Genomic DNA, 71,190 nt, shown 5'->3' with positions numbered 1-71,190 from the left:
AGCTCGTGACATTTTTTATTCCTTTCAAGGTATTTCTTTTGTACATGTCTTAACTGAATTTGTTTCTCGTGCAGCCATATTTATGAGGACGGAGAAGTCCATGACCCTCGAGGGTCAATAAGAGAAATTGTCTGGGCTTCCACCCAGCGCGAAGGATTACTGCCAGGTCGTGAATGATGTCACGATGCTGGCATGTAAGTTGATTGGCAAAGGTCAAACACTGGCCTTTAGGACCCAGGCTACCCTTCCGGTGATCTAGGAGCTCCCACCCTCTCAAGAGGAGGCCTTCCCAGCCACCGAAGGCGAGGAGGAAGAAGAGGACGAGGTGCCTCTTATGAAGAAAAGGAGGGCTCCCAAGATTTTCTGGGATCCTGACTTAGAACGAGTTGCGTCTGGGGCAGCAGCCAACCCCTCCAGCCAAGGCAACTTATACCCCTATAGGGGATTAGATAGGGTTGTTGCCGATTTAGGTTAGTTCAATTTAACCCAAATCATCTCATCCATCATCATCCTTATAACCATCGTAATGTAACCATGCTCCAATGCGTAGACCACCTAGTGGTACGCCATGACAATAGTTACCCTAAGGGCACAGTAGTTGTTGACAACACTTTAAACTTTAGATTTGCCATTTTTTAGGAGTATGGAACCAACCGTAGGTCCTGGTCCTCTCTGCTCCAGGGTGCCTTTGCCCCCGGATTTAGACAATATGTAGAAGAATCCAGCCCTGAAGAAGGACCTGAGTCTGAGCCCCTTAGGATCCCAAAAATATTAACCATAGATTCTCCCTCTCCTCCATTAGTTCCAAGGCTGGAGGTCATGATAATAGACTCCTCCCCCAGCTCGGGGGGTAGGATCTTTGTTTATATTCTTTCTTTGTGTGTTTCTGACAACCTTATTTATGAACTAATTCCTTTTTATTCTTTTCAGGCGAAGAGATGGAACAACCTGGAGCTCCTGACCTCCAAACCACCTTTTAGACAAAGAAAACTGGCATGGGCCCCACCGTAAAGAGGCTTAGGATCTCAAAGAAAACTTCCCTGCTGCGGGTAACACCTCCAGATCCCTTGCCAAGGGGAAAGACGCGAGCTCAACCCGAGAATCAGTTCCGGTGAGTACTGTTACCGCTAGGGTTCCTCCTCCTCCTCCACCTCGATTTACGCCTCCTCGGGACCAAGTAATACAAGTTGATCCTCCAACCCCCACCGTTCCAGCCCCCACCGTTCGAATTCCAGTAGATCCCCAGGATCTGGAAAAAATCCCTGAAGCTTTTCGGGGCATCCTTTATGAGACGGCGAGCCATATGGTGGGGCATGCCTATAAGGCCAGCTTAAGGGATCTAAGGTTCATCGAAGAGCGCAGCCCGGAGAATGTCTTATAGTCAGCTATGGGGATGAACCTCACTGTAAGTTATCTTTCCTTGGTGAAAAATTCCGTATTATTGTGATCAAGGGTATATCTCTGACTTGTTTTGTTATTTTGCAGTCTGTCCTGGCCCAATACCGGAACATAGCCCGAGCTAGGGTTAGAAATGATGAACCTCGGGCTGAATTAAATGTAGCCAACACTGCCCTGATAGCTGCTCAAGAAGGCGAGCAAGCCCCAAAGCTTCCTTGGCAGCCGCTCAAAAGAGTGAGCATGATGCTAAGGCCACTCTTACCTCGTCCCAGGAAAGCGAGCAGGCTGCGAAGACTGCATTGTCTTCCCTCCATGCTTAAACTGCACAACTTCAGTCCGAGGTTGATGAAGCCAAAACCAAACTACTCGAGGCTAAGGCCACAGTTAAATAAGAAAAGGCGTCCTCATTGTTTTCCATGGAAGAGATGTTATACCAGTGCTAGGCCTTCAACCCAGATGGGAACTTTTCTTTCATGGAAATCGGGTTGTGGGATCCGCTCCTTGAAAATTCAAGGCTCAGCTTTTGCAAGAACCATCAGAGATTGGTGATGAGTCAGTTTTTAGCATAGTTTTTAACCTGTGTTTAGGGTAAGTTTGAGTCAATTTTGTGGAATGTTATGCGGTATTACGCTTGTTTTGGTATGTTTGCAGGAAATAGAATAAGGAAACACAGAGTTGAGGAAATGAGCGAAAAATCATAGCAATTGAGAAATTCATGCTAAAAGTTGACAAGAAGACAGTTGAGGATTCATATGCAGAGAGACTTGTTCATTTTGGGGATTTGGAAATAAGTTTTGAGGTTAATGTGAATGGGCGCGACGCTTAAATGAAGAGCTGCAGCGCAAGGGAAAAATAGAGAGAGCCATTTTCTGGAATTTTGAAGGGTCGCGGCGCTTGCTAGAGTCAGAGACCATGTTTTGGCAAATTCAGAGAGGCGGGCCACGGCGCTTAAATACCAGGGCCGCGGCGCATGTATTTTTTCGTGGCCATCAGAAGGGCGAAATCGTCATTTATTTTGAAAAACAATTTTAGGTTTCTTATTTAAATACGTTTTTAAGAGTTAATTAGGGGATTGATAAATTTTTATGTTCAGAAATTACTAGAGACCTGGGAGAACAATGAAGATTTGAGAGTTTGATTTCTTGATCTCTTCTTTATTCTCTCTATTCTTGAGTTTATGCTTATCTTTAATTTGATGGATTCCATTATGTTTGTTTTGAACTAATCTTGTTATTAGGGTGTTAGTGGATTCTCCTTGAAGCTTTTGATTTCTTAATACAGTTTTTCTGAATTCTTTCTTCTATTGTGAATTATTTATCTTATGTTTAATGCTTGTGAATGATTGATCACCACTTACATGTTTATATGATTTTAACATATGCTTTGAAAAGAGAAGGCTAATTATGCTATAGGTATATAATCACAATTTTATATTAGACGAGAGTACTTCTATGAATTGTGTAGTTCAGGGATTACATGTTTAAAGCCTGCAATATGTTGATTTACCACAAATATGTAGGAAATAATATGTTGTAGAGAATTATAGATCCTAGCAAGACTATAATATATAGTTGTAATCTACTATCACAATAGAATTAAGAAATATTGAAAATTGGTTAGAAATCATAAGTGGGTGGTTGATGAAACTAAAACCCTAACTTTTACATCCATTGAATTAAATCATATTTTTATCTCTGAATTTCTCTAGTGCTTAATTGTTTCCTTAATTTTAGTAATAATTATTTTACTCATAATTCTAAAATTATTATTTAAATTAATTAGAATCAGTAGTTAATTATTGGTAATTAATATCAGTCTTCGTGGGATCGACACTTTACTTATCATATATTACTTTATTTGATCACGAATACTTGCGTGTTAATTTTAACGAGACCAACTGGTGAGGTTTTCAGGGCAGCTGAGGGAGATGGCAAGGAGGTCAACTCGGCTGGGCGAACTGGTGGAGCTCAATGATAGCTTCTATTTTTTTGTCTATAATTGTTTAACATTTTTTCTTTTATTAAAAAATTGCCTTCGAGCTTGGTTCAAGGTTTTTCTCCTCGGGATAATGCCTGCTTTGTTTCAATATATATCTAACTTTCTGATCCATTTATCTCTTCTTTACTATCTTTTATGTTTGTGAATCCTTAGACTTGTACATTCGAGATTTTAGGAATCGATTTTTAGATCGGGATAGATATTTTGAGCTCGGTTATATCCAAGTTTTGTGTGTTTGATTTGTATCATACCTATTAAGAATTATGCCTTGAACCCGGTTATATCCGGGGGTTTTAATCTATTGAAACTTAGTTCATGCTAGGTTTATTGATAACATGAGCTTTAAAAGGCCCTTGATATTAAACAACTTTCCCAACTTTCCAAGTTTCGGACCTGGTTGCGTCCAGGGTTTTAAATGATTTTAAATTTAGTTCGTGCTAGGTTTATTGAAAATTCGGACTTTAAAAATCCATTGAATAATCAATGTTTCCAAGCTTCTAAATTTTGGACCTAGTTGCGTCCAAGGCGCTAGGTTTATTGAATACTTGAGCTCTTAAAAGGTTGTCATATAATCAATTTTCCAAGCTTCTAAGTTTTAGACCTGGTTGTATCCAAGATTTTAAATAATTTAGACTTATCCAGTGATCTTAATCTGGCCAACTTCAGGTTATATGCCCCCCAAGTAACCAGAATGTAGAAACTTTCTCGGTTGCTTTTACAAACATTAATAGATGAGTTGATACAACCTTAACAAGAAAAACTATTTAAAACTGCCTTAACAAGAAAAATTATTTAATAACCCATATATTATTTAATCAAATGAATTTTTTATAACTAAGCCTTACATGGATGATGGTGTTACTGATAATACTTTTTTAAATGCATGTCGTTCCAAGTCAGTGGGACTATCTCCCCATTCAGCCGAGATATCTTGAAGGTTCCTTCATGCAGAACCTCCATGATCTGATACGGTCCCTCCCAGTTCAGGCCTAAGACACCGTCCTTGGGATCCTTATTCGCCAGAAAGACCATTCGGAGAACCAGGTCGCCCAATGCGAAACTATGCCTCTTGACTTTAGAATTAAAGTAACGAATGATTTTTTGTTGATAATGGGCGAGCTGTAACTGCGATTCCTCTTGTTTCTCATCAATCAAGTCGAAAGATGCGTTAAGTAATTCATCATTCTGTTCATGTTTGAATGTCCTTTGCCTGTGAGTGGTTACCATGGCTTCGACTGGAAGGACGACCTTGCTTCCAAAAGTTAAGGAGAAAGGAGTATGTCCCATGGAGGTCCTGTGAGAAGTTCGGTATGCCCAAAGTACTTGCGGGAGCTGTTCGAACCATAATAATTTGGCCTCGTCTAACCTCTTCTTAAGGCTTGCCTTTAGGGTTTTATTCACTGCCTCGACTTGTCCATTGGCCTATGGATACGCTACTAAGGAGAAATTCTTAATAACGTCGTATTTTTCACAGAAGTCAGTGAAAAGATCATTGTCGAACTGTGTCTCATTGTTTGACACAATCTTTTTACGAAGCCCAAACCAACATACAATACTCTTCACCACAAAGTCCAGGACTCTCTTTGAAGTGATGGTTGCCAAAGGCTCGGCTTCTACCCACTTCATGAAATAGTCAATTGCCACCACCACGTAACGAACTCCTCCCTTGCCCATAGGTAGGGACCCTATTAGGTCGATTCCCTACACCACAAATGGCCACAGGGATGAGATCATTCTCCAAGAAACTCACTAGCACCACATTCAAGGTCTTAGCTACCTTGGTGGTGGCAAGCCTTGCCAAAGCGCCAGCATTAGAATTCTGCTCACAAGGTATCTATTCAATAGTACTGCACTCAAATTTAGATAGCTCCCCTTTCACCTTAGCTAGGTAAGCCGCCATCTTGGTGCCTCGAGCTTGATACTCTCTCAACACCTGATGAACCACGAGCTGAGAATCGCTATAGCACTGGACGGCCTTCGTTTTGAGCTCCTTCGCCACTCTCAGTCCAGCTAGTAAGGCCTCATATTTGGCTTCATTGTTAGATGCTTCGAATCTGAATCTTAGAGTTGTATGGAATCGATGCCCTTCTGGGGAGATTAATATGATCCCAGCTCCTGATCCGTTCTCATTCGATGATCCATCTATGAATATTTTCCACAACTCTTGCACCGGTTCCTTCAAAAGCTCCTCTTGAAATCTGGTGCATTCAGCCATAAAATCAGCAAGGGCCTGACTTTTGATTGAAGTTTGTGGCACGTACAATATCTCAAACTGGCTAAGTTCAGCTGCCCATTTTAAAAGACATTCCGACGTTTCAAGTTTTTGCAACACCTGCCTTAAAGGTTGGTCGGTCATGATGTTGATTGAATGGGACTGGAAATACGGTTGGAGCTTCCTGGAAGCCAATATCAGTCAGAATGCCATCTTTTCTATCAGTGGTTACCGTGATTCAGCTCCGAGAAGTCTCTTGCTTATATAATACATTGATTTTTGAACACGGTCTTCTTCTCGAACTAACACGGCACTGACTGCATTTTCCGTCATGGCCAAATAAAGGAATAGAGGTTCTCCAGACATAGGCTTAGACAATACAGAGGGCTCGGCCACGTGCGATGTTAGGTCAAGGAATGCCTGCTCGCACTCCTCAGTCCATTCAAATTTCTTGTTTCCTCTAAGCAAGTTGTAGAATGGCAAGCACTTGTCAATGGATTTTGAAATAAAACGATTCAAAGCTACCACCTTTCCAGTCAGACTTTGAACTTCTTTACGCAACCTGGGTGAGGGCATTTCTAATAATGATCTGATTTTATCAGGATTCGCCTCTATCCCCCTCGTGTTGACTATGAATCCCAGAAATTTTCCCGATGCCACTCCGAAAGTACACTCTTGGGGATTCATCCTCATATCATACCTCCTTAAGATTTCAAAACATTCTTTCATATCGGATACATGGTTATCGGCAGTCTTGGATTTGATAAGCATATCATCGACATACACTTCCATATTTCTACCAATCTGATCAGCAAACATTTTGTTAACTAATTGTTGATATGTAGCTCCGGCATTCTTCAGCCCGAAGGGCATGACTTTATAAAAATATACGTTAGTTGGGGTCATGAAGCTAGTATGCTCTTGGTCCGCAGGATTCATCGCTATTTGGTTATATCCAGAATACGCATCCATGAAGGACATGAGCTCGTGACCTGTCGTGGCAACTACCAACTGATCAATCCTTGGCAGTGGAAAGCAATCCTTGGGGCAAGCTTTGGGACCAGCGCGGGATTCACAACCCAGATCGGGTATTTTGCTTCATGAATAAACCCGTACTTTAGCAGTCGAGCTACTTCTTCCTCCAGTGCTTTAGCTCAGACTGTTCCCAAACGCCTATGTTTTTAGGATTTTCCAAGCACGTTCTTGTCCAAGTTTAGAGTGTGCATGATTACACGCGGGCTTATTCCCACCATGTCTTCAAGTGACCAGGCGAAGACGTCCAGATTCCCTTGTAAGAAATTGATCAGCTCCTTCTTCCTTTCAATCATCAAGATTTTTTTCAATCTTAACAACTCTTGAAGCTTCTTTGGGGTCTATACTTACTTCCTCAAGCTCCTCAATGGCCTAGAGCTCTGACCTGTCTCACCCATTCATGGGTCAATGTCATCACGCGGGACGACGCCGCTATCCTTTGCTTTATTAGGTTCTTCCGTCCCACAAGTAACTTCCACTTCCTGGGACTCCTCACCTCCGTCACTTATGGCCATAGCTTGCTGCCCAGGTTGTGATTTTCCCTTCATAGAAATGCTATAGCATTCCCTGGCAGTGAGCTGATCGCCTCTGATAGTGCATATTCACGCAGCTGAAGGGAACTTGATTGTTAGGTGGCAGATAGAGGTTATGGCTTCAAATGCCATCAATTCAAGATGGCCCAAAATCGCATTGTATGCGGCTGGACAATCGATTACCATGAATTCAAGCAGCTTGGAGACAGTTCGTGAACCTTCTCCCAATGTTACTACTAATTCGATCGCTCCGATGGCAGTCGACCCTTCAACAAAAAACCCATATAGAATCATTGAGGTCGCCTTCAGCTCGGTTACAAACAACCCCTGTAATGACCCAAAATCACTAATATGGCTTAAGAGCCTTAATTAGTGCGCTGGGAAGGCATAATTGGCTTAGGTGTGAATTTATGGATTTAATGCATGATTATATGATAAACATGCTTGTATGATTATATGAATGTAAATGTGGTTAAATGTTATATCTGTGAGAACCACATTATTATGTGGGTAGATTTGCAGTGTACGACTTGAGGCGATCCTAGGGAGCTAGATAGCAAGAAAAGTCACAACGGGGCTTAACATTTGACTTTGGATAAGTCAGGGGTATTTTAGGTATTGGGTAGTTATTGAGACTATCGAGTTATGGAAATAAATATATGGAGATATATTTGAGGATAGGAAGCTTAGGCGGGAATATTGGGGAAATTTACTGTTTTGCCCTCGGGGACGTTTCCGGTACCCCGAGCCTTGGGATTGACTTAACTAGCTAAAATTAGACTAAGTTAATGGAAATCAGAAAAATAAAAACACTAACCGACCTCCTCAGCTCTTCTCTTCCTTCTCCTCTCTCTTTCAAGAAAAACATTGAAATTTAAGGGAAATCAGCTGGAAAACAGTGTGGTTGAGCTGAATTCTTGAAGGTTTAGCTTAGTTCAGACTAAGGGTCACTCAACCAAGATTAAAGTAAGAGTTGAGATTTGTTTTTGGGTGTTAGAACTCTAAGAATTTTTGCTAAATATTAAGGTGTTTATGATTTTGATGTTTAAGGGCTGAATTGAAGTTGAGTGCTTGGGTTTTAGCTCAGAGGTTGTCAAGGAAGTGGTTCAGCAAAAGAGGTAAGCTTCAATTCGTAATTTAGAGGTTAAAATTTGAGTTTTGCATGACTGGTTTTGGTGTTTAGAGTTGTTGGGTTTCAAAAATCAAAATGGAATTTTAGTAGGTTTTTAAGCTGGATTTCTGTTGGATTATGTTGTTAGAATCATGTTAAAGGTTTTGTGATTAATGGGTTTTGAGTTAGGGTGCTTTGGATGGTTTTGGATAAGGTTAGGATGCTAGAAATGGTGGATTTTCTAGGCACGAAGAGTAGGGCCACGACTCTATTCTAGAGCGCTGCGGCCCTACGAAGCAAGAGAGCCAAGGAGGCTTGGCCAAAGGAGAGCGTCGCGGCGCCTTAGGGCAGGGCCGCGGCACGTGTCTGCTCACTAGGGGGGGGGGGGTTTGGGCTCTGTTTTAGGGGCAAGTCGCGGCTAGGTTTCAAGGGCCGTATCCCTTAGTTGCATTTCTGAACTTTTGGGGATTTTAAGCGCGGGATTTAACCTAGGGTGCTCGGGATCGATTTCACCACCGTGCTTGGTGGAATTCGATGTCCCGGAAGCTAGTATTGTACTCGAAAACCTTTATTCGAATATTAATGGAATCCATTACCTTGTTTGTGACTAGGTGTTAAAGCTAGGGCTCGGGAAACGGATCGTGCTCGAGGGACGTCTCTCGTGATCAGTGAACGAAGAAATTAAAGGTAAGAAAACTGCACCCGGTTGTGTATTTGTAATGGGACTAAGGGATCCCTAATATGTATGCTTGAAAGGATGGTATTATGCCTTGTAAACAGTAAACCAACGGCCTAAGAGTGCCAAGGGTTACACTAACGCACAGGGCGCGGCTTGGCCACTGGTAGCCAAGGATAGCTTATTATGCACTGAGCTCGGTTTAAGCGGGTCGAAGTCAGTGGGGTAAACAAAGGGTGCGGCCTAAGTTGTCGGCCCTGATTATTATGTAATTTGATTGATATTAATGCTTGGTTACATCTTTGATTCTGAATACGTGCTATGTGGTTAATAAGAGTATTGAGTGTTTGAACATGTTTAAGGATTACTCATCTGTTATTGTTGTTTGTGATGCATATTATGTTTTCTTGTTGGGCCTTGGCTCACGGGTGCTACATGGTGTAGGTAAAGGCAAGGGCAAACTCGATCAGCCCTGACTAGGAGAGCTCTGCGAGCTGAATGTACATGACCAGCTGCTCAGCCGCCATGGTTGAGGGGAGAACAGGAATAGGGGAACCAGTAATGTCTGTTTTGCCTTAGAATGGCTGATGGTTGTTTGTATTTTGGAGATTCTGTAAACCAACTTTTAAACACTGTTTCTTTTTGGGATCCCATGTGTAAAATTGTTTAAATTTTATAAATTGAATCCTTTGAGACCAAAACCTTTTTTTAACCCTAGCACATTCATGGTTAGTGTCACGTTTTTAATTAAATGACTTGATTAATGAGTCCTGCACTTTAATAAGTACATAGTGTAGCGACCTTGGCTATCCAAGGCGTTACAACTTGGTATCAGAGCGTCCTAGGTTTAAGGGTTCCTGAAGACTGGCTGGACATGTACATTCGCTACTAGAGACAAGCTCGATTCACGGTTTGGTAATGTGTATATGTGCTTATATGCTTATATGCTTGTATGCTTGGAATGAATTATGAATGTCGTTGTTCATTAGATTAATAGGATGTATGAGACACTGATAGGACCTGGCCCTTGACTGCTGTGTGAAAATATTAAGGCTTGCTTATTAGCACGCAGTGCATGTAAATGAATATTTGAATGATTAACTGTATATTATGCATGGATGAATGCTTTTATCTTAACTGTTGTGAGGTAATGTTGGGGCATGCTTATTAGCAGTCGGTGCATGTGGATGAATGCCTATATTTTGAAAGTTTGTGGTTGGCTATGTTCCTTTGATGGATTTTGGGAAGCTTTTACCCTGTCATCATGGTCTGACTACCGAGTCATTGATTGCAGATTGACTTGGATAGCTATGCGTCCAAGAAAATCTACGCGACAAGTCGGCACTAGGTCTAGGACCGGGGTGATGACCAAAGTCAGATTCCTCCACCAGTCCCTGAGAAATGGCAGCAACTCATGGCAGATATGCAGGCTTGATTACAAAGCCAGGATGAACAGATTCGTCTTCTGCGACAGCAGGCTCCATCAGGGAGTACTGCCCCTATTGTACCACCTGCAGTGGTACCAGTTGTACAATCTGGGGAGGTTGGGAACAGGTGGGAGTCGTTATATAGGCGGTTCAGGAAGCAACAGCCTCCACTCTTTGAAGGGGGACCTGATCCATTGAAGGCTGAGGAATGGCTGACCATGATTACTACTATTTTGGATTTCATGAGAATAGAGGGACATGACAGAGTGGCCTGTGCCACGTATATGTTGAGAGAGGATGCCCGCATCTGGTGGGAAGTGGCATCACAGACTAGGGATGTGACTGCTTTGAGTTGGGAAGGTTTTAGAGACTTGTTTAGCCAGAAATACTATAATGTTGCCGTCAAGGCAGCAAAAGTTAATGAGTTTTTGGGTTTGGTGCAGGGCAATATGACTGTTACAGAGTATGCCCTAAAATTTGATAGGCTTGCGAAGTTTGCACTAGATCTTGTGCCTATTTATGCTGCTAGTCAAGATAGATTTATCAAGGGGCTTAATGCTATGACAGCCCGGGATGTTAGAATTACAACAGTACCTGGAGGAACAACTTATGCCCAGGCCGTTGAGAAGGCTCTTACTGCTAAGGAAGCGGAGAACAAGATTTGGAGGGAAAGTGCGGTGAGGCGTGAGGGCCGCAAAGGGGTGCCTCCTTATTCAAGGACAGGTAGGGGCGAAGGCCCCAGTGACTTCAAGAGAAAGGCTCCTGACACTTCGACCGCTGCTGGTCCTGATAGGAGGGGTCGGGGTGGTCAGGGTGGCGGCGAGGCATGGCGGACCTATCCAGAGTGCCCGAGGTGTAGAAGGCATCACTTGGGGGAATGTCGGGCCAAAGCTTGTTTTGTGTGTGGAACAGTGGGGCATCTCAGGAAGGACTGCCCAACAGTGAAGAAAGGTGAAGTAGGGAAAGTGGATAACTTGACTCCAGCTCGAGTATTCACTTTGACACAGGCAGAGGCCGAGGCTAGTCCCTCGGTAGTGACAGGTCAGCTTTCTAGCGATGGCTCTCCTTATACTATATTGATTGATTCTGGTGCTACACATTCCTTTGTTTCTAGTAAAGTGATTGATAGATTGTGTAGACCTAGTGAATATCGAACTACGGGGTTTGGGACTTTATTGCCTATAGGGGAACTGGTAATTTCTAGGAGATGGATTAGGGCACTGCCAGTGATGGTTGATAATAGGGAACTTTCAGTGGATTTGATTGAGTTAGACATGGAGGATTCTGATATGATTCTGGGGATGGACTGGTTGGTCAGATATGGGGCTACTATTGACTTCCAGAAGAAGATGGTGACTTTTGAGCCTGAGGGCGAGGATCCTTTTGTCTTTGTGGGTGCGGTATGTGGACCCCGCGTACCCATGGTTTCAGCGTTGAGAGCCAGAGACTTGTTGCAGGGGGATGCATAGGTTTTCTGGCCAGTGTAGTGGATACCACTAGGGTTATGCCAGTAGGGCCGGGAAAGACCAGATTAGTGTGTGAATTTTTTGACATATTTCCTGAGGATTTGCCAGGGTTGCCGCCGCGCAGGGAGATTCAGTTTGAGATTGAGTTAGCACCGGGGACAGAGCCAGTATCAAGGACACCATACAGAATGGCACCAGCAGAGTTGAAGGAACTAAAGATACAGTTACAGGAACTTCTGGATTTGGGGTTCATCAGGCCTAGTTACTCTCCATGGGGCGCTCCAGTGTTATTTGTTAAGAAGAAGGACGGGACATTGAGAATGTGTATAGATTACAAGGAATTGAACAAGTTGTCTATCAAGAATAAGTACCCTCTACCAAGGATTGATGAATTGTTCGATCAGCTGCAGGGAAAGACGGTGTTCTCAAAGATTGATCTACGATCTGGTTATCACCAGTTAAGGATCAAAGATGAGGATATATCGAAGACGGCCTTCCGGACGCGATATGGCCACTATGAGTGCTTGGTCATGTCTTTTGGTTTGACCAATGCCCCGGAAGCTTTTATGGATTTGATGAACAAGGTGTTCAAGGACTTCTTAGATCAGTTCGTCATTGTCTTTATCGATGACATTCTAGTATACTCCAGTTCAGAGGCAGAGCATGAGCAGCATCTTCGACAGGTTTTATAGAGGTTAAGGGAGCATCAGCTGTACGCCAAGTTTAAGAAGTGTGAATTTTGGTTGCCAAAGGTGACTTTCCTTGGGCATATAGTCGGTGCAGATGGGATTAAGGTGGATCCGTCCAAGGTGGCAGCCATAAGAGATTGGCCGAGGCCAAGGAACACCTCGGAGGTGCGGAGTTTCCTTTGGTTGGCAGGTTATTACAGGCGATTTGTGGAGGGATTCTCAAAGATTTCTTCACCGATGACAGAGTTGACAAGAAAGAATCAGAGGTTTGTTTGGTCGGAGAGGTGTGAGAACAGTTTCCAAGAATTGAAGCAACGGCTTATCTCTACGCCTGTGCTGAGTCTTCCTTCGGAGGAAGAAAAGTTTGTGGTTTATTGTGATGCATCAAGGATGGGTTTAGGCTGCATGCTAATGCAGAATGAGAAGGTTATAGCCTATGCATCGCGGCAACTGAAGGAGTATGAGCAGCGGTATCGTACTCATAATTTGGAGCTAGCGGCAATTGTATTCGCACTGAAGGTTTGGTGGCATTATTTGTATGGGGAGAAGTGCGAGATATACACTGACCACAAGAGTTTGAAATATTTCTTCACTCAGAAGGGTCTGAACATGAGACAAAGAAGCTGGTTGGAGCTGGTTAAGGATTATGATTGCGATATCCTTTACCACCTAGGGAAGGCCAATGTAGTGGCAGATGCGTTGAGTAGGAGGGTGTAACGCCCTACTTCCTTAGAGCCGTTACTAAGTGAGTTTTTTTTTTTAGACAAAACAGTGTGCAATGAACTCGCTAACCGAGGTTTTGAAACAAAAGTGTGACTAATTAAAAGTTAAGGCTGTAATCTTTGAAAATGCGTCGTTTCATTAAAACTTCTATTATTAAACATTTGGGATCCCAAAATAAGGTTTGAAAACTAATTACATTTTTTAAATAAGGTTACAGTTAAGAATCATAAAATCATAGATTATTACAGCCATTTTCGAATAAACCCCCAACCAAAGCAGTCGGGCAGGCCGAACATGTACGCGGCGCTTCACGCTCTCCGTACTCATGGTTGGTTGATTCAGTCATTGCCCTTACCTGCAACACAGAGCACCCATGAGCCGAAGCCCAGCAAGAAAAATCATGCAGAACATAACATATGCAAATATATATGGTTAATCATATCAGATAATCCATAAATAAACAAGTCAACCATTAGACTAAGCAAACACGGCCATGCCGCCCCAGAGCCTTACCGAAGCCTGGGGTATCGGTTCTCACCGCGAGGATAACTCATGTATCCCTTGGGTTCCACCCTGAATATAGCATCCCATGTGCTAGGTGTTACTTTCGGCCCACGGCCGCCCCGGCTTACGCCGTACTCGGCCCTTGCCGCTCATTTCATCATAATCACACATATAGTACATTCGAAATATCATTCACACACATCATGATTCATTTAAGGTTTAAACATTTGCACATAATACAATCTGGGGCCATGCCCTGCAATCATCTCATCATGCAACATGCAATATAGGGCCATGCCCGGCAATCACACTATGGGCTCATGCCCTAACCTACGGGTGTTATAGTTTTCTTACCTTTCCAATCAATAGCTTAGATCACCTGACTCCTTGAGCACGATCCCACCCGAGCCTTAGCGCACACCTAGGCACAAACATAGGTCAAAGTCAACACCGAACCCCAAGTCCGAATACCTAGCCTCGGGACCAATCCCGAGCCCCCGGGAAGTCCCAAATCCCCAAAACAAAGTGGCGGAAACAAGCCCCGAACCCTAGGTCAAAATCCATCATCAAAACTCAAAAATTCCCCTCTGTGAACAGTGCAGTGCTACAGCGCTCTAAAGAGGGCGCTGTAGCGCTACAAGCAGAATGCACCCCCCCAGAAACAGGGACTAGCGCTACAGCGCCCACTGACTAGCGCTGTAGCGCTAGTTGCAGCCCAGAAATCCCAAAATCGCATTTCTGCGATTTCTTTCACCCAATCTCAAACCAAACTTCCCCAAATCTTTACCAAACTCAAAATCAAGCTTATGAACACTCTCCATTCATCCCAATCATCCCAAATCCTCAAATCCCAAGATCATTTATCCCAAATCTCAAAATCTACCATGAACAACCCTAAACCAGAAATTCATGCAAACCACAAACATAAAGTCTTAGAAATCATACCATTGCTGCAAATTTCGACCTTGAATCAACCCTAAGCCTCCTTAGCTTGCTCTCCCTCAAAGCTTGCCCAGAAATCCCTAAAATTCCCATCAACTCAGCTCAAAACACAGCTTAAACCATCAAAACCCTTAAAACCGAAAATCTCTAAAACTTACCTCAAACATTGATGTGTTCTTGCCAAATCTTCAAGTCTAACCCAAGATCCTTGATGCTCAGCCTATCCTTGCTCTCCACTAAGCTTTGCCCCAAGAAAAATGGAGTGGAATGGTGCAAAAATGCACAAACCGACCCTTTGGAAAACCCACCTGTTTTTCCCTCTTCTCTTTCTTTCCTTTTCCTTCTTTTCTTTCTTTTCTTTCTTTCTCTCCACAGCCAACACTCTCTATAAATCCCACTAAGTGTAAAGCCTCATAAATCAATTTCTAAAAGCCAAATGACCAAAATGCCCTTCCTATTAATTCTCAATCCATTTGTCCAAATAGGGCCGTTTTAGTCATTTTATCCAATTCCCGCTAATCCTCAAGTGTCCCTAATATTTTCTCGTTGCTTTCCAACACTCGATTAACCACCAAATAAATATTCCCCATCATCAAAATAAATCTAAATCTATTCTCTGAATTCCTGTTCATACCCCCAGGCTCGCCCCGAGCTGGGTATAAATTCCTGTCAACACTTTCCGCTAGCCTGCTCACTGAGATCGCCTCGAGTCACAAAGCACAGATACATTCACATACCACTGTGGCCTCAACAATCAACACATATCAACACAGTTACGCCCAATCATGGCCAAAATTACAATTATGCCCTTCTAACACGATCCGGGCCTACATGCACACTAACTTACATAGTCATGCATCTCAGATAAACAAATAGTCATATAACATGCTTTAATTCATAACCATGCATTTAAATAATTAAAATCACACATAAATCCCATCATGCCCTCCTGGCACGCTAATCAAGGCCCTTAAGCCTTATTAGCGAATTTGGGTCGTTACAGAGGGGTCCAGGAAAATTGTATAGTTCCACCCAGATCTTGAGAGAATTAGCAGATAAGATGGCCAGGGCAAAGATAGAATTGGTGGTGGGCCAGTTAGCAAAAATTACCTTGCAGTCGACCCTGGTAGAGAGGATTAAGGAGGGACAATTGGTGGATGCGCAGTTGCAGGAATTTAGGCAGCATGTTTTAGCGGGGATAGCTAAGGATTATTCTGTCTCTGAGACTGGTATGCTTCGATACCAGGGGCGGATTTGTGTTCCAACGGATGAGGGGATCAAACGAGAGATACTAGATGAGTCTCACGCTACGCCATACTCGCTTCATCCGGGTACCACGAAGATGTATCAGGATCTACGGACATTATATTGGTGGCCCGGGATGAAGAAGGATGTGGTAAAGTATGTGTCTAGATGTTTGACATGTCAGCAGGTAAAGGCTGAGCATCAGCGGCCAGCAGGGTTGCTTCAGCCTTTAGGTATTCCTGAATGGAAATGGAAAGATATTACAATGGACTTTGTGGGAGGTCTACCCAGGACAGTGGGACTTTGTGACTCGGTGTGGGTAATAGTAGACAGATACACCAAGTCAGCTCATTTTCTACCAGTGAAGTCGACCTATACAGTGGAACAGTATGTGAAGTTGTATGTGAGGGAGATAATTCGTCTCCATGGCGTTCCAAAGTCTATTGTGTCTGATCGAGATCCTATCTTTACCTCTAAGTTCTGGGGAGCTCTGCAGAGAGCTATGGGGACTCAGCTGAAGTTTAGCACAGCTTTCCATCCTCAGACTAATGGACAGTCTGAGAGGACGATTCAGGTGTTGGAGGACATGCTTAGGGCGTGTGTGATCGATTTCGAGGGATCTTGGAGTAAGTATCTATCACTAATTGAGTTCTCCTATAACAACAGTTATCAATCCACGATTGGAGTGGCTCCTTATGAAATGTTATATGGGAGAAAGTGTAGATCACCCATTCATTGGGATGAGATGGGTGAGAGGAGATACTTAGGGCCAGATATGGTTCAGGAGACTAATGAGGCTATTGTGTATATTCAAGCCAGAATGCTTGCTTCGCAGAGTAGACAGAAAAGCTACGCTAATCCTAAGCGTAGGAATGTGGAGTTCCAGGTTGGGGACCACGTGTTTCTGCGAGTCTCACCATCGAAAGGGGTAAGGAGATTTGGAGTAAAGGGCAAGCTGAGCCCGCGGTTTGTTGGACCTTTCGAGATCCTAGAGAGGATTGGACAGGTGGCTTACAGGTTGGCCTTGCCACCATCGCTGTCAGGAGTTCATGACGTATTCCATGTCTCCATGTTGCAGAAGTATGTTTTAGATACAACTCATGTGCTGAAATATGAGGACTTGGAGTTACAGACAAATTTGTCCTATGAGGAGCGACCAGTTCAGATTTTGGATCGGAAGGACAAAATTTTACGGAATAAGACAATTCCGTTCGTTAAAGTGTAGTGGAGAAATAGCAAGGTCGAGGAAGTGACTTGGGAGTTAGAGACAGCGATGCGGGATCAATATCCCGAGCTATTCAAGTAAATTTCGAGGACGAAATTCTCAGTAGGAGGGGATAGTTGTAACGACCCAAAATTACTAATATGGCTTAAGAGCCTTGATTAATGTGTTGGGAAGGCATAATTGCTTAGGTGTGAATTTATGGATTTAATGCATGATTATATGATAAGCATGCTTGTATGATTATATGAATGTAAATGTGGTTAAATGTTATATCTGTGAGAACCACATTATTATGTGGGTAGATTTGCAGTGTGCGACTTGAGGCGATCCTAGGGAGCTAGATAGCGGGAAAAGTCACAACGGGGCTTAACATTTGACTTTGGATAAGTTAGGGGTATTTTAGGTATCGGGTAGTTATTGAGACTATCGAGTTATGGAAATAAAGATATGGAGATATATTTGAGGATAGGAAGCTTAGGCGGGAATATTGGGGAAATTTATCGTTTTGCCCTCGGGGACGTTTCCGGTACCCCGAGCCTTGGGATTGACTTAACTGGCTAAAATTAGACTAAGTTAATGGAAAGTAGAAGAATAAAAACACTAACCGAACTCCTCAGCTCTTCTCTTCCTTCTCCTCTCTCTTTCAAGAAAAACATTGAAATTTAAGGGAAATCAGCTGGAAAACAGTGTGGTTGAGCTGAATTCTTGAAGGTTTAGCTTAGTTCAGACTAAGGGTCACTCAACCAAGATTAAGGTAAGAGTTGAGTTGTGTTTTTGGGTGTTAGAACTCTAAGAATTTTTGCTGAATATTAAGGTGTTTATGATTTTGATGTTTAAGGGCTGAATTGAAGTTGAGTGCTTGGGTTTTAGCGCAGAGGTTGTCAAGGAAGTGGTTCAGCAAAAGAGGTAGGCTTCAATTTGTAATTTAGAGGTTAAAATTTGAGTTTTGCATGACTGGTTTTGGTGTTTAGAGTTGCCTGGTTTCAAAAATCAAAATGGAATTTTAGTAGGTTTTTAAGATGGATTTCTGTTGGATTATGTTGTTAGAATCATGTTAAAGGTTTTGTGATTAATGGGTTTTGAGTTAGGGTGCTTTGGGATGGTTTTGGATGAGGTTAGGATGCTAGAAATGGTGGATTTTCTGGGCACGAAGGGTAGGGTCGCGGCTCTGTTCTAGAGCGCTGCAGCCCTACGAAGCAAGAGCGCTAGGGAGGCTCGGCCAAAGGAGAGCGCTACAGCGCCTTAGGGTAGGGCCACGGCTCGTGTCTGCTCACTGGGGGGCTTGGGCTCTGTTTTAGGGGCGGGTCGCGGCTAGGTTTCAAGGGCCGCAGCCCTTAGCTGTATTTCTGATCTTTTGGGGATTTTAAGCGCGGAATTTAACCTAGGGTTCTCGGGATCGATTTCACCACCGTGCTTGGTGGAATTCGATGTCCCAGAAGTTAGTATTGTACTCATAAACCTTTATTCGAATATTAATGGAATCCATTACCTTGGTTGTGACTAGGTGTTAAAGCTAGGGCTCGGGAAACAGATCGTGCTCAAGGGACGTCACTCGTGATCAGTGAACGTAGAAATTAAAGGTAAGAAAACTACACCCAGTTGTGTATTTGTAATGGGACTAAGGGCTCCCTAATATGTATGCTTGAAAGGATGGTATTATGCCTTGTAAATAGTAAATCAATGGCCTAAGATTGCCAAGGGTTACACTAGCGCACAGGGCGCGGCTTGGCCACTGGTAGCCGAGGACAGCTTATTATGCACTGAGCTCGGTTTACGCGAGCCGGAGTCAGTGGGGTAAACAGAGGGTGCGGCCTAAGTTTTTGCCCCTGATTATTATGTAATTTGATTGATATTAATGCTTGGTTACATCTTTGATTCTGAATACGTGCTATGTGGCTAATAAGAGTATTGAGTGTTTGAACATGTTTAAGGATTACTCGTCTGTTATTGTTGTTTGTGATGCATATTATGTTTTCTTGTTAGGCCTTGGCTCACGGGTGCTACATGGTGTAGGTAAAGGCAAGGGCAAACTCGATCAGCCCTGACTAGGAGAGCTCTGCGAGCTGAATGTACATGACCAGCTGCTCAGCCGCCATAGTTGAGGGGAGAACAGGAACAGGGGAACCAGTAATGTGTGTTTTGCCTTAGAATGGCTGATGGTTGTCTATATTTTGGAGATTCTGTAAACCAAATTTTAAACACTGTTTCTTTTTGGGATCCCATGTGTAAAATTGTTTAAATTTTATAAATTGAATCTTTTGAGACCAAACCCTTTTTTTAACCCTAGCACATTCATGGTTAGTGTCACGTTTTTAATTAAATGACTTGATTAGCGAGTCCTACACTTTAATAAGTACACAGTGTAGCGGCCTTGCCTATCCAGGGCGTTACAACTCATTTTTTCCAAGTTGGACCTAAAAAGTAGATTCACAAATTTCCCGTTATCTACTAATGTTCTCCGTACTCTCCGGTTGGCGAGCTGAACGATTATGACCAAAGGATCATTATGTGGGAACTGGACGTGGCTAGCATCCTCTTCTGTAAAAATGATTGGTTGTTTTTCCACTCGTTGTTATTTTGATAACTGTTGTTCCGAGACGAACTTCACTCCGTTATGGGATTTTAGTTCGTTAATGTGCCTCTTCTAGGCACCTCTGCTCGTGCCTGCCAGATGTGGTCCTCCCGAAATGGTAGCTATATCTCCCCCTATTCTCGGAGGAGGGTCGTCCTGATTCGCTTGAGCTCCGGCTTGATTCACTGGAGCTTCGGGAGCTGATGGAGGGTTTTTTCCAGTGGGCTGACTAGGGACCACTCGATTTCGGGCGTATTGGGCCAAAGGTCCTGCCCGATGAGAGTCTCGATCTCATCCTTAAGCTGTCTATAGTCATCAGTGTTATGACCGATATCATTGTGAAATCGGCAGAACTTTGAAGGATCTCTCTTCGCTCTTTGGTTTTTCAATGGTTTTGGCTTCATCCATGGCAGGCGAGTAGAATTGGCTAGGAAGAAGGTGAGTATAATTGGCTAGGAAGATGCGCTCTCTAGTATCTGTGAGGTCAGTATAAGTTGCGTAAACAGGTTTGAATTTCTCCTGGACTTATTTTTCTTTGTTCCACTCTGGTCGCCCTCGCCATTTCCCTTCCTCTTATTATTTCCCCCTTGGTTATTCTGGGTAACGGTTTGAGTCGTAGCTGCAACATCCGTTACCGCTCCAACAGGCTGGACATGGATTTGGCTGGTTCCTGCGATAGACGCTCGCGCCTCTTCTAGATTAATCCATCTTTGAGCTAGTGTCAAGAACTCGTCCACACTATTAACTCCTTTTCTCTGTAAATCCTGCCACATGTCGCCTCCAACAAGGATTCCAGTCCTCATTGCCATGAGTTTGGAGCTGTCATTAGCATCTCTAGCTCGTGCAGAGACATTGGCAAATCTACTTAGATATGCCTTCAATGTTTCGCCAAGTTGCTATTTTACATTGGCTAATGAATCAGCCTTAACCCGAGTTGTCTGGGAAGCCCAGAATGCTTTCTTGAAATCGGAAGAAAACCTCTTCCACGAGCTTATATAGTGCCTCTTGTACTGTTTAAACCACTGGCTGGCTGGCCTAATCAGAGTTGAGGGGAATAAAATACACCTTAGATCGAGCCCGAAGTTGTGGGCCATCATCATGGTGTTAAACATCCTGAGGTGATCAGATGGATCCCCATCTCTGTCCAACTTTGACAAGTGTGGCATTCTGAAACCCATCGGATAAATGGTCGCCGCAATATTTGGAGCGAAAGGCTCGAGCTCATCCTCTGAGTCACAATCGTCTTTATCTTTTCCAGATAAAAGCTTCTTCATTTTCTCTTCCATCTGAGCTAGCCTCTCGAGAGTTTGGTCCCTGGCCCTTAGGCTATCTGCGGACTGTTCAACAGCTCCCATCCTATCATACGCATTTGATGGGTTATTGTCCCTCCAAACTCGAGCTTGGTTTGGTGGGGCATTCCCATTATCACGTACTATGGAAGGACCTCCCTCTCGACGAGTATAACTAACATCCTCATCCCGAGCTAAATTTCTTCTCTGTGAATTCAGACGATCACGTAGATTAGGCTGTGAATCATATCGAGGGTTTTGTGCCAAACTCATATGATTTCTCAGATCGCCTTCGGACCTACCACTTCGACGACTTTCAATCCAATAACTTTCATTTTCGAAGCTTACAGCTCGTGGTTGAGGCCGAGGATCTGGATTTTTGACACGTGTCCGTGGGACATAGGTATGGGCAGACGGAGGAGGATTTCTCCTGCTGTCTCCATAAGTAGGAATGTCCCGTGTAGGACGAGGTGGCATCAAATGTCTTATGGGTGACGAGGGATGCCTAACTGGCGAGGCAATCCTTGTCCCATCAGGGCGAACTAAATTAGCCCGCCTTTGTTCTGTCTCATTATTCCTAGCTCTTTGCACCTGACGATCCGATCGTGGTGTAGGAGGGTTTGCTGGAACATTTTGTCTCTGTGAGCCTGTCTCAACCCCTCCTCGTGGGTTGCCATGGGCATTCATAGGTGCTTGTGAAGGATGCACCGAACTTGGGGTTGCGGTTCTAACTGATCGACTGAAATGCTAATTACCCCTACGAGGGCCACTGGGATGGACATTCTGGCGGTCTCGCTATGTAGGCACAGAACTTGGGGTGGCAGTTCTGACTGATCGACTTGGTTTGGATCGGTTATTCCTGTGGGACTTGTGAGACCCACTTTGCCTCTTTCCGACATTAACTTCAGTTGCGAGAAGGGGTAACCGAGCCGAAACCTCCTCAATTTGCCTATTTGCCTTAGCGAGATGGCTTCTTAACTACATATTTTCCATCTCAACGGCAGTTAAGTAGTCTGGATTTGGATTATGTGGTAATGACGCCGAACTCACAGTTTCACCATGACCAGCCGGTTGTTTTCCCAAATGTTGCTGGACTTCAGGGCCATGCTCGTTCGCAATAGCGATATGATGGGCCTCCTGCCCACCAGGTTGTTCTATCTCATTGTCGTGCATTGAACGAGTGAGCACCATGATGAGATTCGACTGGGAGTTTGACAAAGCACTAATTCCCCTTTCAATGAAAGCACCAAACTGTAGACGCGGTTTTTTGCCAACAGTGTATTAAGAAATAATAAGGTAGATTAGTGCTTAGTAATAAATCGTAATGAAAAAAAAATGAAATGAATTCACAAGGGCACAAATATTTTACGTGGTTCGATGATTAAAATCCACCTAGTCCATGAGTCTATATTATTGTTGTTTCTCTCTCTATTTTGGCAGAGTTTCAGTATTACAGAATAATCGGTCCATTTTCTTGTCCAACATTCTCAGTATTTATAGAGAAATTCCATGGACAGGTTTGGGTAACCACGTGAGTCAATCAAGCATATACATATTTATTACATTTAATACGTATATTTCCCATTTATAATGGGATATGATTTGATTATACAACAAATGTTCTCCTAATATCTGGAACATTAAATATGACAGCCTGGTCATAAATAACCGTATAATGGGATTCCGAGTCTCCATGGATTCTTGAGTATGCAATACATTCGAGTTAGCATGAGCTGAACATCTCCTCCAAGCTCGTATTTCGAATGTCGTTTGAATATTATGAGCTCACACTTCACAACCTTCGTGTCTGTAGCTCAAGTTAAACCCAAGACGCCTAACACCACATGTGCCCATGTGAAACTGGAGTTGCTTACATGGATAATAAGCAGATATCATTACCTTGGTTATTTCTCTGTATATTTATTTGACAGCTGTATCCGAATTGAGTGAATGACTCAAGCTAAAATTAGGGTACAACACAAACCCACGGTATAATTTGAAACGTTAACCTATAATTAATGACAATTTCTATTAACAAGAAAGAAAAAAAATGTTAGAATATATATATATAAATACTGTTATTACATTGGAAATGAAAAATAAAATAAATTAAAGTCAAAAGAAGTTAATCAGTACCTATTTTTTCTCACTAAAAAACAATATAACTCATGACTCACTAATTTAAATTTTAAAAAATATTTTAAAAAAAAAAACTTCAAGAGTTAACTAAAATATATTTAATATATGTATATGATGGTACTTGTTCAGGTTACTTGACTTTTGGTAGCTTTTCCTTTAGAACTCTAAGATTGAAAAAAAAACAAGGGGAACTCCATGAAATGACCCTATTTTATAGGGTAATACTAACTCTAACCCCACATTAATGTTTCTCATATTTTTAACCTTATACCCATGTGAAAAGACTAGCTTACCCTTATTAACATTAGGCTTCTTCCTCCCATTTTTTCCCTTCCCATTTCGTCTTCAGCCCCTTCTCTCTCTTCCTTCTCTCTCATAAAGAGAATAAACACTCTTCCTTCCCCCTCTCTCTCAAATCATCATCAAAGAGAAATCATCACAATTTTTCTTCTCACGAAGCTTTGGAAAATGATGTAATCTATCATAATTTTTTTCTTCTCACCCAAGTTGAAGAAGATTGAAGATTCTCCCAAACTTGAAGAAGTTTGAACATTTGATTTGATAATGAGTAAGTTTTGTTTTATTTATAGGTTATGGGTGTCTTGTGTAATAGTTTAAATGGAATTTTGGAAGTACTATACACTAAAAAATCTGTGAAAAGAAATAATTTTATGTTGAGATGACGAATTTTCGAATGATTTTCGCGATTTAGGTCACTGTGTTCACACTTTGTTCACACATTATTCACACTTGGTTCACATTTTCGTGATTTAGGTCACTGCGTTCACACTTTGTTCACACATTATTCACACTTTGTTCACACATGATTCATACTTGGTTCAGACTTGGTTCACGAGTACTTAACACATGATTCACATTTGGTTCACATATGATTCACACTTGGTTCACACATACTTCACACTGGGTTCACACACAGTTCACACTTGGTTCACACATGCTTCACACATGCTTGCTTCACACATGCTTGCTTCACACATTTATTTCTTATTTCTTTTGGCTAGTTTTACCTAATAACCTTTGGATTTCGAACCTTTTGTCATATGTTATACAGGTCAAACACATATAAATATTGTGGTGTTATATAATGGATCGTGGGAACAAGTTTTGAACGAAGGTTGGTCATTTAGTGCTAAACAAAGCAAGGGTATGAAGGTGCCAAAGACTATCACTTACAATAGTCTTGTTGATCAATTGTATACTTTAATCGGAGCTGACAAGTCTCGTATTGATCTTGACTTAAATGTAATCTATCATTTTGGAAGTAAAGGTATCCCTCCATCTTTGATTAGTAATGATGATGATGTTGCTTTTTTTCTTGATGAGATAGGAACATCTATCAATCATCGGACACCCCTATGTGTTTCTACTATAGAGAAGAGAAGTAATGATCCTTTGGTTACTAAAACACGTGAGTTGTATACTATTCCTCCAGTTGATACCAAAGTGAATGATGATTTTTGCATTGATGGCAATGAAGACAGTTGTGATGATGATGATAATGATGCAGATGGCAATGAAGACAGTTGTGATGATGATAATAATGATGCAATAAGCTCAGATGATAATGAAAATATTGATAGGCCTACCTGCAATGATGTACTTGTGAAGCATAATTTACAACAGTCAACCTCCAATGAAGTATTGAAGAGCCATGATTCCTCAAATAATAGAGGTCGTAAAGTAAGACAGGTTGGTGAAGATAATCTATGGAGTACTTCACTTTTGTTGAATCAAGGGGAAAAAGGCTCTACTTCAGCCTCAACAGCTCAATTACTGACATCTTCTTCGAGTATCAATTCGTGGGAAATAAAAGAGGGTCAAATATTTGAGAACAAGCAAGAGTTGAAGATGAAACTCCATCTTTATGCATTAAATAAAAACTTTGAGTTTAAAGTAAAGAAGTCTGCGAAAAATATATGGTGTACAGTATGTGTTGATGATAAATGCAAATGGAGGTTGAGGGCTACAAAATTGGTTAATTCCAATATGTTCGAGGTTCATAAATTTTTCGGTGAACACACATGTTCATTGGATATTCGACATAAAGATCACCATCAGACATCCCCATGGCTTATTGGACATGTCATAAGGAGAAAATTTGAGGGTGATAATGTTAATTACAAGCCAAGGTCAATTGTAAAAGATATGAGTTTATCATATGGAGTTCATATGAACTATGCTAAAGCTTGGAGGTGTCGAGAGCATGCATTGGCTTACATAAGAGGTACACCAGAATCATCATTTCAGAAACTTCCCTCATTTCTATACATGATGGAGCAAAAAAATCCTGGAACTGTTACTCATTTGCAGATGGACAATGAAGGTAGGTTCAAATATTGCTTCATGGCCTTAGGTGTTTCTATAATGGGGTTTAAAACATATATTCGCCCAGTTATATGTGTAGATGGAACCTTCTTGACTACTCGGTGTGGAGGTACTTTGTTATGTGCCATGGGACAAGATGCTAACAAGCAAATATATCCAATTGCATTTTCAGTAGTTCACTCAGAGAATAATGACTCATGGTTGTATTTTCTACTGAGGTTGAAGGAAGCGATTGGTGAAGTGGAGAATCTAGTATTCGTGTCTAATAGACATACTAGTATAGCAAGTGCCTTGACTAAAAATTTTCCTGAGGCACACCACGGTGCTTGTATACATCATGTTAGCATGAATATCCGTGCGAAGTTCAAAACTGACCATTGCCATGAAGAATTCTTCCTTGCAGCGAAAGCTTATAGAAAGCGAGAGTTTTTACACCATTTTGAGAAGATTAAATTCAAAGATCTTGCAATTGCTCAATACTTAGAGAATCAAGTGGGTTTTGAAAAGTGGGCTCGTTCTTTCTTTCCTGGTCATCGATATAATTTAATGACTACAGGTATTGCCAAAAGCTGGAACAATGTCATTGCTGAGGCACGTGGGTGGCCAATTATTTGTCTCATGGAATTTATGAGGCACACTTTAAAAAATGGTTTTTCGAGCGTCGAACTGCAGCATCAGCGGCTACAGGTCCTCTTGCCACAGAAGTGGAAGCTGATTTGCGAAAGTTAGCAGACAAGTCCACTACCTCGTTCCCTTTTCCGTCTAGTCAGTATGAAATAACAGTATTGGATGGTGATCTTGATGGAGATGTCGACCTGAGGAGGAAAACATGTAGTTGTAGAAGATTTGATTTGACAGGTCTTCCTTGTGAACACGCTCTAGCTGGTGCTCGAGATCGTGGCATTAGTCCATATAGTTTATGCTCCAGATTCTACACAGTTGAAGTGTGGTTGTCATACTATGGTGGATCTGTATATACGCTGGGTAATGAAGAATCTTGGGTGATACCAAATGACATAGGAAGTATGATGATAGCTCCTCCTTTAGTGAAGCAGAAGGCTGGTCGTCCAAAGAAGAAACGACGTTTATCAAAGGGTGAGAAGAATAGCAAACAACATAGATGTAGTAGATGTGGTGCCCTGGGCCACAATCGAGTGACGTGCACCATTGTTTGTTCCCCGCCGTCTAGACATGCTTAGTTTGTACTTTTATTGTTTTACTTTGTACTCTTCAATTACGGAATTTGAATTTTTAGATTGGTTCAGTAATACGACTTTTTGTGTTAAAGTTTGTTGTTTCGGACACACCTAATTCATACATGCACGTAAATCACACATAATTCACACATAGTTCACATCTGATTCACACATATTTCACACGCGGTTCACACATAATTCGCACATAATTGACACCTGGTTCACACTTAATTCATGATAAATGAGTTTTAGACTTGTTTATCTATGTATTTTTCAGGTAAAGTATTAGGTGTCGAAGGGATTAGGTGACTTAGGTGTGGAAACATGGGGAAAATTGACAAAATGACAAAAATTGGTAGAAAACGGTGTTTCGGAGCAATTTCTGCGACCGCAGGAAGGGTGTCTTGCGGCCGCAATTCTAGAAAAGTTTTGGCATTTCTAGGACATTCCTGCGACCGCAGGAATGACATCATGTGACCGTAGTATATGTTCACACTTAATTCACACATAGTTCACACATGATTCACACATATTTCACACGCGGTTCACACATAATTCACACATAATTGACACCTGGTTCAAACTTAATTCACACCTAATTCACACATAGTTCACACCTGATTCACACATATTTCAATCCTAATTCACACATATTTCAATCCTGATTCACACTTAATTCACACCCAATTCGCACATAACTTAATAAGATAAAAGTGACAAAGATTTATCCATTCCACTATTAAGATGAAATAAACGAAGTCATTCAATACCATTTAATGAGATGAAGTTGACATAGTTTCTTCATACATCCAAAAGTACGATACATATATTTAAATAAAAGACAACTATGGTTGTAAGTCATGGTAAAACAAATCTACACAAGTCTTTTTTCTAAAGAAATCCATGTTGTCGTCATTTACTTCGGATAGCGGTTTTTTGGCTAGCAAGTACTCCAGATGTTTGATGACATATACCCCACAATCGCCACTGCAAAGGAAATAAAGTTTTTTAATTATTGGAAGACCGTAGTGATTATTTGCAATATAAATATGGTTAACAGAGTTATACCTAGTTTTGGTCTGTGGCACTTTTTCTGTGCCAAGTCTTGTGAACTCAAAACGCACTTTCTCTGCTTGTAGTTGGATATCTTTCCTATGGCTTAACAGCCCACTGGATTGAATTAGAAATGGTAGCATTTTTCCCCATCTGCTCATTTTATTCTCAAACTCCTTGTTGGAGACCACAGTGATATCAGAGTCATAAGCTTTTATAAGATAGCTTGTCAATGATATCTCTAACAACACCCAATGTGTCCCAAAAAAATTAATCGGGGTAAACACATCGTCAATGTCTTTCCAACTCCTTTTGAAATTGTTATCATCACCTACCAAGTAATCAAGCACTTCTTTTGGCCAAATGTAGCTTGATTTGATTTTCCTCTTGTTGAATTGTTCCCAATGTGGTTCGAAGAACTGTTGGAACATAGAATCCACGATGGTGAATCTTTCGGAGTAAGTCTTCTTGTAAGTGTACACTCGTTCTTTCATCAACCCTAAAGCTGCATCAATGTGCTACATGCCAAATATTATAAGTATATATACATCACATTCAAATTATATATATTTTTAAAAAAAATTATTTTAGTAGTCTTGCCAGTCCGTCTAGCCATGTACGTGGTGTAAGTAGCTGAATAAACCATTTCGCTGTGCACGAACCAGCCAAGAGAGAAATAGGCTTATCATTCTTTTTTAAACCAATTACCCATTTCTTAAAACGTCTCATTTGCTTTTCGTCATATGGCTGTAGGGGATTAATTTCACAAGGATCAGTTACAATTGTCTTTGCTTTCTTTTTCTTCCTAGTTGGATCAGTAAACTCGGAACCAAAAATTCTTTTCGTTGGAACCCTCCTTCTCTTGAATTCCACCCCAGCCATATCTTCAGGAGATACCACCTTACAGCTAGGGCTATCTTCTCCAACAACGTGCTCCATAATAAATGTACGGTGTGGTGAAGCAAGATGCTCATATGATAATGAATCCTCAGAATCACTACCTTTACGTTGCGAGAGCACTAATTCAATTAGATAATCCAACTTCTCCTCCATTCTTTGTTGGTTACTTTTCAAAGTGTCAATATCAGCTAACAACTTTTCGTGGTGGGTGTTAATTGGATTTGGTATCTCTTTCTGGTCTTGCTCGTGACAATGCCCATCTGCTACATCGGGCTTTGTGGGAGATTCCTCACGTTCTTCCCTTTCAAACTCAAATTCCACATCATCGTCTACAAAGCTAATAACAAGTCCCATGAGTAGTTCATCTGGTCCTTGAATAATAGAGTCATGAAATTCTTTCTCTTCGGGTCTTGGATTGAGCGTGGCCTTCACAAGATTCTGCAACAAAATAATAAATTAATAAGGTATAAACATTACTTATAAATCACAAACTCAAATAAAATCTTAACGACTTACACTTTTTTTCTTAAATACACCTTCAATATCTTTCTCTTTCAGCATTTTATGCGTTGACCAGCTAAGCATTCTTGGAAAGGCAAGGGGTTGTTGATCAGCAAATGCAGGGAACTTTGTGAAAATTTCATAGGCCCAATATTGCAGAGCAATGGCATAACCATAAATTGTGTACTGAGGTGCTGGTCTTTTTCTCTTTTGCTCAACATTCTTCAAGTATTTATTCCTTAGCCTTTCCATATCTTTTGTCAAGCCGAATAATGTCTTCTCGTACGATAATCTCCCCCAAGGATAGTTGAAGAAGTCATCTTCATTTTCCACCATGGAAAGGACATCAATAAAGCATTTCTTCTTTGGTTCACTAGGTAATAAAAGAGAGTCTACCAAAAAACATAGACCTAATTTCCATACGTCTTCTTTCACATCGCACCTTTTGAATCCATCTTCCAACTCTTCAGAAGACAAACATTCTTTATTGTTCAAGTATGTCTGGAGAAGTCTTTTACTCTTGGTCATTTCTTTATACTTTTCCAGATCCAGAGAAATTCCACAATTCAATCCAGTGATCAAACCAAATTCACTAATTCCAAACCATGTATTCTGACCACAAATATTAAAATTCAAGCAGTATTCATTCTTTCCTCTACCAACAACTCTCCTAAGCAGTAACTGATGAATAATAACTCCAGAATATTGTAGAGGCGGAGCTAAGAAGAATTGCTTGAATGGTGACTGTTTCACTCGTTCCAACAAGTCAAATGTCGTGAACTTCGTTATTATTGTACTCATAATGCTCCCTCCCCTATACGCAGCCTTTGTTGGATAATGCCTTTCAGTAGGAAGCATGAGGAGTGACATCTGAAAAGGTAAATTAAATAAGCGCTTAATACATAACTCAGATATATTCACACTTTCTTCACATACAGTTCACACATGGCTCACCCAAATTCACACCAACCTCACACATAATTCACACCAAATTCAGACATAGTTCACACTAAATTCACCTCTGTTCACACAAAATTCTAACAAAGTTAGTATTTAACAAATATATACACATAATAATCCATAAGCCATCCCACTGTTGGTCTTGCTTGAGCTAAGATATTTCTCAATCAAAAACCCAAAACCTAAAAAAATATTACTTACATTCTACAGAAATAAAATGATATTTCAAATGAGTTTTTCTATATCATTAAAAGATACTAGTTTTTCAATTAAATTCACATATAAACATTAAAAGAACATAAATTGTTGTGAAGTACACACTCCATAAGGATTCAATTAAAAACAATGGAGATAAATATGGTACCTATTCTTTAGCTACTTTGAGCATGTTTGGCATTTGATAATACTCATTCATATATTTGATAACAAACTAGTGCATTTGAGTTACAAGTTCCTTCCACAATTAATTTTCACTTATATATCATACATAATATGCTAATAAATTTATTACAATAAACAAAAAGATATATATACACACTAGAAATTGAGGCCGTGCAGTTTTATAATAGGGTTAGTTAGTGTAGTTTCCTTTTATAATTCACACATTATTCACCATAAGTTCAGAACATGGTTCACACACCATTCACACCAAATTCACACATGGTTCATACATCATTCTCACACTGTTCACCATAATTTCAAAACATGGTTCGCACATCGTTCACACACTATTCACACCAAATTCACACGCTATTCACACTAAAATCACACATGGTTCACACCAACTTCACTTCATACATGGTTCACACTAAATTCACACCACAATCACACATGGTTCACACCAATTTCACACATTGTTCACACTGAAATTACATATGGTTCACAACAACTTCACTTCACACCAAATTCACACTAAATTCACTCCTTATTTCCCAAATAAAAGATGTCTCAAGTAGTTAGAAATTTAACCAAAATCCAAACCTTACATTCTTCTAACATGTTTCCAACCACAACCATCAAATCTCAAAGCATCAATATGACAAATTCAAAATAAACAAAGGAGTCATAAATAATATAACAACAAGGGATCCCAACAACAATACCTTGGGCTAAGGTATCGGGCTTGCAAGGAGAGTGAGGGGTCTTAGGTGTTGTAAACCTTGGGCTCCGGCGACATGGGCTCGACGATATGGCTGCGAAGCACGACAAGGCAGCAATGTGGGTTCGTGGGGTCGGGAGCAAGCGGAGGGGATGGGAGCTGTGGTAGATTTGAGAGAGAGAGAAGGAAGAGTGTAAAAGGGGCTGAAAACGAAATGGGTAAGAAAAAAAGGTGGCTGTGGAGATGATGATGCAACTGGGAGGACATGCATCGGTGTGGGACGAGGTGGGTGCTGGCCAGAGACGACAACACCACCGCAGCTTCGACGGGAAGATAGTTAGGTTTGGGAGGGAGGGTTTTCAACGGGAAGGGGATGAGAAGAGTGAAACTGAAATAGGGTCCTTTCTAATTATTTGTTTAACAAATGGGTAATTTTGTCTTAAAGAGTCCAAAATGTGAAAAACTTTAACTAAGGGTTAGAGTTATAAAAATAGGGCTGAATAGGGTTAATTAGTGTAGTTACCCAAACACAAATACAAACATTCAAATATTTGGTCTACAGTATGTGCTTTAAAGATGTGAATATAAACCACCTACAATTAATTAGTGCTTTCTGGTTCCAAAAAATAAACACTCATAGTATATATATTGTATCAAATTAGCAATAGAAAAAAAAAAGGTTAAAAATTACTTTCCATAAATTGGTGCTTCTTCTGTCTTTTGTTAGAAATTTTTTCTCTCATTTTTCTGTTTTTCCTAAATAAAGTGAAGGGAAGATAAGAAGAGTACTTGACAAGATACAATAGTTCAAGTGTCTACTACTTTTCTTACCACCCACTACCCCTCTAAAATTTGGAGGGAAATGACAAATATTATTTCCTCCTCAATTGTGTTAATATTCCCTAAAAAGATAGAGTTTTACATTATTTAATGCTCTTTCTCACTAGCAATTTCAATTGTCTAGTATGACTTCTTACATACTACGAAATTTTAGAACAAATGCAAAATTAGAAGTCAACTTTGCCTTCTTTTTTTGAAAAAAAAATGTTGGGTCACAGATGAAATCATTTCAGGCAGAATAGGTTTTAAAGAATTGAAGTATAGAAGAAACAAATCTACCTTTGTTACCACAAAAGAAAAAGTGGGGAGCAGACAGACAAATTGATCTATTAAAGAGTAACTTTAAATATTAGCTTAAAGTAGACTTTGATTACTCAAGATCAAGATTCATATTTGAACAATTCTAAACTTCAATAATTATGGCTCTTCTTTTTCCCCTTCAACATGGTCCCATTTGGTAATAAACCATGTAGACTGAGACGCAGAGTACCATCCACAACTCGCTGGTGAAAATAGTTCTTGTATAAATCCCAGAATTCATCTCTGCCAATTAAGATTCACAAAGAAATGTAGCGTTAAAAGGCTTCAAGAAAGAAATCCAAAAAAAAAAACTGAACATAACACAACATTTTCTACAGTAGTTTTAGCATGGTCAGTGCAGCTAGCTGAATAAATCTCAAAATAAGGCAATTCAAGTAAAACATTATCAATATAGCTCAATGCTTGAAGCTAGACTTCCCATAAATAAATACAGTCAAAAACACAAGTAGAGGTGATAGGTTATTTAGTAATACAATATTTGACATTTGTATTGTATTACAGATTGTTCTGATAGTCAAAAGAACTACAAAAACCTGCCTTGATGCGTACGGCAAGAAAATATAACAAAGATTTCAGCAAGTAGTGACCAACCTGACTTGTGGTAGAGTCAACAACGAATAGCCCTTGACATCTGGCCGTATGTCCAGTACAATAACTACCAGTCTTGAAAGTCCTAATGCCTCAATGTCTATTAGCTTCTTTATCCTGGGATTGATGCAAACAAATAATCACGAAAAAAAAGTGTTATATGTAAGGAAAAAATGATGAAGGTTTGATGCGTAGGAACTCTGACAATCTAACCTAGCAGTTAACCGAACAGAAAGCAAACATAGAGTGAGAAGGAGGTAATTTGTTTCTTTTCTTTACTTTTTTTGCATTCATCAAAATCTTGCTCAAGGCTGATTACTCAATAAAATAAAATAAAAATGAAAACTTTCTCAGAGGAAGCAAAGCAACTTCTTTACTAGTAAGCATAATAAATGACAAGTTATGGCATACATTTCCAAGTTATGTTTAGTGAGAGCAACAGTTACGCCCTATAAAAGCAACTAAAAAGGAAATACTGTAGAAGATTGATGCTTACCTGCTTGGTGTACCACTGGCAATATTTACACGGTTCTTTAACAAGGACACCTGCATAAAGCACAAAGGAAAAATATTAGCGCCCAACCATCTCACATAATAAAAAAATCAAAGTGAAGAACACAAATTGAACTAACAAAAGACAAAATTCGATGGGCATACCAGCAATAAAATAACAATAATAATAAAAGCTAAACTGAAAAGTACATGCAGTAAAACTTAGGATCAGACTGACGTGCAAATATACAAATTCAGCATTGCTGGTGCTTTGATAATTTGTTCGTATTGTGTCATCATTTCCCATATTCCTAGGAAGCAACTAGTAGAGGGAAGCCTTAAAATGAAAATAGCAATAAAAAATTAATTAAAAAAAAACTTACAAAATAAAAATTCAACTGGATTAACAGTAATGAAATACTTAAACATGGGCCAAAACCTAAGAAGAAACTGAAACAATTCAGCATTAATGGTGCTTTAGTAACTTTTTTTATTTTGAGTCATCATCTTCCAAATTTTTAAGAAGCAAGCAAACTAGTTCCCCAGCTTTAGATGAAAATAACAAAAATTAAAAACTCAAAAACCCACAAAAGATAAAATTTGAATGGGATACAATTAACATAAAAATAACTTGAATTCAGGTAAAAGATGATATGAAAACTGTTTCATGAAGTTTGGATCAGACTGACGTGCAAATAAACAATTCAGCATTGCTGATGCTTTGATAATTTGATTGTTTGTCATCACCCCCTGGCTTAAGATGAAAAAAAAAAGCTTGAAGTTTGGGAAACGATATAAAATGAAGCTACATTTCATAAATTTTGAATCAGACTGACGTGCAAATAAACAATTCAGCATTGCTGATGCTTTGATAATTTGATTGTTTGTCATCACCTTCCAAATTCCTATGCAACAAACCTCTGGCCTTTAAGATGAAAAAAAAAATACCAAATGCGATACAATGATAAAAAAAAACTGAAGTTCAGGAAAAGATACAATATAAAGACTACATTTCATGAAATTTGGATCAGACTGACGTGCAAATATACAATTCAGCATTGCTGGTGCTTTGATATTTCAATTGTTTGTCATCACCTTCCAAATTCCTAAGCAACTAACCCCTGGCTTAAGATGAAAAAAATATAACCCCCAAACGCAATACAATGATATAAAATCTTAAATTCAGGAAAAGGTATAAAGTGAAGACTACATTTCATGAAATTTGGATCAGACAGACGTGCAAATAAACAATTTCAAATTCCTAAGCAATAAACCTGGCTTAAGATGAAAAAAAAAAAAACCCAAATGCAAATGCAATACAATATAAAGACTACATTTCATGAAATTTGGATCAGACTGACGTGCAAATATACAATTCAGCATTGCTGGTGCTTTGATATTTCGATTATTTGTCATCACCTTCCAAATTCCTAAGCAACTAACCCCTGGCTTAAGATAAAAATAAAATAAATAAAAAAAACTCTAAAATGCGAGACAATGATGAAAAAAACTATGTTCAGGAAAAGATATAAAATGAAAACTACATTTCATGAACTTTGGATCAGACTGACGTGCAAATAAACAATTCAGCATTGCTGGTGCTTTGGTAATTTGTTTGTATTGTGTCATCATCTTCCAAATTCCTAAGAAGCAACTAGTCCCCAGCTTAAGATGAAAATAACCAACAAAAAAAAACTTAAAAACTTGCGAAAGATAAATTCAAATGAAGATACAGTGACCCCCCAAAAAAATAGTCAATTTCAGGTAAAAAGACGAAATGAAAACCCTGTTTCATGAAATTTGAATCAGACTGACGTGCAAATAAACAATTCAGCATTGCTGGTGCTTTGATAATTTGATTGTTTGTCATCACCTTCCAAATTCATAAACAACTAATCCAAAGCTTAAGATGAAGAAAAAAAAATCAAATGGGATACAAGAACAAAAAACTTTAGTTCAGAAAAAAAAATACGTATATATAAAAATATAATGAAAACTACATCTCATGAAATTTGAGATAGGACTGACGGAAAATGAACTATTCAGCATTGCTGGGTGCTTTGCTAATTTGTTTGTATTGTGTCATCATCTTCCAAATTACTAAGAAACAACTAGACTTCGGTTTAAGATAAAAAAACTCAAAAACTTAGAGAAGGGAAAATTTAAATGGGATACAATAACATAAAAAATAAATAAATAAATAAAACCAAATATAAATAGGATGGGAGCAAGAGTTTCTACAATGAAGAGTAACATAACATGAAAACCATAGTAAAAAAGATAGGATTGTAGGACGTGGGACCAAGAGTTACAAACTCAAAGTTACTAAAAATTGCAAATATGTTTTCCAAAATACATAATCCTTAAATTCAAAAACATCACTAATGCTAAAGATGACAAAAACTAGAGTAAATTCAGAAGCACACAAATGTTAAGTGTGTATTTATAATAACCCACTAACTATAACCTAGGCGTCAAATTGGCTCTCATGATTTGGCTTTGCAGATGTTCTAAAAAAGGTTCGTGCATTAGAGTCAATGTTTTTAGAGTTAAATAGGATTCACAGAGTAGAACTGCAGTCTGCTACTCAAACCTATTTTCATAACTAACTGGCTTTAACCATGTATCCTTAGCAAGTAGTTCCTTTCTCTATTAGATATTTTTCTAACAAAAATCTAGATACTTTAAAATAGATTCAAAAACAATTTCAAATCATGGTACATTCAAGATTCTATCACAACAGAACCCAACTACCACAAACTAATTCTTGACTAACCCCAGCACCATGGCCCCTACTAGACATTATTTGAACATTCAACGCTTAATCTATATGGCTATACTCATCACAACCTTCAAATATCATGCAATCAACTCCCTGCCCTAGCTCAGCAAAAACAGATTCATGACTAAGAAATAGTAATAAGTCATTAAGGAAATGATGAGTCAAGAAATTGAAGAATTACCTGTTCTTCAACCTTCATATGCTTTGAGAATAGCTTTACTACATGGCATTCTTTAGTAAGTGATCGAAAACCCCTACAGAAACACAACAAATACTTGGTCATACATTCAATATCAAGTAGAAGAAATGAATTCAATACTTTCAAACAGACTTATTTTTCTTGAATGCAAGTATATATAATATATACACAACACACAAATATACATTACTTCAACCTTTAAAGTTTAAAGAAACGAAAATGCTGTCACCTTAGAAGTTCTATTGATTTCAAAGCAGATGCACTAATTATAAGGACAGCTGGATTCCCTGGATCAACTTTCCCTTCCAACAGCCGCTTTCCACAAAGAACTTCTTTCCATGATGAGCCAAAAGCAGCCATCACATCTTTCCCTAAGGATTCTGTATCTTGATTTGCACATTGAGCTAGTTCTAGAATGCATGTATCTGCAATAATTACAAATCACAAGACGAATTACACGCTGGCCAGAGTTTAGGCCACATGAAGTATAAACAAATTTTTACATTGTAAAAGAAATTTGACTCTAAAGAAAATATGAGAGTTAAAGTAAGTTGGCATGTATTGGAGCAATAGCATCAACCAGCGGAAGCATAAACTGATGCAAAGTATAACACCACTAAACTCAGAAAAGACAAAGCCAAGTAGAAAATCAAATAGCTAGATTCTCAATAGAAGATCTTAGTTTCTAATTTACCGCGTAAAATCCACCGGACAATTTCGAAGATTACCAACGATACTAAGCATTTGATCAATGGAGAATTAGTTAGAATAGTATAGCACATATTTTCTTGTTTCTCATGTTGAGTTGAATGGTGGCGCATTTAGGTTAGAACAAAAAATTCTCTCATACATTTCTCCAGCATGTTTCTAATCAATCAAACAAACCATAATCAGAACAAGTTAGAACATAACAAACCAAGACAAAGATACCTTTTAGGGATTCCAACTCGAGGGAAGAGAGTTGGATGTCATTAGCGGATTGGAACTGGTCCAGAAAAAACTTAAGCTGCGCTGAAGCTGAGGCCGGAGCTGCAACGACGTCATCAGATGTATTGCCGTTGCCGCCGGGTCCCGCTTGGCCATCAGAGTTGCTGTTATCGTCGTTGGTCTTGCTACGCCGTTGCTTCTTCTTCTTCGACTTGTTCTTGAGGTCTGTTTTGCTAGGGCCGAGAGGTTTTCTCTTCTTGCTAGGATTTTTCGAGGAAAGCTTTGACGGCTTCTTCATTTTTCAGCTATCCATTTCTGAACTTCCGTTATAATGGGCAAGAATTAGGGTTTAGAACTTCCGCGGCTGTTTGAAAAGGATAGCCAAGTTACACGTGTACCCTGCGAAGAAATACCAAATACGAACGTTGAGGCTTGAGGGTATTAAGGGAAATTTCACATTCTATACAACATACTAGGCCCATATTTAAAATAATTAAAAAAAATATTAGGCATATTAAAGATTTTAAAATAAAGTAATGATATGTGCACCCAAAATATATACTCAAACATTACAATTAGTAATGTGAATGTTTAGTCTAGCCAATCACATTTATTAAAATTGGGGTCCACTCTTTTAAAAAACAGTGACACGTCACTGTGTGTAATGTTTAGGTGCATATTTTGGGTGCACTTATCATTACTCTTTAAAATAATGTCACTCTTTGACGCTCTACCCAAATATCTTTATCATTTACCCCTCAGTTCTTACATCTCTCTCCTCTCTTTCCTCTCTTTCTGCGTTCACTCTCTCTCTCTCTCCTCACGGCGCCACCACCCACAGCGACGCCACCACCAACACCAGAAAATTCTCCATAACTTCAGCCACCTTGCAGAGATAAACACAATATACTCATATATTTTGATGATTCTTTGAGTAAAAATTTATGGGTAATTAATTGTTTCTCAAATATAATGATATTTCTTTCACTTAAAATACTAAATATTGCATTTCGAATAAATCTGACCATGATTTTTGGGTTTTTTTTTTTCAGATTTGAAACTCCGAAATCTGTAGAAAATTGACATTACTCGATGGTGGTTCGATGGTCCTCAATGCCAGCTCGATGGGGCCTTCGAAATCATGATTTTTCATTCAAAAACTCAATGGTGGCCCGATGGTGCTTTATGCAATTCTTGCAAGAGACATCATTTTTTACTCAAGTGTTTGTTTTGGGTTATTTTTTTATTTTTTGTATTTTTTTCAAGATCTACACGTTTGGCATTCTAATATGCACATTTGTTAAGTGTAACACTTGAAAAAAATACAAAAATGCAAACATGCCTCATGTTTAAGACATGTTTTGGTATGTTTTCAAGTTTTAAATTTCCCAAATGTGCATATGATCATGCCAAAGTATGGTATCTTTTTATTTAAGATACATTTTGGTAACCTTCAAACTTATTTCAGAAACTAATGAGTTGTCATATAGTATAATAAGTTATTATATAGTTTAGGGTAAATACTCATTTGGTACCGTGTATTTTATCGAAATACACACTTGGTACCCTATGTTTATAATAATGATCATTTGGTACCGATGAACTGCAAATAGAAGGTACCAAATGATCATTATTATAAACACAAGGTACCAAGTGTATATTTCGATAAAACATAAGGTACCAAATGAGTATTTACTCTATAGTTTATTAATAAAAATTAATTTAGTGTACTACACGGTAACTTTTAATAGACTTTTTTAATCACTCATGTAATTTACATGTCTTATTATTTAAGATGCTTTTACGTTACCTTCAAATCTATTTTAGAAACTAATTAGTTATCATATACTATAAAAAGCTACTCCTATAATTCTAAGTTACCATGAATAACTAATTAGAAAATGATGATGTTTAGTATAATGCATAGTTACTTTTAAAAACTACATTTCGTTGTTTTTAAAATCATTTAAGATATTAATTGGTTACCTTTTGATATATGATTAAATTTTTTGGTATGCCACAAATTTAAAGCAACCAACAAACTTAGTGAGTTACCCAAAAGAATTTTCTTATGTTCTATTTAAAAGTCACCAAACAATATCCTAAAATAGCTTTAAAGTTGGTTTGAATACAAATTTTGGTATATTAAATTTGTTTAAGTTTAAATTTAGTTACTTTTTGGTTAAAAAAAATATAAAAAAGAAACTAAAAGGTTGATTTTTATTCTGATCATCTTCTCTAGCGACGGTGGAAAAATATATGCTTCCCACATATCAAAATGATCACCTTGAAGAGTAGGTTGCGATGGTACCACTCTTGAGCCCAACGACTAGCGATGTGGTCGAAAAAGTTTTTTGAAGTTAAGGAGAAGAGAGAGACATAAAGAAACATAAAAAAAAAACAAGAAAACGGTTGAGAGAGGGAGAGAGATTTGACAAAAGACAAAGTAGTAACAATATTTTTTTCTTTTAAAATGTTATATTATTTAATTAAAACAGTATATACAAAATAGTAAAAATGTAAATTAAATAAGTAACTGTATTTTTGTAATTAAGTTAGAAAAAACGTTGCCACATGTAAAATTTCCTTTTTTTTATAATCATATATATTGTTGTTATTTAGAGCACCTGCAAATTTTTCAGGAAATTCTTAATAATATATAGTGTCGAAAACAATATTCAAATATTTTGCTGCACGTGTGACTGTTTTATTTTATGCTCATGAAAAGTAGCACGTTTGAACTCGATTTTCGGTATTGAAATTATTCATAATTTTTTGAAAATTTGCAGAATGCTCTAAATTACTAGAATGTACACGATTATAAAAAAAAATTGTGCAGAAAATCATCTAAATACTGAAAATAGAAGGGGGTGCACCAGTACATCCAAAAGTAGGGTTGTACCGGAGAAGCACCCCAAAATTTAAACAAAAATATAGAACCATACAGAAAATATGAAATTGTTGTTCTTTATTCTAAATTTTAAAAAAAATATTATAAGAATAACCAGTTACAGCTTTTACAAGTTTTAGAGTGCATGGTAAGCGCCCTTACTAATATTTTAAAAAAGACATCAGAGTAACTCGTAACCAATTTTTTTTAGTTTTAGATTTTGTGGTAATTTGTTACTAATATTTGCAATAGTACAACATAAATTGGTTAGTAAGAAAATGGGACCATTATCCATTACTTTACAAAATATATATATATATATATATATATCTAACAAATCAACAACAAAACTTAAAAGACTACTTTACAATATATATATATATATATATCTCTAAAAGATCAACAACAAAACCTAAAAGACCCATAAAAAATAAAGAAGAAGAAGAAGAAATCGTGAAATCGTGATCTTCCATTGATCATGGTAGTCGAGTTTCATCCACAAAATTTAATAAAAAAAAAAAGATGGTGATAGTAATGGTGACAAAGAAGAAGTCACAATCTCTCCATTAATTGTGGTGTTTGACACTCTACAACAAATCAAGAAAAAGCGTCAATACCAGTGGAGCTCTTTTATTTTACTTTTATTTCTTTAAATAAATATTTTTAGTTACAGTTTTTATTCTTTACATTTTGTAATAGTTAAGTCCCAGAGGTTAATTTTTGTATCCATTAGGTCCCCAATCTTACCAAATCGCATCAATTACGTCCTAAAAGATTATTTTTTTTTATGAGTAATTGGTGGCGAAAATATCAAAGTTTTTCGTTTTGTAACACTTAAATACCTAAGTTTTTTTTACGACATAAATACCTTCTATCACATTTTATTGGCAGTCGTAGGTACCTGGCTGTTAAATGTCAAGTAGACGCACACATGTCAGTCTTTGATTAGTCCATATCATTTATTGTTTATCTATAAATTCATTTAAATATTAAAAAATCAATTTTAAATAATTCACAATAAAAATTAAAAAATATATAATAATTTTAATACAAAATTTATCTAAATATTAAAATTAAACCTTAAAATAAAATAAAATAATTTTTTTAAGAATAAAATCTAATTTGATTATTAAAAATTAAAGTAAACAAATATCAAATGTCGGAAATGAAAAGACAAAAAAAAAAAAGATTGACTAATCGATCTGGGCCTTCATCGTTCTTCTTCTTCACCATTCTTCATTTTTTGTTTGTTTGCTGGGCTAAGAAGGGTTGGAGGAGGAATTATGCTTGGATATGGGTTTACAAAAAGAATGCTTGAATCTAGCTTCGACGAGAGAGCTTCAGATCTCAACGACAAAGGATCTAATAAATGGGCATTGTTCTCAGCAACGGAGAAGATGGGAGTAGGCTGGTTCTAATGTGGATGCTCGACGTATGGGGACTAACCTTGAAAAATGTTTGTTTCTTTTCTTGCAACTTCCCAGCGACGGGGCCAAATACTTGATGGACCTAAAATGGGTATGTTTTAAATATATAAATTGCAAGCGGACGAATCGTATATATAGTATAGAGTTTGTGTAAGCAAGGATGTTGAACCAAAATGAGTTGTCTAAAATAAAAAAAAATTACTTTAAACAAAAATTAAATAAATTATAACCTAGCTCCAAAAATTGATCAGATTTAATATCAAGAAAATAAAATAAAAGATTGAAAATAAAGCTATTTAAGAGAAGAAAAATAAACCAATTATGATTTGTAAATAAGTTGTAAAAGAAAGATTATTAAGATACTAGAATCCACAAAATGTAAGTTTAATAATATTTATTAGTATATTGATTCACAAGTTTTAGTGATAGTTATCAAACTATTATTTTCCAATTAGATTTATAATTTAAGCACAAATTATTTTTAAAAAGAAAGAATTTTTCTTCATTTTTCAAAAAAATATAATTTCAAAGTATTTAATGTGAATCAACCTAGTGAAAAAAAATCAAATAACATTATTTATAAGGCAAACCATAATATTTTTGTTCTAAGCATTGGATGTGTACAATTTAATGACACATCTTACACAAAGAATATTATGTTTTGCAAAATGAAGAACAAAGTATAATATTATCTAACAATCCAAAATACAAGCAGTTGCCTTTCAGGTCAAGGATCTTGTCCTCGGGACCTAGAAGGCTAGCCAGGTGTCACTCAATGCAGGTTTGCAATGTCAGAGGATCGTCTAACAACCTTTTTGGCGATCCGTCCACAGCGTTGTCAATTGTACAACTCGACAATTCGCACTCCCACTACGCCGCCTACAAGGAAATACGCACAGCACGCCCTGACAGTGCTAGGGGCATGTTCCCCATAAAGTAGGTAACTTTATGCAGTGGGCCCCGCGTATATCACCTGGGCCATGGTCTTCAATTAATGCAACCCAATGCATTAAAGCGGTGTTAATACCCCAATAACGCGGAGAATTTGTATTAATTACAGATAATTAGCATTAATGACCCAACCTCTATAAATAAGGCTAGGAGTCTCATTGTAAGGGGTGGGGAATTTTCAGAGAAAGATAACCTTATACCCAGATCAATATAAACGCTCCCTGAGAAAACTCCATTGGAGCTTGCCCTAACAAGCTCCAATCTCCTTAATACCAGAGACTCGTGGACTAGGGCTCTTTTATAGCCTGAACCACGTAAAAAAATGTTGTGTTCTTATTGTTTATTTATTTAATATCTCATCTTTAGGTTGATAGCAAAAAAGACAATCAACATTTTGGTGCTTTCATTGAGAGCTTGAAGAAAGCATTCAGAACATTTACAGCCATGGTAACCACTCAAAGAAATGTCACAGACGACGTAGTCCCTCCTATTGGAGTTGAAGGAGGGGAAACTAGTCGACAGTCACGTCAGGACATGCCTGAGATGGTGGAGGATTATGACAAAGACACTGAGTACGACGACGAAGATGACCGTGGCGACTAGGCATATTATGAGGAAGAATACCCTCAGCCCATGGATGCAGAGGAGACACTAGAAGTGGTGGTGCTCCGTGAACAGATGGCCACCCAGCAGCAAAAGATTGATGCCCAAGAAGGTAACATCGCTGCCCTACAGTAGATGGTACTTGCCATGAAGGCCACTTTTGTAGCCCAAGGGATATGAGTGGACCCCAATGGTAATGTACCAGCTGGGCACCCAACGGGCGTGCCACCTGCGCACCCTGTTGGAGTGACACCTGTCAATATAGCCGAAGTGCCCACCGAGCACCGGACTGAAGAGGCACGAGATCCGCCAGTTGGAGTGCCCACCAAGCATCAGTTGGAGTTGGAACCCCAGTTTCGCCACAATACCATGGCAAAGGAAAAGTTGACGATAATCCTGCTCCAAAGAAGAAGAAGGCTCGTCAAGATCCTGAGGGCCACCAGATTCCCAAGCAGGCTAGTAAGGGTAATGGCCCAGGGGCACGAGGACACCGCCAGGTTGTCAGCGCCCATGGAGCTCGGGGCGTTCCACCCTGATGTGCCCATACGGATCATGCGAGGCCTAGAGGTGGTGTCCCCTCGGGACTTCGGCAACCCCATAGGAACAACGGTCTGGGGATTCGCCCAAGGAACGTCTCAATGAACCGAGAACGTGGCATTAGTGTCTCAGTAAATGATGAAAATATCGAGTTCGAGGGAAAAACCGAGGTGGCTCATCCTGAGGATAATAGTGCATTCCGAGGTCAAACTGACCTGCGAGACAACCTTAATGCCCGAAGGTGCAATAATGCCAATGGGCATGAGCCCGCCAGGAAAGGTCTATCAGACCTACGGGATAACATTAACACCCGAAGAAGAGATAACCTGGCGCACAACGACAACCGAGACCGTGACCCACTCTGCGCGAAATTAGAGAGTCTGAAAAGGATCATGCTAAGAATGGCCAGACGGCAAGGTCATGACTCAGACTCGGAAGATGAAGAAGTGGAGCCATGCGCTCCCCACATTATGGAGGCCCCTTTGCCGCATGGCTTCAAGATGTCAACCATACCGCCCTATGATGGTTGCTGGGACCCCACCGACCACCTTTCTAAGTTCAACAAATTGATGTCGGTGCACTGCGTTTCCGATGATGCTAAATGTCACATGTTCCCAATCACTCTAACGGGACCAGCAAATGAGTGGTTCAAGAAGCAACGACCAGGGTCCATTCAATCATGGCATCAACTGTCGTCTGCCTTCCAAAAATAATTCATAGGAGCTCGGAAGGTGAGCTTTGAGGTCAATGCTTTGGCCAACATAAAACAAGGGTCCTTCGAGACCCTCAAGGCTTAAATCAAACACTTTAAAGAGGAAGCAGCGAGAACCAAGAGGGTTGACAATGGCCAGTAATTGATGGCCTTGCAAGCTGGCATCCGTGCGGGGTCCCTGCTTTGGGATGACCTCCAGCAAAGGGGATGTCGATGGCTCAACGACTTCATTCATTGGGCACAAGAGTATATCAGCTGGGAGGATGCCCAGATTGGAGCGTTCAGAGGACCCGACACTTTCCTTGCTCTGACCGTATCTGGCTCCATGGCTTCAGGGATCCAATATTCCCCTTATGCTCCTGTCCAACCAGGCTTGGGGGGAGTCCAGCCTAGCCTGAGCATCCCGCCCATAAGTTTTAGTGCCGTGTCGACTCCTGGGTTCAGCGTGGCCCCGACAGGATACTGAGTGACACCCACTGGATACAGTGCTTTTAAGCCTGCATTCAATGCTAGAGTTTTTGCTCTGTCCCAGTCTGCTACACCCAATCGAACCCCCGCGCGGCAGTAGATGCGGGGGCAAGAGCAAGGGCCAGAAGCTCAAGGGAAGTGGAAACGCACAGGCCGAGTAGGGAACTACCTCTGGTGAGAAGTATGTCTCGCAGTACTCCGAGTATACTGACTTGGTAGACTCCGGAGAGAAAATCTTCGTGGCCACGAAACAACATGTTCACTATCGAAAGCCACAACCCATTTAAAGGGACAGGGAAAGGTGAGATCCAGGCAAGTTTTATCGTTTTCACAACGACATAGGGCACCACACCAATGAGTGCTGCCAGCTCAAGGATGAGATCAAGTTGGGACATCTCCACCAATATGATAAGGGTGGAGCGCGTCAGGCATAACTCCCCGCGGCTTGAGTGCCCGTGCCACCTATTGCTCTACAGGTCCTAACAGTCGCTCTAGTGGCCCTGCAACATCTAGTGGTTCAAGGACCTCCCCCGGTGAATGAGCGAGTAGGAACCATTTTAGGGGGCCCCACCTGGGGGGTACATCCCGAGGCTCGCTAAACAGGTATGTGTGAGCTTTAAATCATGACGATGAGGTGATTGCTTTGGCTCAGTTGCCTGCCCAAATGCCCCAAATGACTAACCAAGTCATAACATTCTCTGAAGACGATGCTCGGAGAGTACACTTCCCACACCATGACCCGTTGGTAATTGAGAGCCGGTAATTGAGAGCCAAGTCTCCAACAAAATGGTGGCGCAGATTCTGGTGGATAACGGGAGTTTGGTGAACATCTTGTTTGAGTTAGCCTTCGAGAAAATAGGGCTAACCACTGCAGATTTATCCTCGTGCGCCTCAACTCTTTACGGATTCTTGGGAGAAGCCCTCATCCCGATGGGGCAGATAAAACTCTCTGTAACACTTGGAGAAGTTCCTCGCTAGGCCTTCAAATACTACACCTTTGCGGTGATAGACTACTCCTCGACGTATAATGCCATCCTGGGACGGCCTGCCCTAGTAGAGTTTGGAGCCGTCACTTCCATCCGCCACCTGTGCATGAAGTTCCCCATGGAGGCGGGGATTGGTACCATTCACAGAGACCAGAAAGAGGCGAGGCAGTGTTACAATGTATCTCTCAAGACCCTTGTGATGGTGGTGGAGGCAGCAGACCTCGAGCAGTCCGAGGTTTTGGAAGTACAAGCAGTCTAGGAGACCGAGCCTAATGAATTGGACCCGAGGATTCAAGAGGAGAGAGTCATTGAACCAATAGAGATGGTGGATGAGATATTTCTTGATACCTCCACCCCTGATAGAAAAATAAAAGTTGGGGGAAGCTTGAAGATGGAAGTCCGAGGAGCATTGGTGAACTTCCTCTGAGAAAACCAAGACGTGTTTGGATGGTCACATTCCGACATGACTGGCATTGATCCAAACATCATCTACCACGTCTTGAATGTCAATCTCATCTTTGCTCCCGTCCAGCAAAAGCAAAGGACATTTTATCAAACTCGGAAAAAGGCTCTCAAGGCCGAGGTAGACAAGATCCTCACCAACAAATTTATCCGAGAAGCCCAATACCCCAGGTGGCTATCTAATCCTGTTCTTATTCCAAAGTGAAATGGCACCTGGAGGACATGCATTGATTTATTGGATCTGAACAAGGCTTGTCCGAAAGACTGCTTCTCGCTCCCCAAGATAGATCAGATGGTCGATGCCACCTCTGGCTATGATCTGTTTTTGTTCATGGACGTATACTCGGACTATAATCAGATATCCATGCATGTTGTGAACCAAGATCATACTAGTTTTTGGACCGATAAGGGTGTCTACTATTACATCGTGATGCCTTTCGGACTAAAGAATGTTGGTGCCACCTACCAGAGACTGGTAAATCGGATGTTCAAGAACCAGCTAGGGTGAAACATGGAAGTTTATGTGGATGACATGCTGGTCAAGTCTAGGACAACTCTCGACCATGTGGGCAACTTGGCAGAGGTTTTCTCGGTGCTTCACCGATTTGGAATGAAATTAAATCCCCAAAAGTGCACATTTGGGGTGGCCTTCAGAAAGTTCCTAGGTTTCATCGTCACTTCTCGAGGAATTGAGGCAAACCCCGAGAAGATCAAGGCCCTAATTGAAATTTCATCTCCTCTGAAGCATAAAGACGTTCAGAGCCTGACAGGAAGGATCGCAACTTTGAGTCGTTTTGTCTCTAAGGCAACAGACAAGTGCATCCCTTTCTTTAATGTGCTCCAAGGAAGTCAAAGATTCGAAAGGTCAAAAGAGTGCGAACAGACATTCCAGCAGCTCAAGACGCACATGGAAAATCCTTCGATTCTGTCCAAGCCCGTAGACGGAAAACCCTTCCTACTCTATTTGGCTGTCTCAAAGAATGCTATCAATGCTGCCTTGGTGCGGGAGGAAGGCCGTGTTCAACACCCCATCTATTAGGTTAGTAAAAGACTACTCGACGCAGATTCTAGGTACCCGTTGATGGAGAAGTTAACTTTTTTTTTTCTAATGGTGGCTTCTCGAAAACTAAGACCCTACTTCCGGGCACATCCAATTAAGGTCCTCACAAACCATCCTCTTAGGCAAGTCCTTCAAAAGCTAGAGTCATTGGGAAGACTTTTGAAATGGTCGGTGGAGTTAAGTCAGTTCGACATCACCTACCATCCGAGGACTGCTATAAAAGGTCAGGCACTGGCCGATTTCATCATCGATTGCATGGGGAATCATGAAAATCCTGAAGGTGTCCCAGTGGTCGGACCAGCCTGGAAGTTGTTTGTGGACAGATCTTCAAACGAAAATGGTGCCAAAGCTAGACTTATTTTGGTTTCCCCCAAGGGGCACAGAGTGAACAGCGCACTATGTTTTGTGTTCAACACCTTCAATAATGAAGCAGAATACGAAGCCTTAATCGCTGGTCTCCGAGTGGCACTTGAGCTCAAAGATGAGGGCCTCGAGATTTTTAGCGATTCTAAACTTGTAGTGAACAAAGCACTCGGGGAGTATCAGGCTCGGGGAACAAAAATGGCAGTGTATCTGGCAAAGGCTCAAGAAATGCTCCAAAACTTCAGAAGAATCACTATTCAGCAGGTGCCGCAAGAGCATAATTCCAATGTTGATGCTCTGGCTAAGTTGGCTACCACCAAAGACGCCGAGTTAATCAATGTGGTCCCCATTGACTACTTGGCTGCTCCATGCATCTCAGCTCATGACGAGGTGGAAGCTATATAACCCCAAGATGGGTGGATGGAGCCAATAGTAAAATAACTTGTCTCCGGGGAGCTGCCTCAAGATAAGAAGGCGGCTCGGAAGCTACTTTATCAGGCACCTTAGTATGTAATCATGAATAGTAAACTATATCAGCGAGGTTATTCCTTGCCTTTGCTCTGATGTGTGTCCAAGCAAGAAGCTAGTCTAATACTCCAAGAGGTACACATGGGCTTTTGCGGGGACCATGCAGGGGGGCAAAGTCTTTCCAAAAAAATCTTGAGGCAAGGATAATTTTGGCCCACCATGAATGGAGATGCGATGGATTTTGTCAAGAAGTGCGACAAGTGCCAAGGCTTTGCTAACATCCCCCGAATACCTCCAAATGAGCTTACGCAGATGACCAACCCATGGCCTTTCGATGTCTGGGGTATCGACCTTATCGGGTCCTTGCCCACAGGAAAGGGAGGGGTGAAGTATGCCTTAGTGGTCATTGATTACTTCACAAAGTGGGTCGAGGCCGAGCCGCTCACAACGATCACCTTTAAAAAGGCCATAGACTTCGTCATTAAAAACATTGTTTGTCGATACAGGCTCCTGAGGAAGATAGTCTCCGACAATGGGTTGCAGTTCAATAATGAAGTATTCACGAACTTCTGTCAATGGCATGGAGTTATCAAGAGCTTCTCCTCCGTGGCCCATCCACATGCAAACGACCAAGTGGAAGCAGTTAAAAAGACGCTCAAGTCCACTTTGAAGAAAAGACTGGAATAGGCAAAATGAGCTTGGCTTGAGGAGTTTCCTAGGGCATTGTGGAGCTATCGCACCACTGCCAGGACTTCCACTGGGCACTCGCCATTCTCCATGGCCTATGGATATAAGGCTATGCTCCTAGTTAAGGCAGCAATCTCCACGCACCGCCGGGATACGTATGACCCGACCACGAATCATGCTTTACTGCGAGAATCCCCGGACCTAGTGGAGGAGCTCTGTGAAGATTCTCAGCTTCAAGTAGCGTTCTACTAGCAGAAGTAGCCAGGTATTTCAACTCTAAAGTTACAGATAGAAAGTTTAGGGTCAGAGATCTGGTGTTACGAAGAGTCTTCTTAGCCACCCGAGACCCCAGTGCAGGAGTGCTGGGACCTAACTGGGAAGGCTCATACCAAGTCGAGAGTGTTGTATGTCTGGGGACATACAAATTGGCTTAGGGAGTTGATTCTCCACGCCTGGAATGTCAAGCATCTTCGTCGGTATTACTAATAGTATGAGCAGGGAACCTTGTTAATTTCTGTAGTATCCCTTATAGCCTTTGGGCACATTTAATGGAAACCATGTATATAAAACAAGGTAAAGAAGAAATTTATTATCTTCTTATACTTCTTAGTTTCCTTTATTCTATTAATACTATGTATAAGAGCACCCGCTCGCTGGCCTGAACAAGTGAACACAGACTAGTCTCCGATCACTTGGGGGCATGAAGTTAGGGCAGCGTCATGACTTTTAGGGAACGACCGAGGAAAATAAGCTTGTCAAGCAGAGTAAGCCTAGTGTCGCCACCCTAAGTATAGAAAAACCAAGGAAACTAATCGAGTCTAGCTTAGGAGACTAAGCTTGTTTCAAGCAGAATAGGGCTTAGCACCTAGAAACTATACAATCTTAGTAGCGCGAGAATAAACTTTTGTTATCTCCCGAGGACTTCGAGCCCGAGGAGCTTTGACCAAGTCCCTTGATCTTAAGATGCGAAAGGGAGGCTGAGTCTAGTATACTCAGTCTAGAGCACATGGGCTATGTCACCTCCTGAGGACTTTGAGCCTGAGGAGCTCTGATCAAGCCCATAGTGTTCAAACGAGCACTAAGTTACTGACTTAAGTGCTAAGACAAACCAGTAGTGGAAGGTTAGACCGGGGAACTAAACTAGTCGACAAGTGTAGTACCCCTAAGGTCAAAACCCTAAACAACTTAAACCTGGGGAAAACCCAGCGTAAAAAGTCCGGTAAAGTGAACTTAGAGATTCGGGTTACCTCTCGAGGATAGCGCGCGCCCGAGGAGTAATAACCAAATCCTAATCTTCGAGATGTGAACGGACGCCCGAATCGCTTGTACTCGGGCATTGACTGAAGTTGCTAGACTTCAAAGTCAATACTTTGTGGGACCCTAATGTTAAAACCTCGGTTAACGTGAATGGACTCAAGGTCACCTCCCGTGGACATCGCGCCCGAGAAGCCCTAACCGAGTCATAGTCCTGACACATTGTTAGGATTCGAGTTAAATACTTGGAGGAATAGACCCTAAAAGTAACCCCTAGTAGCGCTAGTATGGATTAACATCACCTCCCGAGGAATTCGAGCCGGAGGAGTTGTGAGGTGATCTTAAAAGGCGAATGGAAGCCCCGAGATATACACTCGGGGGGCAAAGTTAAGTCCATAACTGACCTTCCAGGTATTGCATACTCGGGGGGCAGACGTTCGGTGTACAAGAACTCCTGAAAGCCTGGAAGTCTTTGGACTATGGGGATACAGGAGGACGACAAGTTAATTTGAGGACTTGAAGCTTGGGAAAACACTAAACGTCTAAAGGTTCGAGCATAATAGGCTGGCTCCATCTCGAGTCGTAGGAATTTGAGGTTGCTGAGGTGTGTTAGATTAATGCTAAATTTTGCGACATAGTAGAGACACTAAACGCTGGAATCACTTTTAAAATGATTTGAGTTCTTGTTCTCATGGCAGTCATGTTACATTGAATGTACAGAACCAAATCAAATATTTAAAATAGTTTAATTTCTTATTCTCGCGGTAGTCATGTTACGTTGAATTTACAGAACCAAATCAAATATTTAAAATGGTTTGAGTTCTTGTTCTCGTGGCAGTCATTTTACGTTGAATTTATAGAACCAAATTAAATATTTAAAACAATTTGAGTTCTTGTTCTCATGGTAGTCATGTTACGTTGAATTTATAAAACCAAGTCAAGGGATTAAATTAGTTTGAGTGCTTATTCTTGTGGCGGCTAGGTTACGTTGAATTTAGAGAACCAAACCAAGTAAAACATTACTTAGGGTTCTTGTTCTCATGAATGTAATGTTACGAAGAACTAAAAGAATCAAAGGAGTTTAAAAGTAATGCAGGTTGTCATTACATTAAATAGTTACAACTATGCTTGGGGGCTCGAGCGTTGTTTGTCTATACCCCAATAAACTACGACACGCTGGCCTACTTAGTTTAAAAAGAAGAAAATTCTAAACAGGACAAAGTTACTGGGGCCCTTGGCTTGGGGGCACCTCTGTCACTAGCTCGATCACCGGGTCAACTTCGGGGACACGACCCGCCGCTGAGGCCTCTTTCTCCTGAGCTACTCGAGCAGTCTCCGCCTCAAGACATGCCTCAAACTTTGTCTTCATATCAGGGTCCTCTGTGAACGAGAGATCCATGTCTCTATTGATCTACCATGCCACGAAGAGCATATCCTCGCCCATCACATCGAGGTCTTTTGCCAGTTCTTTGGCGGTTCTCCTCGTTTTCTCTAGCTCATCGGCACGGGCTAGAGACTCTGCCCAGCTCAACCGGAGCTCTTCGCGGACTTTGGACAGCTCCTCCTCCACGGTCCGGGTGCGGCCTGCAACATCTTTCTGTAACTTGGAGGATGTTTCCTCTAGAGCAGACAACTTTGATTGCTCATTGGTCAGTAGGTCCTCCACCTCACAGACACGGGCCCTCGTGTCCTCCACTTCTTTCTGGAGCTGCGAATTTTCCTCCAAGGGGACTGTGGTCTCCTGGAGCTAAGCAAGTTCTACCTGGGCCTGGGCCAGCCCTTCTCGAGTTTTCTTCAAGTCAAGGGACTGCGTCAGCACAAGGTCCCCGAGCCATTGATTGAGGGTTGCAGTCTATAAAATAAGAATATCAATTCAGCCAAAAAGATAGAAATACACACTGAACTTAGGAAGAAATTAGGAGACTTACCCTCAAGGAAGAGTGACGGCTGGTGGCCACCAGTGCGACTTCGGTTTCGCTGCCACAACGGGCGAAGCTGCTGGCAGGCATTTCTCATAGGGACGTCGCTATTCCTGACATGAGCTCCATGCCAAGCGGTATGGCCCTATCTCCTATTCTCCCTGCTAGGAGAGGTTCTAGCTATTCGTGGCGAGGCGAGACAACAGGTTCCTTTGGCCAGTCCTCACGCAGATATTCGGCTAGGAGTTAGGAGTCCTTATTGCCCTCCTTGATGCAGGTGTTGTAGTACTCGACGATTTCCCTGTGCAATTCCAAGTCATCTCCTTTGTAGTGCTCTGGGAAGATAACCAACTGAGGCACCCTGGCTTGGGGTGAGTTGGGAGGGAGTTCCTTACCCTTCCTGGAGAATCCCTCGTCTCAGGGGGAGGAGGCCTTAAGGTCAATGACCTCATCAGCAGCAACTGCTCTCGGGGCATAGACCGGTTGGGCTGTCGTAGAGGATTCTTGGGCAATTAATGTGGATGTGGGCACTGCTATTGGAGTTGTCGAGGCGTCTGTCTCAGAAGGCCCCGACACCCTTTGACGTTTCGATCGAACTAGATCAGAGAGACCCATACTTTCTGCACAAAGGATACAAACTGGTTAGTCTCCAGAAAAGAAAGAGAAACCACAACAAATAAAAATGTGAGACCAAGTATAAAACTCCTCGGGAGCCCCACCACGATCAGGCTCCTCGGAGTGGAGGACAGAATAAGCGAATTCGCATATGAGTTGACCCATCTCCTACGTTGGATTGGTCTCGTACTGACAAAATCAAGAAGCATGCATGGTCATTGTCTCGTCAAGAGGCACGAAGCCTTGAGGGTGCCTCTTCCTCCCCGGTTTGTGGAGAAACACGTCGATGAGGTCCTGGTAGTCTTGATACTCCTTCTCGAACCAATGACACCCCGAGACTTGGCCGCATTCAAGAAGGGAGGGAGAAAAGGATGAATGTTTGAGACTAGTTCCCTCCCTTACACGCCTAGCATAATGAAGTATGATCAAAGATTTACCTTGAGGCATGGAAGACGACTCGATCCCCGCCTTGAGCTCCTCGTCTTCCTTCGCCTGCAAGACTGCCTTGATGGCGAGGACGTTCTCCACATGCTCCTCGCGAAGGCGATATGTGTATTGATGCTGCGCCTTGGCTTCCATATACTCCGTATGTAACCTTGCCATATTTCAAGATTGCTTCAAATCCTGGAATTTGGTTAGGACCACCGGATTTACGCTCTGTTCTGCCTGTAACAGCCCATACTATCAGAGATGGGCATCGATGATGAGGAAGGGGAGCTCTAGCTCCTCGTTGCGAATGGACTCCATTGCCCAAAGCCTTTCGTCAAAAGAGTCAACGAAAGGAGTGCGGCGATATAGACTTGATTAAGACGACACAGATAGGGATACACCGCGAGCTAAATATTATCATGCTAACTTACGCGAGGACAAATGTACTTATCAACTATAGCGAAGTCCAGGAGTAGAGTATGATTGGTCCTCGTCGGGAACCCATCTGCCCAAAAAAATTGGTCCTTGTAGGCTCGAGAGTGATTCTCGTTGCTGCTCGGGGCTTTGTAGCCTCTCCCTGAGATCGTGTGCTTCATCAGGATATCATATCCCCCTTTGTCCCTGTAACGACCCAAAATTGCTAATAAGGCTTAAGGGCCTTGATTAGTGTGCCGGGAGGGCATAATTGGTATATATGTGAATATATAATCAAATGCATGTTTATGAGTATTAAATATGCATGTGGGCCCTGTTTAGCTTATAAGGGCATATTTGTAATTTTGGCTCGTTGAGGGCATAAATGTAATTATATGTGATAAATTGTTGAGACCACATTATAATGTGGATATATTTGCAGCATATGGCTCGAGACGGTCCTAGTGAACGGATTGGAAAAATAGTCACGACGAGGATTTATACCGGCTCGGGGGAGCCTGGGGGTATTTTCGAGAATTTAGAAAATATATTGAGGATTATTAGACATTGGATAGATAATCGGTAATTAATTGGGTGACAAGATTACTTGGTGGATATTAGGAACACTCGAGGAATTAACGGTTTTGAGAACAAATGACTATTTTGACCTTTAGATTAATTAAAGGATTAATTAGTATGTGGAGGGGAAAATGAGTCTTTTGCTTATTAGAGGATATATTCAGGCTTTTTAGAATATAATAGAAAGCGAAAGAATAATTCAAAGGAAGAAAGAAAAAATCTCAGCTCACTTTCTTTTTCTCTCTCACGATTTGCTCTCTCTCTCTCTTGGTGACTGAATTTTGGAGCTGTTGAAGGAAGTTAAGACTTGAGAGCTAAGGAAGAAGGAAAGGCAGAAGCTTAGGCTTGTAATTTGAGTCTTAGAAGGAAAGCTCGAGGGGATTCAAGTTGGGAATTGGAGCTGGAAAACTGAGGAGAAAGTCAGTCATAATTGAGGTAAATTATGAACTTTCATCTCTGAGTTTTGTTAGGCTTGTGCTAGGAATTCTGGTTGGCTTGTATGTGAGTTTGGTAGTTAGCTTTGAGTGTATTAAACTGTTGGTTTGGGTTCTTTGATGATGATTACTGCTTGATAAATTGGGATGGTGACCTTGGTGAAATTTCTATGGCTTTGGTGACTAAACTGTGTGATTCAATCTTAAATTCGTAGCTGATTTGGGGTTGAATTGAAGAGAATTGTTGGGTAAATTATGGGTTAGTTCTTGGTGTTCTTGGCTGGGAAGAATATAGTGAAAACCCAGATTTTCTGGGTTCGAAGGGGGCGCACCATGACCCAGCCTAGGGGGCGCCGCGACACGTGTGGCCATTTTGGGGGCGCGCCGCGACTCACTAGGCCAATTTGCGCTCGCCTCCCCTTTTGGCTGGGGTGCTTGCTCTCTGACTTGGGGCCAAGTCGTGACCCACTAAGCCAAGTCGTAACCCACCTTGAGATTTTAGCCTTTGAATTATTTCTAGAATTGGCAAGGCTCGGGGGGTTCGAACCTTGGCGCTCGGGATAATTTCTACTACCCGGTTTAGTAGAAATGGAGGTCTCGGAGGCTAGTTTTCATCTCCTAAGTATTTTATTTCAATTAGAAGTTGATAGTTACCCATTGGCCTTCGTGACTAGGTTTATCGCCAAGGCTCAGGATTGAGGATTGTGCTCGAGACCGCTCTATTATCTCCGCTCGGAATTCAAGGTAAGAAAACTACACCCTTTGCGTGGTTGTGTTGGGCCTGAGATTCCCTATATTTGAATACAAATGTTGTATGATTATAATATGCCATGTGAGCATGTAATAAGCGACCTAAGAGAGCTGGGGCTGATACTTTGCGCACAGAACGCGACTCGGCCATTGAGAGCTGGGGTCAGCTAGATAAACACTGGGATCGACCTAAGCGAGCCGAAGTCAGTGTGTTAAATAGAGGGTGCAACCTAAGGACGTCGACCCTGGGTATTGTATGATGATTGTGATAAATTGTCCAATATGAATGTGTTTACTGTTGTTAATCTGATGCTTAAGGCTTGTTGAATACTTGGATGATAGATTGATGATTCCTTGATTGTTGTCACTAATTATGTGTCTGTTATGGCCTGCTAAATATTTGGTTAATGTCTTATGAATTATTTGATTATCTTTATGGTTTAAGCTATGATATTATAGTTTTCTTGCTGTGCAGGTAAAGGCAAGGGTATGATGGTTCAACCATGAGTTGGAGAGCTCTGGGGGTTTGGTGTACATTGTCAGCTGCTCGTCCACCACGGTCGAGGGATTGTACAGGGAAAGAAACCTAAAATGTGTATTTTTCCATTAGGGCGGCCTTGATTGTATGTAACTTTTAGAATTTTGTAAATATATTTTTTAAACCCTGTTGACGGTGAGAACTCGTCAACCAAGTTAAGTTAGACAAATATAAATGTAGAGATTATCAAAAGAAAAGATTATCAAAAGAAAAACTTCAAAGATCTAATTGGAAACTCAAAGAACACTTGCAGAAAGGAAATGGTGAACTGAATTTGTATTTCTTATGGTGTAATGCTACAGTGTTTTTTCCAACCCCCCTCCAAGTGGAAGTAGGATTACTTTTATAGTGGGCTCTAATGGCCCCTGATACATGGTGGTCCAGGGGACCAGATAGTACATGGGTACACTAATAGGAGAGTGGTTTCAGGGGTAGTGGTGTCGACTCTAGTACATGGTCAGAATCCATGGGGATGTCTCCACTACTTATTGAATACACGTGTCAGAGGTTGTCTAGTGTGGACTGTAATAAGTACTTTGCTTGTACGGCCACTACTTGTCTGACATGAGCTTAGTGTCCGTACTTCTTCTAACTTGGTGTGAATCACTGCGAGGCACCTCCAACGCACCCTTATTGGTGCGTTGGGGAGAACCATGATTTTACCTCTTGTTGGACTCACAGTAATAGCGGTGTCCAGTAAGTGGTGCTAATCTTAAGGGGCGAGATAGAACCCCTCTTGTGAGGCCAATTTTGGGGAGGTGACCCCTAGTGGTGCGGATGAGGCCTGGTGGGATTGAGTGTACTAAGAGGAGGCGTGATGCAAGCCTCTGCGAGATGCCTCCATCGAGGCGTGGCTAGGAGGGTATGAGGCCCTCGCGAGACACCCCTCGCGAGGTTGCTGGGCACGCCGAGACGTGCCGTGCGAGACGCCCTCAGCGAGGTGTGGTCTGGGGTGCGAGGCCCCCGCGAGACACCCCTTGAGAGGCTGCTGGGCACATCGAGACGTGGCGTGCGAGATGCCCTCAGCAAGGCGTGGCCTGGGGTGCGAGGCCCCCGCGAGACGCCCCTTGCGAGGCTGCTGGCCGCTGGGCACACTGGAGCCGTGGCACGCGAGACGCTCTCAACGAGGCGTGGCCTTCGCGAGACGCCTCCAGCGAGGCGGGGCGGCTGGGCATGAGGCCCATGCGAGGCGCCCCTCGCGAGGCTGGTGGCTGGGCGCGAGGCCCTCGTGAGATGCCCCCTGCGGGGCCTGTATTTAGGTGTTTAAGGGACTTGAGTATGCACTTTGGGTCTTTCACAAGCATGAAATTTTGAGCATCCACACTTGCCCCCCAGTCTAGGAGAGGACCTTTAGGTGCTCTAGTAGACTCATCTCTTTGATTCTTATCAATAGGCCTTCATGCCAAGCTTATTATTTACACCTTACTTCCTTAGCTTAGTGGTTTTGAGATTCCTTCTTCTTTCAAGAGGTGAGGGGTTCAATCTCCCACTATCTCATTTTTGGTCATTGTTTCCTTTGTTTCCTCTTTTTTTTTTAATATATTTGAGCTAATTTTTGGTATGTTTATATCCCTTCATATATTTGAAGGCTAACACATCTTTCCTGTTTATTTTTGCAGACGCGTACTTTCGACCACTTGCCTCCATTTGACTGTGACGACGCTTTTGGCCCTCGACCCCCTTTTGACCACGTCAGCGCCCAATTTTACTTGCTTGAGGTATACTTTTTTCCTCCCTTATGTTTATTGGGTCCAAATTAGCACCACTCAGGATGGGGCACTTTGGCCTGAGCTCCTCGAGAGTTAGCCTTGATGCATGCCCCTTTATTCCTACCCCGTAGTGGGTCATTTAGAGCGTTTGTACCTAGAGGTTTTGAGTCCATTCCTTTGTGTTTTGTTGCAATCCTCCCATTTATAGTGAACCCTTTTTTGCTTTCGGGACGAGGTCTCATGGCAAGTGAAGGTCCGTCTAGCATTCCTCCGGGGGTTGAGTTTGTTGACTTGTCTTCAAACTCAGAGTCCCATGAGGAAAATCCTTACCATGACCATGACACCTTAAGGCGGGCCCGTATTCGTCATCTTGAGCACATGGCTGAACTTAGGCATAAAATTTGGGTGGTAGAGAGCGAAATTGACTCGGTGTTGAGAGGAGACGGAGTACCTTTCCCTCCTGACCTTAGTGACCATGTAGCGAACCTTAGGGTGACCCTTTTAGATTTGCAGGGGGAGTTGGAGTTTATGGAGGGACATCTTTCGCCTGAGCCTCCTAGCTCATCCTTGCTTGATGACTGTCATGGGGCCGCACCTGCTTCTCTTCAGCCCTTATTTTCGATCTTCCCTAGCTTAGCACTTCCGCAACCGGTGCCCCGGTGGAAGAATCTTGCTAGGAAGAGAAAATGGAGGGTCAAGTGTTTTGTCTCCTCCTCACCTTTTTCTTTTGGTTTTGCAGATATGTCGAAGAGAGGACGACGACAGGTGTTCGTCAATGACCGGGACGATGCCCCCTATTGGCATCCACCCTAGTGTCCCACGTGTCTGAAAATAAATTGATGGAAATCGTAGAGCGCTACCGTGTTCCCCCGGAGTACGCATTATACACCCCTTCGGACAAGTGCCGGGCTAACTGCCCTAATACTGGCTTCGTGGCCCTTAGCAAGCATATCCTGAAGGCGGGTGGTACAATCCCATTACACCCGTTCTTCGTTGCGGTTCTCAACTATTTTGACCTCGCTCCACTTCAGCTGGCACCCAACAGTTGGCTGACCTTAAGCTGCCTCTTTATCGCGTTTATGGAACTTGTCCATCATGCTCCTACGGCCCAAGAGGTGCATTTCCTGTACAATCTCATGCCCTCTCCCAAATTCAAGGGCTTTTATTTCCTGCAAAAAGCCAATACTGAAGTCCCTTTGATAGATGGCGCAGTGTCCAACCCGAGGTCCTGGAAGCAGGACTTTTTCTTTGTGAAAGGCCCTCTTTCTGTTCGTGAGCACTTCCGTTCTACTCCCAGTAAGTACCTCGAGCCACCCTTTTTTTTTTCTTTTTTTTTGAAACTTATTGTTTTATAACTTATGTTTGTGTCGACAATGGTGTGGATCGTGCAGAGCAGTTCGCCATACCTGCAGTTGTTGGGTCGGAGGCAAACGCTGTGAACAAACTCATCAGTGCTGACCCCGCCGTGAGAAAGGCTACATACCTATTCACTGTGGAAAAACTCAACTTTCACAAGCTGTCCCCGGTTTCAGATCCCGGGTTGCTGTGAACTATTCCTGGGTCAAAGAAGACGAAGGTTGCCTCGGCTGAGCCTTATTCGGGTGAAGGTGATGCTGAGTGTGTGCCGGAGGGAGTCTCCCTTAGACATGGGCAACCTTACCAGCTATCTTCGTCCCCCGGGGGATGTCCTCCCTTTGTCCCTTTTGACCTTAACATGGCTTCCCAATTCCAAGGTCAACAGGCCATGCCGGGGCATTTTGTTTGCCCCAACCCCGCGGACTTTGACGCTTTTCCTCAGGCTCCCCTCGACCCCGGTCCATCGGGGGCTTACTTTCCCGATCTTCCTGCACCCCCTCCTGATATACCCGGGGTTCATTTTTTCGATCTTCCTGCACCCCCTCCTGTTTCGGCGAGTGGGTCGTCTGTCCTTACCCAGCCAAGTACCCTTGGCTCGGAAGGGGTGCCCTGGGTGGGTCGCATGGCGGCCTCTTACGGGCGGCGGTATGTCCAGATCGCCTTAAACCTCCCCGAAGCTGATTGAAGTGGTCTTGGGAGTTTCGCCATGTCAAATCTTGGGGAGACTCTTACGTGCTCTACTGCTTGGGTGAGTTCATGCATCTTGTGTCGGCCTTATCTCTTTTTATTCCCTTTTTTTTGTTACTTATCATTGTTGTTGTTATTTTTCTTGTGCAGGCCTATACCGTGGCTCAGCGGTTTGCCGACTCGGCTCACAACCTTTCCGTGTCGAATACCGAGAGGGACCGTCTTGCGGCTCAGGTCCAGGAGCTCGAGAGGGAGCTTGCCGAGACCAGGTCTAGGCTAGAAAAGGCCTTGGCGAAAATTTCTGCCTCATCAAAAAGGAAGAAGAGGGTGGTTGCCCAGGCCACGATGTTGCAGGAAAGGGTCACCAGCCTAGAGGCCGAACTCCAGGGTGCCAAGGCTACCGCTGCTGCGTCGCAGGAGAGGGTTGCTTCCTTAGAGGCTGAACTCCAGGGTGCTAAGGCTGCTGTAGTTGCGTAGCAGGAGAGGGTCGCTTCCTTAGAGGCGGACAAGGCAGCTATTGAGTATAGGTCCATAGAGTGCGCCCTTTATGGTGTATGGAGGCAAGATCCAAACTACGATTTTTCATCCTTTGGCGAGCACGCTGTCACCCGGGCGGCTGGGTGGAATGCCCGTGGTAGGAGGCCTTGAGGTTGTCATTTCATAATTTTTGTCAGTTAGTCTGCTGTGGGTGTATGCTCATTCGAGCCTTGTTGTGCTTGTAATAATAATTTTTTTTTAAATCTTGTCATGTTACCAAGACTCTCTTTTAATATATACATATGCGATTATTCATCTATGTTTGAGGTCTTTTTGAGCCCATATGATGGGGTTTGGTAGGTTCCCTCTTTTATTTATCAGGCTAGAGGTCCTTTGGAGCCCATGTGAAAAGGTTCAATGGGTCCTTTTTTGGTGCCTCTTGATTGTTCTTATAAGGATATATTGAGCCCTTGGGTTCTAGCTATCCTTTTATATATTTTTGCGCGCGCTTATTATTTCTTGCGAGAAGCATCCTTCTTGTCATTATTCATAGTACTATTTTTGCAAGGGTCTCTTTTAGGACCCTTTTTGGCTAGACGGCTTGGTGGCCGCTCTAGGCTTATTGGCGGGTGCTCTTTCTGGGGCTTCTCCCTTTGAGAGAGTATCTGCCTTTATTTGGAAGCTTGTTGTTGTTGTTGTTGTTTAAGACCTTTTGGCCTCCTTGATGTTCGTAAGGGTAGCTAATCCTTGTGAACTTTAGGAGATGCCTTGGAAGGTCTCCTCCCTGTTTGTTAGGGTTCACCATGCATTTTTTTGAAGAATTCGTTTAAGGCCCTGATACAAGGGGTCCTTTTGGGTTCCTCCTGATAGAGGGTCCTTTTTAGGATCCTCCTGATAGAGGGTCCTTTTTAGGATCCTCCTGATACAAGGAGTCCTTTTAAGGATCCTCCTGATAGATTGCAAGTCACTTTCTTCCTTCGATTCTGCCACGGTCGAGGGATTGTACAGGGACAGAAACCTAAAATGTGTATTTTTCCATTAGGGTGGCCTTGATTGTATGTAACTTTTAGAATTTTGTAAATATATTTTTTAAACCCTGTTTTTGGGATCTCATGTACTAAACATTTATTTTAATGAAAATTATCCGTTTAAGACCAAAATCTTTTAACCCTAACTTATTTATGACTTTAGGATCACATTTTCATTTAAATGACTTGATTAGCAAGTCTTGCACTATTTTAAACACATAGTGTAATAGTCTTGGTTATCCAGGGCGTTACAGTTCCCCTTCTTTAGGCATTGCCAAAAACTATAGATATACAATATTTTGGTGGGGGACGGGGTGGGCTAGTTTTGCCTTTAGTAAAAATTGTAGAGCCCTACCAATACTCGGTATCCGTTCGGGGACAATTGGAAGGGAGCTATGCCGACAAATTTTAGGAAGTCGACATAGTATTGGTGCAGTGGCAGGGTTCCACTCACTTGGATATGGGAGGTGCTCCAGGGCCCGAGCCCGTGAATGCTCTCGTGCACCCTCTCGTCTTCCCGGGCTAGACGCACTAGTATTTCGCCATCATCTACCCTGTAGTTGTCGAGAATCCTCTGCAAGGCACCTCAGTGCCGTAGCTTGCTCGGGATGTCTTCTGCCTCGAACCCTATGGCAGGGTAGGGGGATTCCAACGGCATCGGGCCCGCCGAGAGGCCAACTCTGAGGGGTCTCATCGCCACCGGTTCCGAGCTTTCCCGTACTGCAAGGGCTTGGTTGCTACCAGCCACCTGTTTCCCCTTCTCGGGCCATCTGGAGGATCTTGCTGTCAATTGCATAGAAACCTTATTGATGGAGGTGATAAAGCTCCTCAGACATTTGAAACAAACACCAAGTAGTTAGCGCCTTGACCCGAAGAAAGATAGGCCAAAAGGGAAGGAAAGAAAAACTAATGACATTGGAGTGTCCTTGGAGCCAGACACCTGGCGCTGGAGACACCACCGGAAAAGATGAACACCATCAGAGATGATGAACATCGCCAAAATCTGGAAATTTTCCAAATTCCGGTTGAAGGCCCAAAATAACGAAAAACGCCTCAAGACACCTTAGAATGTCTAAATAGGCCATTTAGACCATTTTCGACGACAAATAAGGTCAAAACAACCTCTAAAGCATGCATTCTAAGTCCTCAAACATACACAAAAATGAAAAGTCACAGTTCAAGGGCACTCACTCGAGATGAAGCGTTGAATGGTGCTGAATCGACTGTGAACTCTAAAGAATTGCTTGCCGTTTATCCAGAAGTAAGAAGATTCATGCCAATCTTCCAAGATGAAAGAGAAGTCAAAAAGGGTGCAAAACCAAGGAACGTTGGGAAAGAGAATTGATTTGGGAAGCCGAGAGAGGTTGGAGAGTAGAAAACACATGAAATTTGAAATGAACTAAAGTAACGTTGGAGAGTTGGTTCTCGGCCTTTTATATACCCAACACTTGGGGGCAAAGTAAATTCACCCCGATCGACGAATTACCTAGGATATAGCTACTCGAGAGCGATCCAAGGACACGGATCCCAAAAGGTGTGGATCGTGATCATTAGCATTGGAAAAGGAAAACCTCAAATACATGCTGAAAGGACACCTAGGGTACGGAAAAGTCATTTCGGGTCACGAACTTGGCCCTTCATTATTTGCACGGATTGATGGGCCCAACAATAGGGGCTCAACACTTGGCAAGAAATCTCATAGTGATATCAGAAGAAGTTCAAATGTTTCCATCCGAGGACTATTCAATTTCTCCCCAATTTTAAGTCTCCATTATCCGAGGACGAATATAGACTTGGGGGGCAAATGTTGTTCGTGTTTTCACCAAAGGACATGTGGCAATCCGAAACCGGTGTGGGTAGGGCACGCGTCGAAGACGCGTGCCTCTTCAAGTGAGACCACACCTCGAGGGTCAGTCCTCGGAGGGTAGATGTCTCAATGAAAGGTCGCATCCCTTGGATATAGGGCATGAACGTCTCTCTCTGAGGGCATACCCCAAGGACTAGCTAGTAGTCCTCGAACTCTTTACAAGCACTGGCCTTTTAGGTCAAGGATCTTGTCCTCGGTACCTAGAAGGCTAGCCAAGTGTCAATCAATGCAGTTTTGCAGCGTCAGAGGATCGTTTGACAACCTTTTTGGCGATCCGTCCACAGTGTTGTCAATTGTACGACTCGACAATTCGCACTCCCACTACGTTGCCTGACAAGGAAATACGTGTGGCATGCTCTGGCAGTGCCATAATGGAGAAGCCAAATCAATTTCAACTCTTAGGTCCAGAAAAAACATTGTCAAACCCGATTACATACTAGAGGTTGAAAAAGAAAAAGAAAAGAGTCAACCTTCTAGTTCTAATGCCAATGAATCTTCAAAGGATGATACTCCAATCCATCCTTTCATTCCTAAAGCCCCATTCCCACAAAGATTACTTCCAATTAAAAAAGGTGGCCAATATAATGACATCCTATAAGTTTTTAAACAAGTTAGTATCAATATCCCTTTCTTAGATGCCATTAAAAAAATTCCCACCTACTCTAAATTTTTGAAGGATCTTTGTATTGTAAAAAGAAACACTAATGTTCCTAAAAAGGCATTTTTAGTTGAACAAGCTAGTTTCATTATTCAATATAAGAGTCTTGTTAAATATAAAGATCCTGGGTGTCCCACAATTTCATGCATTATTTTTTGTCATTTTATCAACAAGGCTTTACTTGATTTTGGTGCTAGTGTGAATTTATTGTCTTATTTTGTTTATAAAAAACTTGGTCATGGTGAACTAAAACCTACTTCTATAACTCTTCAATTAGCCAATCGTTTTGTGAAAATTCCTAGAGGCATTATTGAAACTGTTTTGATAAAAGTTGATAAGTTTTACTTTCCTGTTGACTTCATTGTTCTTGATACTCAACCTGTGGAAAATGTGCATGCTCAAATTCCAATCATTTTAGGTAGACCATTCTTAGTTACATCTAATGCAATCATTAATTGTCGTAATGGCGTTTTGAAATTATCTTTTGGAAATATGACTGTTGAATTGAATGTATTTAATGTTGCTAAATCTGTTAAGTGTGAGGAAGTGCATGAAGTTAACATGATTGAGAATATTTTTGAAGATGATGGAAATGACTTGCTTGACTTTTGTGAAAAATATTTTGGTATGAGCTTACATGTTGATGATTCTATGAATGATGCAAATTCTTTGTTAGAGTCTATGCCCTTAAATGATACCATAACTGAACATTTTTGTAACTCCCTACTTCCTTAGAGCCGTTACTATGTGAGTTTAAAATGTGCAATTAACCCGCTAATCGAGGTTTTAGGTTAAAAGTGTTGCTAAATTGTAATAAAGGTCATATAATTTGAAAATGTAGTCATTCATTAAAATTATAAAGCGTTATACATTTGGGATCCCAAAATACGGTTTAGAAATACTTACAACTCAAAAATATGATTAAAGTTGACTAAACGAAAAAATTTAGACTAGTACATAACATCTCCCAAAAATACCCCTAGTCATGGCTGCCAGGCAGGCCGAACATGTATGCGTTGCTTCATGCTCTCCATACTCATGGTTGGTCGACCTTTCTCTTGCCCTTACCTGCACCATAGAGCACCCGTGAGCCAAAGCCCAGCAAGAAAACTCAGCACAAATAATCAACATATGCATAACTATCAATCAACATATAACAAGGCAGCCAACAGGCTAAACACATAGCGGCCATGCCGTCCCAGGCACTTTACCAGGCCCTGGGTTCGCGGTCCACACCGTGAGGATGACTCAAGAATTCAAGGGTCTCACCCTAGCAGCTTGCACTCCGCATGCTTAACGCCGCTCCCGGCCCTTTGCCGTACTCGGCCTTGCACTCCACGCGCTTAACGTCATTCTCGGCCCCTTTCCGTACTCGGCTTTCGCCGTTCCCGGTCTTCGCCCTTCATTCACAAATATGCAACACATAGCATATATTAAACAAATACAAACATAAACAATAGGGTTATGCCCTGCAACACAATCACATAGGGTCGTGCCTTGCAATACAAACTATAGGGCCACGCCCTGCTATACGGGCACAACAGTTTTCTTACCTGTGTCCCAAGATTCCCAAGCACTGATATCCTCAGCAAAGTCCCCTAGTCTGAGCCTTGCTGAAAACCTAGTCACAACGTATCAACAACATCCATCCATCAAGCTCTAATCCATTAAATAACTTTGGGATATCATTCTAGTCTCCTGGACTTTGGATTCCATCAATTCGGGTGATAAAATCCATCCTGAGCCTTAACTTTTGGATTCCCGAGTCAAAAACCTTCTCGGGGTCCAAAGACCCCCTAAGAGCTGCGGCCCCATGGCCTTGTGCCATGGCTCGCCTCAACCAGAGGCTCAACCTCCCCATTCGGTAGACACGCGCTGCGGCCCAACCAAAGGGGTGTCGCGACCCGCCCTTCTTCCTAGCCACCCATTTGGTCTAGAGGGCCGTGGCTCACCAAGAACAGAGTCACGGCCCAACCCCTTCGAACCCAGAAAAATCCCTTATTTCAACAACCAAAACCCAGCCAATTTAACTCAAAATCATCCCAATAACATAGTTCAATCAACACAACAATTCTATTATGTTCCCAACAACAATACCCAACAAAAACTAATCCCAAAACTCACCCAATTAACCAAGAGTGATTCACAATTTAGCTCACATGCATAAACTCATATTTCTAACCAAAACTCAACAGAATTCAATTTAATCATCAGGTTTTAAAGCTTACCTTTGAACCTAATTAAGTCTCTGAATTAATCCCCTGAGTTCCAAGCTACTAGCCTCCCAAACTCAAGCCTTGAGTTCCTCCCTTGACCCCAAAGAAGATCAGCTCTTCTTCTCCTTGTTTTCTTAGCTTTTGTTTTCCTCTAGAGCTTCCAAAAGAAAATTCCAGTATATGCTTAAGTGAGTAACATGATGAACTACTCCTCAGCCAAGTCTATCCACCCTTAAGGCCAAATTACCTCTTTACCCCTTCCTCTAATAAAATTCCCATACTAACCTAAAGGGAAATTCCGTCATTTGTCGTGTCTCGCTAATCCCTCGAGTATTCCTATAAATCCCCATTTAACCCCGGCATGTCCAAATGATTACTAAATTACTACCCGTTACTCCATAAATTTTGAACACATATTACATATCCAAAATACCCCTAGGCTCCTCTCGAGCCGGGTATTTGACCGCGTTGTGACTACTAGCTAAACTGATCCCTAGGATTGTCTCAGATCATGCATCACAAATATATCACCACTCACATGTGGTAAAGATCACAATATACACAAATATTGCATTTATGCCCTTAACGGGCTAAAATTACAAACATGCCCCTAATAACCTAATGGGGCCCACATGAATATTTAATTCACCTAAACATGCATTTCTAATCACATACTCATCAAATTCACATATTAATATAATAAATCACTTATTGCCCTCTAGGCACGCTAATCAATGCCCTAAGCCTTATTAGCAAATTTAGGACGCTACAACTATCCCCTCCTTACAGAAATTTCATCCTCGAAATTACCTAAATAACTCGGGATACCATTCCCGCATATCTGACTCAAGTTCCCACGTCGCCTCCTCATCCTTGTTGTTCCTCCACAGCACTTTCACCAAGGCGATGGTCTTGCTTCGCAAGACTTTATCCTTCTGGTCGAGAATCTGAGCTGGCTTCTTCTCATATGATAAATCCTGGTCCAGCTCCAAGTTCTCATAACTCAGTACATGTGTAGAATCTGATACATACTTCCGGAGCATGGACACGTGAAAAACATCATGAACCCCTGATAGGGCTGGAGGCATCGCCAATCTGTAAGCTACCTCTCCAACCCATTCCAGAATCTCAAAGGGGCCAACAAACCTAGGTCTCAGCTTGCCCTGAACACCAAACCATTTCACTCCTCTCAAAGGTGAAACCCTAAGGAACACATGGTCACCGACTTGAAACTCTACGCTCCTGCGTTTCAAGTCCGAGTAACTCTTCTGGCGACTCTGGGAGGCGAGCATTCGAGCTCTAATCTTTTCAATCGCCTCATTGGTCCTCAGAACCCTTTCAGAACCCAAGTATCTCATCTCACCCGTCTCATCCCAATGGATAGGTGATCTGCACTTCCTCCCATATAGCATCTCATACGGTGCCACTCCGATAGTCGCCTGGTAACTGTTATTGTATGAAAACTCAATCAAAGGAAGATACTTACTCCAAGATCCCCCAAAATCCAGCACACAGGCTCATAACATATCTTCGATTATCTGAATCGTCCTCTCAGACTGTCCATTCGTCTGAGGATGATAAGCGGTACTAAACCGCAACCGCGTGCCCATAGCCTTCTGCAGACTCTCCCAAAACTTGGAGGTGAAGGTGGGGTCCCTGCCAGATACTATCAACCTCGAATCCCCATGAAGTCGAACAATTTCCTTCACATACAGCTCAGCATACTGCTCCACAGTATAAGTTATTCTAACAGGCAAAAAGTGGGCGGACTTGGTATACCTATCCACAATCACCCACACAAAATCATGTTGTCCCACAGTCTTTGGCAAACCAACCATGAAGTCCATGGTTATATCCTCCCACTTCCACTCTGGAATCCCTAGAGGCTGCAACAACCCTGCTGGCCTCTGATGTTCAGCCTTTACCTACTGACAAGTTAAGCACTTGGCCACATAGTCCACCACGTCCCTCTTCATTCCCGACCACCAATACAAGGTTCTCAAATCTTATTACATATTCATTGTACCTGGATGTAAAGAATAAGGATTGTATTGGATTCATCCAAGATCTCTCGCCGGATATCAGAATCCATCGGAACACAAATCTGACCCTTGTACTTTAGTAGCCCCATCTTTGAAATAGAGAAGTCCCTAGCCGCTCCGACTAAGACACTCTCTTTGTGCCCTCTTAATTGGGGATCCTCCCCCTGAGCTTCCTTGAGCCTCTCAAGGAGTGTAGACTGAAGAGTGATGTTGGCTAACTGGCCAACCACCAACTCTATACCCGCTCTAGTCATTTCCTCAGCTAATTTATCAGATATTTGCCTCGAATTGAACAATTGTCCTGGGCCCTTCCGGCTCAATGCATCAGCCACTACATTAGCCTTCCCAGGATGGTATAGGATATCACAATCATAATCCATTACCAGTTCTAACCACCATCTCTGGCGCATATTCAGTTCCCTCTGAGTAAAGAAGTACTTCAAACTTTTATGGTCGGTGTATATTTCGCACTTCTCACCATACAAATAATGTCTCCAAACCTTAAGTGCAAATACCATCGCTGCCAACTCCAGATCATGCGTGGGATATCTCTGCTCGTACTCCTTTAGTTGTCTCGATGCGTATGCTATCACCTTTCTGGCTTGCATAAGCACACACCCTAAACCCTGTCTGTAAGCATCACAATAAACCACAAACTTTGCATTGTCTGACGGCAGAATCAATACTGGAGCGGTGATCAGTCGCCACTTTAGTTCCTTGAAATTATTCTCACACCTATCTGTCCACCCATACTTAGTCTTCTTTCTCATCAATTCAGTCAACGGTGTGGCTATCCTGGAGAACCCCTCAACAAACCGCCGATAATACCTTGCCAATCCCAGAAAACTCCTAACTTTTGGTACACTGCTCGGCCTAGGCCAATCTCTCACTGCCTCAATCTTACTCGGGTCAACCAGAATCCTCTCCTTACTGAAAATATGGCCAAGAAATGTGACTTGTGGTAGCCAAAACTTGCACTTGCTGAACTTAGCATATAACCTATGCTCTTTCAACCGCTGTAATACTAGGGGTAAATGCTGCTCATGCTCTATCTCTGACTGAGAATACACCAATATGTCGTCAATAAACACAATCACGAACTTGTCCAAATAGTCCTTGAAGACCCTATTCATCAAATCCATGAAAGTTGCTGGGACGTTGGTTAATCCAAAGGACATAACCAGGAATTCATAGTGTCCATATCTCATGCGAAAAGCAGTCTTTGGTATGTCCTCCTCTTTAATCCTTAGCTGATGGTAACCTGACCGGAGATCAATCTTAGAAAACACTATCTTTTCCTGTAGCTGGTCAAATAAATCGTTGATCCTAGGTAGTGGGTACTTGTTCTTAATGGTCAACTTGTTCAGCTCCCTATAGTCAATACACATTCTTAAAGATCCATCCTTCTTGTTGACGAACAACACTGGAGCACCCCATGACGAGAAACTCGGTCTGATGAACCCCAAATCCAGTAACTCCTACAAATGATTCTTCAATTCCTTCAACCTTGCCAGAGCCATTCTATAAGGTGTCCTAGATACTGGCTCTGCCCCTGGTGCCAACTCTATAACAAACTCGATCTCCCGTTGTGGCGGCAATCCTGGCAAATCTGCTGGAAATAAATCTGGAAACTCACATACCAATATGGTCTCACTTGATCCAACCGGCATAAGCCTAGAGGTATCCACAATGCTCGTTAGGAATCCTATGCAACCTTCCTACATCAGGTCTCTAGCCTTCAGTGCTGAAATCATAGGTACTCGCAGTCCACTAACTGTCCCCACAAATACAAAGGGTACCTCCCCTTCTGGTTCAAAAATCACCATTCTGCGCTTGCAGTCAATCGTCGCCCCATACTTTGATAACCAATCCATCCCTAGAATCATATCGAAGTCATCCATCTCTAACTCAATCAGATCAACATACAACTCTCTACCGTCTATCTCTACTGGCAATGCTCTAATCCACCTCCTAGAGACTACCAGTTCCTCAGTCGGCAACAAAGTCTGAAATCCCCTAGCATAAAAATCACTATGTCTACACAATTGATCTATCACTCTAGCAAACACAAATGAATGAGTAGCCCCCGAATCAATCAATGTAGTATAAGAAGAACCAGCACTAGAAATCTGACCTGTCACAACCGAGGGGCTAGCCTCAGCCTCAGTCTAAGTCAAGGTGAATACTCTGGCAGGAGAGAGACTGTTGCTCGGCTTCGGCTCCTCTTTCTTGGTTTATGGGCAAACCTTCTTCAAATGGTTGACACTCCCACAAATAAAGCAGGCCCTGATACTGCACTCTCCCTGATGTCGTCGTCTGCACCAAGGACACATTGGGAAACTCCTCCAACTGTCACCTTCACCCTGACGGCACTAAAAGCACCCCGTGCCCTTCTATCTGAGCTAGGATGAATGAAAGAATCTGGGGCCTTTCTCTTCTGTTCACTGGGGTCACTACCCCCGACTGGATCTGGTAAAAGAAGGCACCGTCCTCCTAGCATCACGCCTAACAACGCTCTCTCTCCATATTTGATCCTTGACCCTCTCAGCTGTAAAGGCCTTGTCCACTACCTGAGCATACGTAGTAGTCTCCAGATCCAAAGTAATCTTTACATCACAGACAATCATAACATCCAATCCCCGCATAAACCGATCCCTTCTTGCTGCATCAGTCGGCACCAAATCTGGTGCAAACTTCGCCAACCGCTCAAATCTCCAAGCACACTCAGTAACTGTCAACCGGTTCTGAGTCAGGTTGATAAACTCGTCAACCTTCACAGCTCGGACTGCAACACTATAATACTTCTCATTGAAAATATTTTTGAATTCTTCCCAGGTCATAACTACAACATTTCTTCTCTGAGTCACTACATCCCACCAGATGCGGGCATCTTCTCTGAACATGTAGCTGGCACAAGCTACCCTTTTATTCCCTTCCACCCTCATGAAATCCAGGATGGAGGAAATCATATTCATCCACTGCTCTGCCCGCAGTGGGTCTAGTCCACCCTCAAATGTGGGAGGATGCTGCTTCCTAAACCTCTCATTCAAAGGTTCCCACTTATTCTCCATAACAAGCTGAACTGGCACTAGCGCCATAGCCTGCTAAACTTGCAACCCAGTGCCCTGAGGAGGGGCCTGTTGCCTCAACTGTCGAAGTTCTTCCTCTGTTCAATGCAGTCTGGCTTCCATTTTGCCAAACATCTGTTGCCAATTCTGT

General features: G+C 41.8%; 4 protein-coding genes and 7 non-coding genes across 11 annotated transcripts; 1 reads left to right on the top strand and 10 right to left on the bottom strand.

Moving 5' to 3' along the window:
• The first annotated feature begins 24,348 nt into the window (after nucleotides 1-24,348).
• Nucleotides 24,349-27,012, top strand: LOC133815174 (uncharacterized). Its single transcript, XM_062248042.1, has 5 exons — nucleotides 24,349-24,670; nucleotides 24,761-26,083; nucleotides 26,200-26,696; nucleotides 26,783-26,851; nucleotides 27,001-27,012. The coding sequence occupies exons 1-5, from the start codon at nucleotides 24,349-24,351 to the stop codon at nucleotides 27,010-27,012; spliced, it is 2,223 nt and encodes a 740-aa protein (XP_062104026.1).
• Nucleotides 27,013-27,568: 556 nt separating this feature from the next.
• Nucleotides 27,569-28,270, bottom strand: LOC133815173 (uncharacterized). Its single transcript, XM_062248041.1, has one exon. It carries the CDS (start codon nucleotides 28,268-28,270, stop codon nucleotides 27,569-27,571), a length of 702 nt encoding a protein of 233 aa, XP_062104025.1.
• Nucleotides 27,592-30,039, bottom strand: LOC133816533 (uncharacterized). The gene is made up of 3 exons (XM_062248979.1): nucleotides 29,193-30,039; nucleotides 27,792-29,114; nucleotides 27,592-27,710 (listed from the first exon to the last, which is right to left on the bottom strand). Exons 1-2 carry the CDS (start codon nucleotides 30,033-30,035, stop codon nucleotides 28,359-28,361), a joined length of 1,599 nt encoding a protein of 532 aa, XP_062104963.1. The 5' UTR covers nucleotides 30,036-30,039; the 3' UTR covers nucleotides 27,592-27,710; nucleotides 27,792-28,358.
• Nucleotides 30,040-32,243: 2,204 nt separating this feature from the next.
• LOC133818970 (protein CMS1) lies at nucleotides 32,244-37,759 on the bottom strand. The gene is made up of 6 exons (XM_062252104.1): nucleotides 37,389-37,759; nucleotides 36,688-36,883; nucleotides 36,441-36,513; nucleotides 33,482-33,531; nucleotides 32,989-33,102; nucleotides 32,244-32,619 (listed from the first exon to the last, which is right to left on the bottom strand). Exons 1-6 carry the CDS (start codon nucleotides 37,681-37,683, stop codon nucleotides 32,487-32,489), a joined length of 861 nt encoding a protein of 286 aa, XP_062108088.1. The 5' UTR covers nucleotides 37,684-37,759; the 3' UTR covers nucleotides 32,244-32,486.
• On the bottom strand, nucleotides 33,699-33,785 carry LOC133820350 (small nucleolar RNA Z122). The gene has a single exon (XR_009886765.1). It is a non-coding gene; the product is annotated as a small nucleolar RNA Z122 (small nucleolar RNA).
• LOC133820357 (small nucleolar RNA Z122) lies at nucleotides 34,150-34,232 on the bottom strand. Its single transcript, XR_009886771.1, has one exon. It is a non-coding gene; the product is annotated as a small nucleolar RNA Z122 (small nucleolar RNA).
• On the bottom strand, nucleotides 34,297-34,379 carry LOC133820351 (small nucleolar RNA Z122). The gene has a single exon (XR_009886766.1). It is a non-coding gene; the product is annotated as a small nucleolar RNA Z122 (small nucleolar RNA).
• Nucleotides 34,499-34,580, bottom strand: LOC133820355 (small nucleolar RNA Z122). The gene has a single exon (XR_009886769.1). It is a non-coding gene; the product is annotated as a small nucleolar RNA Z122 (small nucleolar RNA).
• On the bottom strand, nucleotides 34,823-34,904 carry LOC133820353 (small nucleolar RNA Z122). The gene has a single exon (XR_009886767.1). It is a non-coding gene; the product is annotated as a small nucleolar RNA Z122 (small nucleolar RNA).
• Nucleotides 35,033-35,117, bottom strand: LOC133820354 (small nucleolar RNA Z122). The gene has a single exon (XR_009886768.1). It is a non-coding gene; the product is annotated as a small nucleolar RNA Z122 (small nucleolar RNA).
• On the bottom strand, nucleotides 35,276-35,358 carry LOC133820356 (small nucleolar RNA Z122). The gene has a single exon (XR_009886770.1). It is a non-coding gene; the product is annotated as a small nucleolar RNA Z122 (small nucleolar RNA).
• Nucleotides 37,760-71,190: the final 33,431 nt, after the last annotated feature.

This window comes from Humulus lupulus, chromosome 2, assembly GCF_963169125.1.
Source record: "Humulus lupulus chromosome 2, drHumLupu1.1, whole genome shotgun sequence".
NCBI classification, from domain to species: domain Eukaryota; kingdom Viridiplantae; phylum Streptophyta; class Magnoliopsida; order Rosales; family Cannabaceae; genus Humulus; species Humulus lupulus.
Note: the sequence above shows the minus strand (reverse complement) of the source record. Positions and strands in the feature narration are given on the sequence as shown.

What these genes read in the sequence shown, in the direction of transcription:
- LOC133815174 (XM_062248042.1), top strand. Translation starts at nt 24,349, where the DNA reads ATGAAGGTGCCAAAGACTATCACTTACAATAGTCTTGTTGATCAATTG. An exon ending in ATATAATTTAATGACTACAG is followed by an intron (nt 26,084 to 26,199) that starts GTATTGCCAAAA and finishes GTCGAACTGCAG; the next exon opens with CATCAGCGGCTACAGGTCCT. An exon ending in ATCGAGTGACGTGCACCATT is followed by an intron (nt 26,697 to 26,782) that starts GTTTGTTCCCCG and finishes TTGAATTTTTAG; the next exon opens with ATTGGTTCAGTAATACGACT.
- LOC133815173 (XM_062248041.1), bottom strand. Translation starts at nt 28,270, where the DNA reads ATGAAAGAACGAGTGTACACTTACAAGAAGACTTACTCCGAAAGATTC.
- LOC133816533 (XM_062248979.1), bottom strand. Translation starts at nt 30,035, where the DNA reads ATGCTTCCTACTGAAAGGCATTATCCAACAAAGGCTGCGTATAGGGGA. An exon ending in GTGTATTTAAGAAAAAAAGT is followed by an intron (nt 29,115 to 29,192) that starts GTAAGTCGTTAA and finishes ATTTTGTTGCAG; the next exon opens with AATCTTGTGAAGGCCACGCT.
- LOC133818970 (XM_062252104.1), bottom strand. Translation starts at nt 37,683, where the DNA reads ATGAAGAAGCCGTCAAAGCTTTCCTCGAAAAATCCTAGCAAGAAGAGA. An exon ending in GCCAGTGGTACACCAAGCAG is followed by an intron (nt 33,103 to 33,481) that starts GTAAGCATCAAT and finishes CATCAATCCCAG; the next exon opens with GATAAAGAAGCTAATAGACA. An exon ending in TTGACTCTACCACAAGTCAG is followed by an intron (nt 32,620 to 32,988) that starts GTTGGTCACTAC and finishes CTTAATTGGCAG; the next exon opens with AGATGAATTCTGGGATTTAT.